General features: G+C 36.1%; 2 protein-coding genes across 3 annotated transcripts; both read left to right on the top strand.

Moving 5' to 3' along the window:
* The first annotated feature begins 31,613 nt into the window (after window positions 1-31,613).
* Window positions 31,614-38,286, top strand: LOC113307591 (probable protein phosphatase 2C 39). Its single transcript, XM_026556038.1, has 5 exons — window positions 31,614-31,952; window positions 36,084-36,335; window positions 36,445-36,721; window positions 37,668-37,822; window positions 37,910-38,286. Exons 1-5 carry the CDS (start codon window positions 31,920-31,922, stop codon window positions 38,060-38,062), a joined length of 870 nt encoding a protein of 289 aa, XP_026411823.1. The 5' UTR covers window positions 31,614-31,919; the 3' UTR covers window positions 38,063-38,286.
* Window positions 38,287-56,259: 17,973 nt separating this feature from the next.
* Window positions 56,260-61,326, top strand: LOC113307578 (protein TPX2-like). 2 transcript variants are annotated; one of them, XM_026556029.1, is made up of 21 exons: window positions 56,260-56,523; window positions 56,728-56,813; window positions 56,905-56,987; window positions 57,073-57,165; window positions 57,264-57,325; window positions 57,438-57,651; window positions 57,751-57,847; window positions 57,934-58,050; window positions 58,137-58,250; window positions 58,398-58,637; window positions 58,717-58,800; window positions 58,909-58,985; window positions 59,290-59,368; window positions 59,466-59,597; window positions 59,697-59,780; window positions 59,895-60,014; window positions 60,108-60,274; window positions 60,376-60,484; window positions 60,595-60,654; window positions 60,784-60,878; window positions 60,989-61,326. In XM_026556029.1, the coding sequence occupies exons 1-21, from the start codon at window positions 56,376-56,378 to the stop codon at window positions 61,104-61,106; spliced, it is 2,379 nt and encodes a 792-aa protein (XP_026411814.1). In that variant the 5' UTR covers window positions 56,260-56,375; the 3' UTR covers window positions 61,107-61,326. The 2 variants fall into 2 exon arrangements, with proteins under 2 accessions (XP_026411814.1, XP_026411807.1); XM_026556022.1 differs by having other exon boundaries at window positions 58,906-58,985.
* Window positions 61,327-72,089: the final 10,763 nt, after the last annotated feature.

The following is a 72,089-nucleotide window of genomic DNA, read 5'->3' as shown; positions in this document are numbered from 1 at the left end:
TAATTCCAGTAAATGTTGGTCCAATATTTCCGAAATATCTCAATAGAAAATCTCCAATTAGTAAATGCACATTACTAATTTTTATTCTCTAGAGATATGCATTAACTACTTGTAATTAAAGCATATAAAATCAAAAACCTTAATTAAAAGATTCTTAATTTATTTTGGAACATGATCACCTTGAGTACCAAGGAATATCTTCAAAGTATGTTGACATTTTTTCAATGCAAATCCTTATTTCATATTTACATGGATTTGCTTCTTGGAATCGGTTTGCCAGTATTCCAAGACTACTATGTAATTGGTCATACCAAATCACAATGGTTAGTTGTGATCGGTCCTTCCAAGTCACATACATGGGTTTAGATCGGCTATAACAATCACTCGGATCGGTTATACCTAAATATGGTATCTGCTTGTGATTGGTCACACCAGTCACTAGGATCGGTTACACCAATTACGTGGATCGGTCACACAACACTTATGATCGGTCACACCAATTACTAGTATCGGTCACACCAGTTAAAAGGATTGATCATACCATCTCATGGTGATTTCTTAGGATCGGTTACACCAATTACCAGGACCGGTCATACCAAATCATAAGTCTAGGCATTGTGATCTGTTCTACCAACTCACACATATTGGTCATCCAAAGATATGCAATGAATAGCAAGACCATTAATCCTATTAATTTCCCTTTCGATTCACAAAAATAGTTCATGAATGTACTTCCTTTAAACAAATGTAAAACATTGTTTCTTAGGATGAAATCTTCACCATAACCCATTCACATATTCATCAAACTATAAACAAGATTATGTCGATGTCATATCTACGAAGTTTAAAAGATAAGTGTTATACTTCGTAGTCTAATTCTTTAATACTATGATCGTACTATTATGATCATGTCACATCACTAGAGTATAATATACAGTTTATACAGCTTCACAATTATGTTTTCAATATAACACGACTTGAAAGATACGTTAGGAATGAAACAAGTTCAAGTCAGTATTACTAACCGCAAGTGGAAGGATGATGTCGTTGTTGTAGTTTGTTACTTCTTCACACTCTTCAGGTCTTCAGAGTAATACTTGTATGTCTCAACATTCCTAGACTTTCTAGTCTAACCTAAACGAAGTTGACTCTAGTATTTAATCAAGCGACTCTAGATGAGTTTTGATTCTAAAATATGAAAACCAAACTTGACATACCAATGCTTTAGGATTTTTACCAACTCTTTCTCAGCATCTTCTTTGACATAAGAGTTTCAATCAAGTGTACTATTAATCTCCTTAACTCCTGGATCATGAGTTAACGAAGTAGTAACATTTTCAACTTTTAACTGAATTGGACACTGATTCAAATCTTATAGGTTGCATCGCTCCAAACACAGATTCCTAGATATTTTTGTGTTTACCTGCTCTGATACCAATTGAAAAGACAAGGGTACCCAAATACACCACAATCTTTATGTTTCAACCTATAAGTCCTCTACCGAATGTGATCGTCTATGGATAAAGTCGAGACAATATGACAATTCGGTTCACACTTAGCATGATCGTCTATGGATATGAGATCGAGACAATACGACAACAAGATAACTTGTGTGATTGACTATGGATACAAGATCGAGACAATACAACAATAAAGTGTGTTACTTGATAATAGGTTCGGTAATAACCAAACTCTATAGGATCACTATCAAGTATTACGGAGTTAGCGTACTTGTGTAGTTTACTTAATTTTAATAACAATTGTAATGCAGAAATCAAAGTGAAAGACACAACAAGATTTGTTAACGAGGAAACCGCACATACAGAAAAACCCCGGTACCTAGTCCAGTTTTGAATACTCTCAGAATTAATCCGCTATATAAAATCTAATACCAACTTCGTATAGTTGAGACCAAGTAGACTACCCCAAGCTACTTGGTTCCCTCAGTATCCCTGCGCCTTCGACTTCTAGAGTCAAGCACGTGAATAGCAAGTCCTTTGGATCGTATTCCAAACAATAAAGGAAGAATTTGTTTGGTAACCACTCTGATCAATCTTGCTTGAGATATAAATGAGTCGTTGACAAAGGATAACCCGTTTAATCTAATAAAATCCTTTGTCTGGTTAGATCAATCTAACTTTAACTACTGAAATAGTTAAGTATAGACTCGCACTCAATCAATATAGATCTCAAATAGAAATATAGAGAATGTCGATCTCAAGCAACTAATTAATCAGATTTATCAAATATAAATCGATTCTAGTTGGATCCTAGCCGATCAAGGTTTCTGCACTAAATCCACAAGATACGAAAACTAATAAGAATTCTTCTTCATCTTCAAATCTTCTTTTATCTTCAAAACCTGCACAACACCACTTGAATCTATTGTGATCAATCACACACAGAACGGAATCTGTTTGTAATGGGTTATCACAAGATGTCTTGAGATATAACAACAGTTCTAAAGATCTCGTCGATACTTTGATCTAGTTTAAGTGAATCTTATATCAGAAGTGAATATTCTCAAGAATAAACAAACTAGGTGCAATCAAAGTTTCAACAACCGTTAGTCAATCAAAACAAATCGAAAACTAATAACACTGCAATTATCTAGTTTCCTACCAACGGTACTCGTAGAGCTTCTTGATCCCACAAAAGTCTTTAACCGAGCGGTCGTAAGACACTTCACCTAATTAGGATACTTTCCTCTCCAAATAGACGGATCCACCAGAAACAACGAGAAATGAAGTTTGTCTGGCTCTTAGGATAGTTTGCTAGAAATGAAAACTTAGGTATTTATACACTAAGGATGTTTGGACACCAAGGAATTTCCAAAACCGAAAATATTCTCAAGATATGCAATGAATGGCAAAATTAGGTTTTCATAATTCCAATAAATGTTGGTCCAATATTTCCTAAATATCTCAATAGAAAGTATCCAATTAGTAAATGCACATTACTAATTTTTATTCTCTAGAGATATGCATTAATTGTTGGTAATTAAAGCATATAAAATCAAAAACCACTAAAAGATTCTGAAATTATTTCGGCACATGATCATCTTGAGTACCAATGAATATCTTTGAACAATAAATGATAAGAGTTATTGCACGTGTTCAAAGTGTGTTGACATCTTTTCACTGCAAATCCTTATATCATATATACATGGATTTTCTTCTTGGAATCGGTTATACCACACTTCCAAACAAGTTTATAATTAGTTTGCCAGTATTCCAAGACTACTATGTGATTGGTCATACCAAATCACAATGGTTAGTTGTGATCGGTCCTTCCAAGTCACATACATGGATTCAGATCGGTTATACCAATCACTAGGATCAGTTATACCTATCTGCTTGTGATCAGTCACACTAGTCACTCGGATTGGTTACACCAATTACAAGGATCGGTCACACAACTATGGTCGGTCACACCAATTACTAGGATCGGTCACACCAATTACAAGGATCGATCATACCATCTCATGGTGATTTCTTAGGTTCGGTTACACCAATTACCAGGACCGGTCATACCAAATCATAAGTCTAGGCATTGCGATCGGTTATACCAAGATACATAACCTGAGTTAATATCGTTTCTACCAACTCACACATATTGGTCATCCAAAGATATGCAATGAATAGCAAGACCAATAATCCTATTAATTTCCCTTTAGATTCACAAAACAAGTTCATGAATGTATTTCCTTTAAACAAAATGTAAAACATTGTTTCTGAAAAAGCGGGGGCCTAACAACCTCACCCAATATTTCGATTATGAATCTGTATGGACTAACTCTAATATACTTTCTAGAGAATCAACTAGTCAGTCAGACTCAATCTAGATAAAAGTATATCGAAGAGTTAATATCTCAATCTCTCGATTTGATCTTGACTCAAGCAAATAGAAATCTGCGAGTCTTTATCAAATACTAGAGAGATAAACTTGGATGGTACCAAAGACCAATATCCAAGTGTCAATCAATTTAAATCAATAACCAAAGGTTGGATATTCTAATTGATTGATCTCAACGCACAACATGTGATATTTCAATTATATAACAAAATATAATGCGGAATAGAAATAACACAGACACCAGAAATTTTGTTAACGAGGAAATCGCAAATAAAGAAAAACCACGGGACCTAGTCCAGATTGAACACCACACTGTATTAAGCCGCTACAGACACTATCCTACTACAAACTAACTTCAGTCTGGACTGTAGTTGAACCCTAATCAATCTCACACTGATTCAAGGTACAGTTGCTCTCCTTACGTCTCTGATCCCACCAGGATGCTACGCACTAGATTCGCTTAGCTGATCTCACCCACAACTAAGAGTTGCTACGACCCAAAGTCGAAGACTTTAATAAAAAAATCTGATCACACAGAAAAGTCTATGATAATAGATAAATCTGTCTCCCACAGATAAACCTAAGAGTTTTGTTCCGTCTTTTAATAAAATCAAGGTGAACATGAACCAATCGATAACCCGGACTTATATTCCCGAAGAATATCCTTGAATTATCAATCACCTCACAATAATCTAAATCGTATGGTAGCGAAACTAGATATTGCAGAATCACAAATGATGAGACGAGATGTTTGTGATTTCTTTTTATCTTGCCCTATTAGAGATATAATCTCAAGTCAATTATTCAATTGAACTCGTACGATAGAAAATGGCAAGATCATATCACTCAACTACAAGAGAAGTAGTTTCGTCTGGCTTCACAATCCCAATGAAGTCTTTCAGTCGTTAACCTACAGGGTTTCGAGAAGAAACCTAAGGTTAAAGGAGAACTGACTCTAGCAAAACCAACTAGTATCACACAGGAGGTGTGGGTTTAGTTTTTCCAGTTGCTAGATGTCTCCTTTATATAGTTTTCAAATCAGGGTTTGCAATCTAAGTTACCTTGGTAACAAAGCATTCAATATTCACCGTTAGATGAAAAACCTGATTTAACCAAGCTAATATCTTTCAACCGTTAGATCAAAACTTAGGTTGTCACACACAAATGAAATGTATTTCATTTAGGTTTGAGTAACCATACCTAAACATGTACACTTAGTTGGTTCACAAATAGTTAACCAATGGTTAGCCATATCAGCACTTTCAGATTAACCGTATTCATCTTCTTCACAACTAGTTCAAATGACTTCAAAAGAACTAGTTGAAGAGTTGTTCAATTGCTTAGGTCTTTATGAATAGACACAATTGAAACGAAAACGGTTTGATTCACTTGAATCAATTCATGAACAATATATCCACGGTTTGCAAAGATTGCATTCCTTATTGATTCATTGTTTAAGTTCATGAACTTCCGATTTGAGAAATATAACCAGCTTGGGTACGCGTACGGGTACGTGTACCATAGCTACCGGATTTGAGTTTAGAAACTCATCACAAATTTTCGTTCAAAAACTTATGTGATACGCGTACGGGTATGCGTACCTAAGGTGACTGATTTAACAGTTTGCAAACTTACAAACTCAGCAGAAATTTTCGGTTCGAAAACTTCCGCTGGTACGCGTACCCAACCTGTCTCCTTCACCAATATCGTATGCACACATATGCACACACTTGGTTTCCGGCACATGGATTTATACACTAATGTGCGAACACACTATATATTCTTATATCCATAGTTGGTTACGTAACCTCAACTCTACATTTCAATCATTGAAACATTCTTCTATAATGTTATAACAGTCGTTATTCACAACTATCGTCATCAAAGCTATTTTCAAGATTGAAACGTCATCATGACTTTCGTCACGGGTTAAGATGAAAAGTGGTTAAAGTGAAAGCTTACCAACACATATTTCGAGAAAAAGATAGGCGAGTAAACTCGGCTCAAAATAACAAATGTGTATGTATGAAAACTATCATACTTATACGACTATGTCTCAAGAATATGATATAGAGAGATAGACTTTTGAGTGATAGATAAGTTCAAGTCTCCACATACCTTTTATATATTCGGATGAAGTTCCACTGGTTCCTTGAGTAGTTCTTGTCTTCGTAAGATGATCGTCATGGAGTATGGAGCTCAACTACACTTAACTGTCCTAGTTCGAGACTTAGCTATAAGCAGTCTAGAAATCAAGACATATAGTTTTGACAACTAAACTTGACAAACATACTTGAGATAGCAACGCATGCGAGTTCGATTGAGCAATGCTCTAACAATCTCCCCCTTTGTCAATTTTAGTGGAAAAACTATCAATACATATGGATTACAAAATAAATAAAACTTTGTAGATTCTCGTACACATGCTTGATCTCCTTAGTGCTTCAAAATTACTCGAAAACTTCGTCTTTTCTAAGTACTCCCATGATTCCATATATGTTCAATTCAGCATCATAGTTATTGAAGATCCGTAGCCATAACAATGAGAAAACAAAAGCTCTCGATCATTGTTATACAGTGTCGTAGTATTATTACACATTATCAAAATTCTTATATCACAACTTCGACAACAATACTATGGTGATATGTATCACTCCCCCTTAGTCAATACTTTCATCTCAACATGAAAACCACTCCCCCTTGCATAATGATCCGTAAAACATGTAAACCATATGTATTTGTAGTGTGAACTACATATTAATTCTCCCCCTTTTTGTCAATAAAATTGGCAAAGGTACGAAAACGGGATCCTAATGAAATGTCCACGGAGATGCTTCAAGACCAAAGAAAAGTACATATCAACTTTGTTTAGATGCAATCAAATAGCCGAAGCTAAATGCATTCATTAAGGAGTTTATAAAGATACAAGAGAACTCCTAAAATATTCCACAGCCGCACTCCCCACAAAGATATGGAAATTAAGCGCACGTTCAAAAGAACTCGCCCCCATTTGATGTTATTCCCAAAAGAACAACAAGAGCGACCTTACTTTTACGAGAAAAGAAGGATTTCTTTGGACACCAAAAACCACAAAATGATTTTGTATCCAAAAATTCTTAATTAAACTAATCACAAGATAACCCATGATTAATTTAATCGGAATACACAACCAAATTAATCATAAACGAATCTATGATTTGTTTAGTTGGAAATGCTCACATAAGAAGACTTATGGAGCCGCACAATATATACATAAAATATGGATCAGGGAAGATCAATACTGCGGAATATACAAAGATTCATTCTATCTTCATCACTATTTACATAACGACATATAATAGACATAATCTTTGTAAACAGATTTTAACCTATCTTCCATCAAAGACATAATAGGCTTAACTTTTGTTTGTCAAAAGTTCATCGATCTTGTATCAATACATGCATATCGACATATGAAAGAGATAACTTTTTACATCGTATGGGACAATAATAGTTCACGGACGCAAATACACATATCCCATAACATATTGCAATATATAAAACCATAAAGATTAATACTGCAAACATCATCTTCCAAATCACTTTAGAATTTAAGTAAATAAATCTAAAAACATTTCAAGATGAAAACGTTGGACATACCTATGTGTACTCACAATAATGGCTATTCCAAACCCTAGTTATCCTTCTTAAACAAAAACAAGAATAAAAATTCTCTTAAGAAGTTTTACTAGGCATTAAGATCTTTGAAAAATTCCTTATCGTTCCCGAACTCCTTGTCGTCAACAACCATTGGTGCATATGGTTCATAAAGGAAGGATTCAATACCAATAAAACGTCTTGGCTGATGATGTCGGACCAGGGCCTTCTGAATTTCTAACGATCTTAAAACACAAGTCTTTATTTGTTGAATCTCTTTTCTTGCCAGCTTCAACTCTTCAAGAACATCATAAAACTTCTGAGAATTAGAAGGAACTGCTCTTGGCTTCCTCACATTCCTTCTTTTTCTTTTCAAAGTTGGAGAGAAAGGAGATTTCTCTTTTTCCTTGGTGATTGATGGCTTAACAATCATATTGATATCTTTTCCATCAGAAGACATGATGCTTGGAGTACCCTTATGCAACCGGTTTTGTGTGAGAGGAATTCACAATCTCAACATGCAGTCTTAAGATATAAAGAGTATCAGAGAAGGAAAAAGGAATGTAGGGTTTCGAAACCTTTAAACAGGTTCGTACACGTCCAAATCACAACCCTATAAAGAGTAGAATTGTCGATAACAACCCTCTTCTTTTGGAAAAACGGTCCTTTCCAATATCAACAGTGATATGGAGGAATTCCAAAAACCAAACAACACAAAGCTAAAATCGAAACTAAATTTTTAAAGCCTGAGGTGTGCAAGATCTTGTCTCTTTTGAACAGGCACATGAGACAAGATTCACATCACAACACAATCAAGTTGTGATGTGGTGAACAACAATTTGTGCACCATGACCCTTTTGGTTGGAATTCATGGAACCCTGCCTTTCCTTAGGTTTAGACCATGTTTTCTTCTCTAGTGGTATAAATCTATCTGTGGAAACTAATTTCTTCGATGAAGATAAGATCTTACATACCTCAGCTGTTTTCTCCGCTAATTTAAGCTTGGTAGCTAGACGATCTGCTCTTCATTTAAGCTTGTTGACATACCTCATCTTGTGTTTATACTTGAAACACTTTGAAAGTTCATGACCCTTGAAAGAACAATAGGAGCATGTCAACGCATAAGATGATTCAGGCGCCTGTGAAGTGCAAGCTGCTAGGCACAAAGTAGATAGTGAAACATTAAACATAGAGTTTCCAAAAGAAGGGTCAATTGTTTCGTCCATCTTGATTGGGTTCTCTTCTAAAAGATTATCAAGATTTATGTATGTATTGATATAATTACAAAACCAATATTTTCACATAGAAGAGCAACACTTGTTTTTTTTCTTCATCAGAATCATAATTTTCAGACATCTCATCAAGTGTCGCAGCAAGACCTTTATTCCCAACGTATTTTCTACGATTTGGGCATTCACTTGCAAAATGACCAAAACCCTTACACTTAAAGCACTGAGGCATATCCTTGTCATCAGTTTCATCAGCGTCCCTGTTTTTAGGAGGAATACGATTATGAGGTATGACTGATGCCTATGGCTTATCTCTGGAGAACCGTTTACTTCTCTTCAACAGAATATCCCTAAACTATCTTGTGATCATCGAGACCGATTTGTCAAGATCTTCATCCGATGAATCCATCTCAGAGTGATCATCTTCAGAGATATACACATATTTACTCTTATCAAGTAATTTTATGTCTTTTAGTGCTTTGAATGCCACATCCTTGGATTTGGACGACTGTTCATGATCAAAGATCTTTAGCTTCCCATCCACAGTATTTCTGGAGAAAGTATCAAGGTTATTTCCTTCAACGATAGCATGCTTCTTAGAATCATATCTAGATGGCAGCGATTTGAGAATTTTCATCACAATGTCCTTTTTAGGAATAGTCTTACCCAATGCAAAAGATGCACTAACAATTTCATACACTTTGTGATTAAACTCATCAAATGAATCTTCATCTGCCATACGAAGGTTTTCCCAATCGGAATTTAGGTTTTGAAGCCTGGCTTCCTTTTCACTGGTATTTCCTTCGAGTACGATTTCTAAGATATCTCACACATGTTTAGACCTAGTGCAATTTGACACATGGTGTTGAAGATTTGGGGTAATGACATGTATGATGGCATTCAAACCGTCGGAGTTTTGCTTTGCAGCAAGTATCTCAGCAACATCGTATTCGCCAATATTCTTTGGAACAATAGCTTTACCTATTACCACAACGGGAGCATCATAGCCATTAACCACATATACCCATGATTAAAAATCACGTGCTTGAAGAAAAGCTCGCATAATAATTTTCCACCATAAGTAGTTTGAGCCATCGAAGACTGGTGGTACTTTAATAGAGATAGCACCTTTGTCCATAGAGTCAGATCGCTACAAACACAGACTTTTGAGGTCTTAAACGTGTTTGCCTGCTTTGATACCAATTGAAAAAGAGGGGGTCTAACAACCTCACCCAATATTTTGATTAGCAATCTGTATGGACTAACTCCAATATACTTTCTAGAGAATCAACTAGACAGTCAGACTCAATCTAGATAAAAGTATATCAAAGAGTTAATATCTCAATCTCTCGATTTGATCTTTACTCAAGCAAATGGAAATCTGCGAGTCTGTATTAAATACTATAGAGATAAACTTGGATGGTACCAAAGACCAATATTGATGATATTTATCAATGATGTTGTAGTAAGATGATTCATTCACTCAGACTTGTTGAGAATTTGTTTTAAAACTTCATAACAAAAATAAGGAAAATATATACAAATATCGTGACGGGATGAAGAGATGACTGAGACTCGGGATTCCACCAATTCTCACATTCATGCGGTTCAACTATTAATTCCGGACAATTAAAGCTCATAAAATAACAAACATCGACTCTAAATCTTTGCCAAGGTAGATTTTATAAAGAATTATATGTAAACCACAAGCATGACCCATCAAAAGTACCTAAGACTAAGCATGCGACATCAAACGAAATCACAAATAATCAAGAAAAATCATAAATCAATTATAATAGTGCAAACAGTCATATAGGAATTAAATAGAATTACCACATGGGTGAAAAACAACTTCCTCCATCGTCCCAGTGATGGGGTTTAGCTCCACATGGTGAACACGCTCAGAATAATTTTTCGTCGCTCAAAAGTGTTTACAAGATGTGAAAATGGAGAAAATAACAAAGGCAGCTAATTTGCAACGATGCAAGGATGTTACAAACTGGTTGTTACAAAGCAGTGTTTGGTGAACCGAACATATGCGTTGCTAAAGGACTGTTACAGATCTTTTGAAATTTACGATAGTATAAAACGACAGTTTCTTACAGTCTATTGTTCTTCGTGTTCATCTTCATGCAGCAGCAGCAGAATTGCTCTGCAACTCTATTTTCTCGCTCTGTATCCTCCCCTAACTCTCCATACCCATCTCTGCGATCCAAGAAGCCTATAAATACCCAAGCTGACCGAGAATCCATCCTCATAACTCCAAATAATCTCGGCTGTCAATAAAAATATTTCCATGCAAGATACGGAAATTTCTTCCTTTTTTTTTTAAATCTTCACGCGATCATGTTGCTGTCAAATGTCCTTATTTGTATTATACACGTTTCTGCTGCAACCAAAATCTGTCCAAACATGAGCAGCAGACGTACAAACACGCTGCAATCCCGTGATTAACTCATCCTGCACACTTACTCGCCCTGTTTTCTTGCTCGGTGAATTATCCCTCTTTTCTTACGATTCTGGGAGACTTACCATTCCTTTTAAGCATCAATAACTCATCTGCAATCAATATTCTGAAGGAAATCACGAGAAAATCTTCCAAAACTCACGCGATCCCCTGAAATATTTCTTCCATGCACGAACTGCCCTGATTTCAACTGTTGGATTATCTAGCCAAATTGAATGGAAACAAACAACCATACCACGCCTGTTATACTCAATCAAGCTATCCCGAAGAAACTTAGCCATTGAATCTCTCTAAAACAGCTCCAAAATCTCGAACCCTAATTCTGGTTTCCGAAGAACTCTTTTTCCCGCCAATTTTGTAATTTGAAAGGTAAGGGATGACCTCCCCCTAATAGAGATGGGGGTGCGAATAGCGGAAGCTTTGAGGGGTGCCTGGTGTGCCCTTATCCGAAATGAGGGTGCCTTTAGTACTTTTCTCTGGGGGTCCAAATAGCACTTTTCGAGCAACTTTTTCCACACAAGTGTATTTCTCCAAAAACACCTACACAAACATAAAAACACCATAATAAGTACAAAATCAAGCACTAACAATAGACTGAGGACAATTCGGACACAAAAATGTGTCTATCAAATATCCAAGTGTCAATCAATTTAAATCAACAACCAAAGGTTGGATATTCTAATTGATTGATCTTAACGCACAACCTGTGATATTTCAATTATATAACAAAATATAATGCGGAATAGAAATAACACAGACACCAGAAATTTTGTTAACGAGGAAACCGCAAATGCAGAAAAACCCGGGACCTAGTCCAGATTGAACACCACACTGTATTAAGCTGCTACAGACACTAGCCTACTACAAACTAACTTCGGTCTGGACTGTAGTTGAACCCTAATCAATCTCACACTGATTCAAGGTACAGTTGCGCTCCTTACGTCTCTGATCCCAGCAGGATGCTACGCACCTGATTCCCTTAGCTGATCTCACCTACAACCAAGAGTTTCTACGACCCAAAGTCGAAGACTTTAATAAATAAATATGTATCACACAGAAAAGTCTATGATAATAGATAAATATGTCTCCTACAGATAAACCTAAGAGTTTTTTTTCCGTCTTTTGATAAAATCAAGGTGAACAGGAACCAATCGATAACCCGGATTTATATTCCCGAAGAACAGCCTAGAATTATCAATCACCTTACAATAATCTAAATTGTATGGTAGCGAAACTAGATATTGCGGAATCACAAACGATGAGACGAAGATGTTTGTGATTTCTTTTTATCTTGCCCTATCGGAGATATAATTTCAAGTCAATTATTCAATTGAACTCGTACGATAGAAAATGGCAAGATCAGATCGCTCAACTACAAGAGAAGTAGTTTCGTCTGGCTTCACAATCCCAATGAAGTCTTTCAGTCGTTAACCTACAGGGTCTCGAGAAGAAACCTAAAGTTAAAGGAGAACCGACTCTAGCAAAACCAACTAGTATCATACATGAGGTGTGGGGATTAGTTTTTCCAGTTGCTAGATGTCTCCTTTATATAGTTTTCAAATCAGGGTTTGCAATCTAAGTTAACTTGGTAACAAAGTATTCAATATTCATCGTTAGATGAAATACCTGATTTAACCAAGCTAATATCTTTCAACCATTAGATCAAAACTTAGATTGTCACGCACAAACGAAATGTATTTCATTTAGGTTTGAGTAACCGTACCTAAACGTGTACACTTAGTTGGTTCACAAATAGTTAACCAATGGTTAGCCATATCAGCACTTTCATATTAACCGTATTCATCTTCTTCACAACTAGTTCAAATGACTTCAAAAGAACTAGTTGAAGAGTTTTTCAATTGCTTAGGTCTTTATGAATAGACACAATTGAAACAAAATCGGTTTGATTCACTTGAATCAATTCACGAACAATATAGCCATGGTTTGCAAAGATTGCATACCTTATTGATTTATTTTTTAAGTTCATGAACTTCCGATTTGAGAAATATAACCAGCTTGGGTACGCGTACGGGTACGTGTACCATAGCTATCGGATTTGAGTTTAGAAACTCAACATAAATTTTCGATCGAAAACTTTTGTGGGTACGCGTAGGGTATGTGTTCCTAAGGTGACTTGTTTAACAGTTTGCAAACTTACAAACTCAGCAGAAATTTTCGGTTCGAAAACTTCCGCTGGTACGCGTACCCAACCTGTCTCCTTCACCAATATCGTATGCACACATATGCACACACTTGGTTTCCGGCACATGGATTTATACACTAATGTGCGAACACACTATATATGTTTATATCCATAGTTGGTTACATAATCTCAACTTTACATTTCAATCATTGAAATATTCTTCTATAATGTTGTGACAGTCGTTATTCACAATTATCGTCATCAAAGCTATTTTCAAGATTGAAACGTCATCATGACTTTCGTCACGGGTTAAGATGAAAAGTGGTTAAAGCGAAAGCTTACCAACACATATTTTGAGAAAATGATAGGCGAGTAAACTCAGCTCGAAATAACAAATGTGTATGTATGAAAAATATCATACTTATACGACTATGTCTCAAGAATAGGAGATAGATAGATAGACTTTTGAGTGATAGATAAGTTCAAGTCTCCACATACCTTTTAGTCTGATGAAGTTCCACTGATTACTTGAGTAATTCTTCGTCTTCATAAGATGATCGCCGTGGAGTTTGGAGCTCAACTACACTTAACTTTCCTAGTCCGCGACTTAGATATAAGTAGCCTAGAAATCAAGACATATAGTTTTGACAACTAAACTTGACAAACATGCTTGAGATAGCAAAGCATGCGAGTTCTACCGAGCAATGCTCTAACAGTTTCCTAGGATGAAATATTCACCATAACCCATTCACATAATCGTGTCATATATATAAGATTATGTCGATGACATATCTACGAAGTTCAAAAGATAAGCGTTATACTTCGTAGTCTAATTCTTTAATACTATGATCATACTATTATGATCATGTCACATAACTAGAGTATAATATACAATATATACAATATACACAGCTTCAAAATTATGTTTTTAATATTGCACGACTTGAAAGATATGTTAGGATTGGAACAAGTTCAAGTCAGTATTATTAACCTCAAGTGGAAGGATGATGTAGTTCGTTACTTCTTCACATTCTTCAGGTCTTCGGAGTAATACTTGTATGCCTCAACATTCCTAGACTTTCTAGTATAACCTCAACGAAGTTGACTCTAATATTTAATCAAGCGACTCTAGATGAGTTTTGATACTAAAATATGACAACCAAACTTGACATACCAATGCATGGTGGGTTGAACCGAGCTATGCTCTAACGGATCGATTCTGGGTTAGTGTTCCTCATTCACGAAAAATACTAAGAATCGTTAGAATTTATTTATCTATAGGCCAATTGCAACAATCAGCAGATGTGGATTGTATTTACAAACTGGTTATGACATTTATTTACAAAAAGTATGATTGTAACAATAGGCGGATGTGGATGTTTTTTTATAAACCGATTGCAACAATCAACATATATAGAGGTTTATATTGGCAAATTGTAGCCTATAAAACATGCAGAAAAAATTGACATTTTCTTTAGACATAACTGATCTATGAATGTCCACTATGAATCGGCCGATATGTACGTGTATATCATCCAATTGTTCAGATTCGCTGACGTGGACGTCTCATTCAACCGACCCAGGATAAATCTAGAAAAACAACATTTCTGAAAAATTAAATTCCGAATGTGCGAATCAATCAAAAACCTAATCAAAAGGAATGGGTTGATAAAAAAGTATCTAAGAAAATGAAACTCAGTAAATAATTTAAGTTATAAGTTTGTTTGATTTTTAATAAAGATAACGTAATGCTTTCATCCTTTTTGGACACCCCTTCTCAGCAAGAGGGTTAAAAAAAATAATGCGCTTCAAATTGGTCCGACTTATTCATTCCAAGTATTTTCTTATAAAAAAGAAATGCTGGTGGGTTTGGATGTAGAAATTTAAAGGTGGGATTTAAGGGTTCAGGAGATTTTGTGGAATTATGATTCCCTCGGTATGTTTGGTTATCCAAATCCTTGGAATTACGTTTCCGACGGGATTCACTTTTCCAACAAATTCTCCATATGGAGTCCGACCTCTCCCCCCTAAGATTTGCTGGGAAACTTATCAGTGGATTTTATGGACCCACTTATTTTTTACTCCAAATCTCATATATATACAATTTTAAGATTCTTAGGGCAATGCCAAACAATACATGGATTTTATCACAATTTTTTTTTATGAATCCTAGAAATCTCAACTGAATTACCAAATATACGAGGGATTTACATGAATCCCAAAATTTATAATCCCTTGGGATTATAAATTCCTAGAAATTGTGAATTCTGCAAACAAACCCAACATGCATGAATAACACCCTAAGTTAAAGCATGGCCAACATGACTTGACTTCACCACCATTGATTTGGTCCCATCGAAAGAGGTTATTGAGAGTCAATACTAGATAAAGATAAAGGAGATGACCCGCTTTCCCACGGTATAAATGTGACATAAGTACTTTAACAATTTAAAAACTATTTGCTTAAAAAAATCAACATCTATCTTACAAAAACAAATGGTTTTTGTCCAATTTGACGGTTCCAGTTGGAAGTTTTATTGCGATCCACGACCACCATTTGCTCTCAAAGTCTCCCAAAGATGGAAGACAAATCGTGGCCAAATATCAATCCGTGGTTTACGTCGGCATCCAACCGCTTAGAATGATTCCTCAATTATCCTCTTCTTCCGTTACACATTATCAAACTGTTTAGCCATTATTAACCCTTCTTCCGTTACACATTATCAAACCGAAATTACGGCAGAAATATTCATGGTCGTTACAGATTATTAATCTTGGCCATGAATTCATTGTCAAAGTTAACAAGATTCATCCACTACAAATCACTGGAGATCTCTTCCCTTAATTTTCCTCTTCCCTTAATTTTCCTCTTCCGTTACCATATTATCGCATGATCTCTTCTCATTCTCTCCTTCATATGCTTTAGAATTTGGGCAAAATAAGGAAACCGAAAAACATTATATTGGCGACATTGAAGACCCGTTAAAGTTCCACATACGTTGGTTATACTACATAAACACCAACATAGGTCATCACCAACAAGTATTGGCATTCTCTCTCAACACTGCCAGGTAATGGCCATTTTTTTCCTTAAATTTTTTTCAACTTTAGTTTTGATTTTTCCCATTTTTTTCCCTTTAATTCTTTTCAATTTTTGTTTGATTGGTTTAATTTAAGTTTCTAAGTTCATTGTTCAAGGGACACTAGATTAGGAGGGTGTGACTTGAAGATTCTGAAGATGTGATTAAGTTTTCTTTTTTGAGTTTGGTAGACATATTTGGGGATTTCAATTTTTTTTTTAAATCAATTTTTACCTTAATTGTGTTTGATAGAATTCCTGAACGAGAAATGGCACTGCCGGTAAATCCTTTGTTTTTGCTGATGACAGATCCTTAAATGTTGTTGTTTTGTGCTACTCGCATCTAGGGCTTCTATGTAGCAATTACAAGGTATAATTTTTGTTTCAGTCATTGCCATTTCTCTGCCCATTTTTTTTATTGGTTTTCGATACAGTAATGGAGAATGTCTACTTTGATTTTGCAGCAGTTTCTTGGGCACTAATTGATATGCTTTAGTTAGTGTACTGAGATAGAAGTTTATAGACTCAAATTGACCAATTACTTAATAGATTGGAAAGTGTGGTTTGGTTAATATAGTAAATTTGAGTTTGTGGTCACAGCTCCAGAGATTCTGATTTTTAGTTGATTTTGTGTTCAATCAAAATGTTCCTTGCTTTCTTGGTATTGTGTTCTCATAATGAGACAATTTTAGTTTCTTCATAGCAGAGGTTACTGTAATTACCTTGATGACAAATTATGTGTGAGACAATTTTATGTTTTTCCTTGCGTCGATCGCGCACGGAATTTTGTGATTTTTTTTTGCTGAAATACACCTCATTCTCCGGAATTTCCATGGTTTCGTTTTGCAGATTTCATACAACATTCCCTACTCCATATGTGAAGGTTACATGCTCAATTTCCGCCAGGTTTATTGACCCATTTTTATTGTTTTGATCTACAAAAAACATGGAAGGTACATGTACATTATGGCTTCTCTAAAACTTTGCTCATATATGCAAAACAATTCAATGAAATTACAATTGGGGTCTAAACTTTAAATTGAGTTTTGAACGGAATAGCCCTATTCCCCATATCCGTATTTAAACTTAATTTTGATTTTTATAATGGCATAACTTTATAAATTCGTGGTTAAAATATTCGTTTGGAAAGTTTTGAGGTTATGTTGCATTTCTGCTACAAATTCATAACGAGAAGTGGTAGAGTTATTTATATGCTTAGGTTGAGGTTATTCTTGTTCAATTTGAATACTGGTGTTTGAGGTGATTGTTTCTATAGAGAAGATAACCCTTACGTGGAGAAGGATGCAATAGTGTTGCAGTAGAGGTAATGTTCAATGTATGTAATATGTAGAAGGTGTATTTTATTTCTGGCTCCAATCTTACTGAGTTATTGCAGGGGTGAGAGATAATGGCATTCATGGCCAAAAACAAAAACAAAAAAATCTTATTGTAAAGTGGTGGAAGTAGTTTCCAGGGAAACTAATCTATTGATTATCACTGGAGATCTTCTAGCGAAATTTAGAGTGTATATTTCTGCAAATAAGTTAGCCCCCAACTTCCTCAAGTTTGTAGCTGTTAATTTGTTTCATTTGGCAGCCTTGGTTGGTTTCAAGAAATTAACTTATACCAACAACTGATTAATCTTGGTTCCTAAATGTGAAATATTCCAAGCTTTGGATCCAACTTACGTTATTTGCAAATGAATCTAGGCCAATCAAAATTAGTCTGGGATGGCTGGCGAGAAAGTAGGTGTCAAATGAATCTAGGCCAATCAAATATTAAGCAGACGCCGAATGTTTCTTTCAGATGGCATCTTTAGACATAAGATAACAAATGTTAAGCTTGGGTAATTCAACTGACAAAATAGGTTAAGATGCGATTTGATTGGTTATATATAATTGTATATTTTCCTATAACAACATAGCAATATGCGCACTGGATAGCCAGTGAATTAAGTTCACCCCTTTTTGATGTCGTTAGCATCATTGCAAATAAGTGTTAACAATCTGGTAGCATGAATTTGTAAATAACGACCGCCATAAAATTATATTATAACAACATAACAATATGCGCGCTGGATAGCCAGTGAATTAAGTACACGCCGAATGTTTCTTTCAGATGGCATCCTTAGACATAAGATAACAAATGTTAATCTTGGGTAATTCAACTGAAAAAATAGGTTAAGATGCGATTTGAATGGTTATATATAATTGTATATTTTCTTATAACAACATAGCAATATGCGCGCTGGATAGCCAGTGAATTAAGTTCACCCCTTTTTGATGTCGTTAGCATCATTGCAAATAAGTGTTAACAATCTGGTAGCATGAATATGAAATGACGACCGCCATAAAATTATATTATAACAACATAGCAATATGCGCGTTGGATAGCCAGTGAATTAAGTACACCCCTTTTTGATGTCGTTAGAATCATTGCAAATTAGTGAAGGGAAACCACAATGATTTTCTTCTGGATATAATTGTAAATGAGATATGCCCTAAATAATGATCGTGTATGATCTTGCAGAGTCATTGTGGAATGTTTATACCACAACATAGGAAGTTACTACCTGGAAGGATCCCAGAATCTGCTTCTTTTTTATTCTTTTGTGTAGCACCTTGAACTGTTATCAGGTCATCCACATTGAGTCTGGATTACACTAGGATATACAACACTACGCCCGACAATTTGTGAACATCACACTTCCAACTAAAATGGTTTAGTGTTTATGCACTTGATGCATTTACTGTGTCAGCAGTACTTTTGATTAGCTGCATCAATACTAAGCTAATTTTGGTTAGACATCTACAAGATTTTCGAAATATCAACTTGTTGTTCTACAACTTCCACAGTAAAGTAACGTGGTAGGCATATATCCTTCATTCCCCTGTGTTGTTTTCTACATGTTTTTTTTGGATGCATATTCTAAGAAAAATCTTGCTATCTATAGATATGGAATGTCCAGTACAACATAAACCAGCATGATACCATGACAGTAATAGACTGGTAAGCTTGAGCAATGCGAGCGGAGGAATGCATACATGGGTGACTGGTGGATACAGTGGAGAGAAGCTTCAACAATTCACAAGTCATTAACCCCGGGACAACCCAGGAAACTTTTTGGTATCACACTCTCACAAAATTCTCCTTCTAAACCAGAAGTTCTTTGGGATAAATTTGGAAAGGACATCTACGATAACGTAAATTACAGTGGATTGCAAAATGCAACAGAAGAACGAATTCTAATTGTGGACTATATCTGATTGATAAAGTTATCCAGGAGGCCGTGTGAAGATTTCAAAGACTTTAAAAATTCCGCAACCGTAGGGGAATTAACATAGCTTAGCGGGAAGCCGATTCATATGAGAGCACCGAAAACTGCAATTTGATACTTTGGAATTATGGTAACCCCAAACAGAGGGGAGGCATATAACAAAATCAAAGATTCAGCATATAATAGTTGGGGAAGATTAATCTTTCTGAATGCAAGTGCCGGAGCGGAAAAGACATTTCTATATAATATGTGGTCTCAGTAACCATGAACACAGTTAATGCTTTCAAGAAATCATGAAAACAGTTAATCAGTCACCTTGAGCTTTTGTGTGATGGGAATTTTGGTGGAATCAACTACCCTGCACGTGGTGTAGGTGCCTAGATTTATTTCAATAATAAAATTATAGAAAATTATGCTTCCATGTAACAACCATATACCGGCATGTTATTATACAAATTACAACCATGTAGCCAACGCCAATGGATGTATGCCCTCATGTTCATACCTAATTCATTTGCTAATTACTATGAAAGTTGAATTTCCAGTTAGGTGTGCTTGCCAAATTCTTAAGAAAAAACTTATGGCCACATTAAAGATCTATAACAAAATCAACAATCATCAGCCCGGGACGTTACGGCACGGGTCATATACTAGTATGCTCAAAAAGAAAAATTGTACTACCAATTTTGTTGGTGTATTTTTTGAACTCTACTCCCACTACCACTTGAGAAATCCAATGACTTTGTGAACATTATTACTTATCTGTGTTTTAAGCAATAAATGAATCGTCAAGGATCAATGGATGTTAGTGCAATAGAGAATGCAAGGCTGCTAATAGGGGTACCATTTTCCTTGGGGTATACCAATACACATATAATACAAAAAAGCAATTACCTTTGGTGTAGGATCAGAATCTCGAAGCAATAATATCTCAGAGAAATTATCAAAAACACAACACAACAGCGTCGCAGAACAATTTCAGAAATGATATAATAAACAACGTCAGCTAAAATCATGAGAAAGATGTGATGGTCCTGCGAAAATTAGAGAGTTTGCGAGATTAACATTTGTAAGGTTGCAAGAATGTCGCAAACCATATCCGAAAATAAAGGACAGATTAGCTGTCATCCACTATGTATTTCCCTATAAATAGTCGATCAGTTGTAAAGGAGAAGGAGAGATCTTTTTTGAGTAAGAAACAAGTAAATAGGAAAGAGAAAATCTAGAGCAGTGGTTATTCTTGATTCCTTTATATTTTCTTGTAAGATTGTTCAAAGATTCATCAATAAAATTAAGATTGTTAATCTAAAAATGAGTTGAGTGTTAATGAAATCATATGAGGGGTGTAGTGTAGGATTTCCTGCAACTACATAATGGCGCTAGAAACAGGGAGGCTGAAGATCGAAAGTTGAAGATTGTTGTTGAGATTGTTCAAATCAAGAAAGTTATTAAATAAATCAGTGAACCAGTTAAAATAAAAATGATTAGAGTCAATGAAGATGAAAAAATATTGGAGTGTAATATGATAACAAAAACTATGGTTAATGGATTCCATGAAAACATCAAAGGAAGAGTAAATAAACGAAATTTTGAAGGAAGGTAGGTTATGGCGGTAGAAAAGACATCACCCTTGAAAGATTGGGAAAAGCAAAAAATCAGATTTATGGCGGCAGAAATACCAAAAGAAAATTTGAACCACACATCTCCATTGGTTATTATAGTGCCTATTACGCGAAAAGAGAAGGAGACAACAACAAAATCCACGGGAGAATGGATATTGAACAGAACTTTAATCGATACAGGAAGTTCAGTGGATATAATATTTTATCATGCATTCAGGGGAATGGGATTTAAAGATGAAGAAATGTCCAGTTCAACATATTTTGTTCATGGCTTTGGAAAATCCACAACAAAACCTAAAGGAGAAATAGTGGTACGAATTCCACTAGGAGAGATCGAAACACACGTAACACTATGCGTGGTGGATATGGAATCGCCATATAATATGTTACTAGGAAGACCATGGATACATGCGATAAAAGTTGTAGTATCAACGTTGCATCAACGTATTAAATTCCCCACACCAAATGAAATAGGAGAAATCAAAGGAGATGTCGACAATGCGAAATTATGTCATCAAATTGAAGTAAAGAATTATGAAGGACAAGCAAAAAGGAAACAATTTCGCAGAAAGTTGGCAAAGGAGGCAAAGAAAGAAGAAGAATTTAGAGTATATATGATAAGGGCAAAAGAAGGCAAGGGAATACCCAGCGAAATTTCGGAAGAAGGAGAAGGACCTGTGAAAACAATAAAAGAACCAACACCAATGGGAGAACCCAAGCCCAGTTACACTGCCGCAGAACCTACAAAAGAAATAAACGTTGGGACTATAGAAGAACCTCTAATATTGAGAATTGGAACCAAGATGGATGTAGAAGAAGAAGAAAGAACTGTTAACCTTTTGCGAGAATATAAAGACGTTTTCGCAGGGAGCATGGATGAGATACTGGGAATAGATCCATCAATTGCATGCCACAAGTTGGAGATTAACAAGAATGTGAGACCATTTAAACAAAGAATAAGAAAAATCGCAATATCTTACCATTCCCAAATAAAAGAAGAACTACAGAAAATGCTTGATGCGGGAATCATAAGAGAAGCTAAATACCCAGAATGGATAGCGAATATGGTCATTGTCCCAAAGAAAAACAAAGGAACAAGGATTTGCATAGATTTCACTGATTTAAACAAAGCTTTCCCTAAAGATAGTTTTCCGTTACCAGATATTCCTCAAATGGTGGAATCCGCAGCGGGAAATGATAGGGTATCGTCTTTAGATGGGTACAAAGGGTATAACCAAATCCCTCTCGCTGAAGAAGATCAAGAACATACTGCTTTCTTCGCCCCTAGAGGTTTATATTGTTACATGAAAATGCCATTTGGTTTGCGAAATGCGGGAGCGACATACCAAAGAATGGTAGAGAAGGTGTTCGCAAAAGGGATACACAAAACATTAGAAGTATACGTGGACGACATGTTAATAAAGAGTAAAGAAGCCAAAGACCATGTACAGGACCTGAGGGAGATTTTTGAACAAATGCGGCAGTATAACATTAAACTGAATCCTGAGAAGTGTACTATTGGAGTTGCATCGGGAAAAAATTTAGGCTATATTGTATCAAAGGAAGGAATATAGGTTGATCCATAAAAAGTGAAATCAGTTCGTGACATGCCAACACCAACAACAATAAAAGATGTACAGAAGTTGAATGGACTTCTAGCTTCGCTGGGGAGATTCATTTCGCGATCATCAGACAAATGCAAATATTTTTTCGACATACTTAAGAAGGGTGCGAAATTCAAATGGACTGATGAATGCGAAAAAGCTTTTCAAGGGATCAAAGAACATCTTATGAATACAACTATTTTACAAAAAGCAGAATCAGGAGAAGAATTATTGATCTATCTTGCGATGACGTTGCATGCATTAAGTGCTTTGTTATTGCGAATAGACGAAGGAGTGGAGAAACCCATTTATTACATTAGCAAAACTTTTAATACTGCCGAGAAGAATTACTCAAAGATTGAGAAGATAATCTTAGCATCAGTTTATGCATCATTTAGGCTCCGCATATATTTCCAAGCGCACAAGATAAAGGTATTAACAAAAGTACCAATTGAATCAGTGATGAAGAATTCTAAAAGATCAGGAAGAGTGGAGAGATGGAATGCACAAGTAGGCCACTTTGACATTAAATATGAAATTTTGTCTTCACCAAAATCACAAGGTGTTGCAGATTTCTTGGTAGAATTTTCTTTAGAAGAACAAGCGGTAGAAGAAATGATGGATATAGAAGAAGAACACGGAGATCCAAAAGATTTATTAACATAGCCAAATAGATGGGAGATATTGGTAGATGGATCATCAAATGGAGAAGGCAATGGAGTTGGAATTGTTTTAATTTCGCCAGAAGGAATAAAGATGGCTTTTTCATTCAGATTGGAATTTGCATCTACTAATAACGAAACGGAATATGAAGCTCTGATACATGCCTTAAAATTCGCAATAGAAATGAAACTAGAAAATGCCAGGATCACTAGTGATTCGCAGCTAGTTATTCGCCAAATAAAGGGAGATTATACTACAAATGAACCATCCTTGAAGAAATACAAGAAGCTCGTTGAAGAATTGTCAGCGAAAATCCCAAAAATAAAATGGAGGCACATTTCAAGGAAGGATAACAGACTCGCAGACGCTTTTGCTTTCATCTCAAGCATGATGACAAATCCAACTGCGAGATGCATAAAAATACAAACACTTCTGTCACCATCAATCAATAAAGAAAAAGAAGAAGTGGACGTGATGATAATAGACGGTGAAGAAGAAGAACAAACGAACAATTTCGCAGATCGGAGAACGGAAATTCATGCATATTTGGCGAAAGGAGAAACACCAAGAAATAGATTGGAAATACACAAGTTAAAAAGTCGCGCAACGAATTATGAATTAAGAGATGGGCTGCTATACCGAAAATCCTTTAATGGACCATCACTCAGATGTTTGACACGAGAGGAAGGAGAAAAAGTGCTAAAAATTTTACATAGTGGGGATGCTGGAAATCATAGCGGGGGAAGATCTTTGGCACATAGAGAAAAAATGCAAGGCTATTACTGGTCATACATGCACGAAGATGCAAAACAAATATCAATACGTTGCGAAGATTTTCAGCGGCATGGAAAGAAAATACATGCACCTGGAGCACCATTGTCATATTCAACCAGTGTGTGTCCTTTTGGAAAGTGGGGCTTAGATATTGTGGGGCCATTTTTACCAGGTTCTGGACAAAGAAGATACTTAATAGTCGCAACAGATTATTTCACAAAATGGACAGAAGTGAAGGCAGTACATCATATTCGCGACAAAGATATCTTTACATTCATATTCGAAAATATCATTTGCAGATTCGGAATTCCTGCGCAGTTGGTATCTGATAATGGGAAACAGTTTGAAGGACACAACATATAAATGTTACTTAATGCATTTAAGATAAAATGTGGAAAGTCTACTCCTTTGTATCCACAAGCTAATGGGCAGGTAGAAGCAACAAACAAAACAATTGCAGATATATTAAAGAAGAAATTGGAAGGACATCACAGAGCATGGTGCGAACAAGTACATAATGCAGTATGGGATTATAATACAACTAGAAGACAAGCTACTGGAATGTCACCATTTTGTTTAACATACGGAGTTGAAGCGGTGTTACCAACAGAAGTTGTTATTCCAACAACAAAGAGAGAAGCTTGGGAGAAAAATCTTAGTGCGGGTTTGATCTTAAACAAACTTGATGAATTAGAAGAAAGAAGAGAAAAAGTTTTACAACATATGCAGAATTATCAGCGAAGATTAGCCCGAGAATATAATAAACGTGTCAAAGTACGCGAATTTCAACCAGGATATTTAGTTCTGCGAGAGACACCAATATAGCAGCGAGAAAATGGTGGAAAATTAGCGAAAAAATGGGATGGACCTTACATCATTAAGGAGATAGTTGGAACAGGAGATTATAGATTAATGGATCCAGAATGTAGAGATGTTGGTCACAGACTTGATAGACCATGGAACAGGTTGTACTTAAAAAGATATTATCCATAAGAAGCTTTGAGAAGTTATGGATTCTGAAAGAATAATTGCGAGATTATTCATATCAAAACAAGATCATGATGTGCGAAACTTTCTCAGAGATAATCACAGAACAATGACATAAAAGAAAGGGGCGAACCTTTATGGCGTACACCCTAGTTCGCGAATAAAATTTCACAAGAGGCAAATGTAAGACCTAAAGTACGTCATATAAGGGGGTACCTGTTGCATGGCTTAGGGAAAGGCTACATCACCACCGGAACCTGAATCATGGAGATTTGGGGTCAATAAAGCCCATCCGGGAGAGGCACCTTGGATTCTCAGCTTAAGCATATGACTTAGGTTGGGCGACTAAGGTAATAAGGACTCTCCCAAGGAGTGCAGATATGATCAAGGCGCCGAGGTACACGGTTGAGTCAAGAGTGTCAGGGGCGTTTGAAGCGTACTTTGTCATTCTTGACAAGTCTTGGCTTATACTGCACTCGGCCTGAAGAAAACCCCACTTAGGGTGCAGTCTCGTAACCATAAGCGCTATAGGTAAAAGGTATAAGAGGATGCGAAAACAACTGGTTGTTGTTAAGACTGTATGGGAGGATCTAACCTTGTATGGTAGAAGTACGCCTCCTTGAAGGGGAAACCAGGGGGAGATAAGGGAGGCACCCTCCATTAGGGAGCTGATAAGTGTCTTAAGACGCAAATGTCATGAGGCTTTTTATTCGCAAGGGTATTAAGGCTTGTCATATTTGTGCAACAATCCTGAAGAGGCAATAATACAAAAGAAAAAGATAAGACGAGATCAATGGGTTTTAGCATGAAAGTGCGAAGACGTCCTGCGATTTCGTCGCAAGACGGAAATGTCATGGGGCTTTATTTCCGCAAGAATATTTAGGCCTGTCATATTGTCGCAACATTCCTGAAGAGGCCACAATACAAAAGAAAAAGTTAAGGCAAGATCAATGGGTTTTTGCTTGAAAATGCAAGGACGCCCTGCGATTTTGTCGCAATGACAAGAGGTGGCATAATAAGACCTTTAATTAGGAAGGCAAAATAAGACCACATGACAAAACAAAATATTTATAAGTATTCATAACAGATTATTTTTCGCAAGGAAGATAATGAGAGGAAAGTATGGGAATCAATAAACAAGAGGCATTATCTTTCTCACCAGCAAAATACTAAAAGGGAAAATTGATTCCAAATTTGGTTGAAGAATATTATTCGCAAAAAGCAATAAAGATAAGACAATTCAAGAAAATAGAACTAGATAAGAAGCTCATGCTTCAGTATTAATTCCAGTAGAAGGGGATAATAGACGTTCTTCGCCAATGTTCTTATTATCGCCAACCTCTCCTTCATTTCGATTATGATCTTCGCCTTGATTAGCACCTTGATTATCGCCAGCAATTACTTCTTCAGAAGAGATTTCTTTTTCGTTTTCATTTTGATTAACACCAGCAGATGCTTCCTTAGAAGGAATTTCTTCTCCATCTTCCAAAAAATTATCCTCTGCACCAATTTCATAATCATAATCACTGTCAGCAGGACGAGGAACTTCATCATCATCTACTTCCAAAGGTTCGATTGATGTAGGAGGAAGAGATTTAGACAATAAAATATCATTTACAAGGACTTCAGCCCGGAGATGAACTTGACGAAGAAGTGCTCTCTGATGATTCCTATCTTGAATATCCTTAAAGTAAGCAAGATAATCAAGTCTTCTTTCTGCTCGGTCGCGAGAACCAGTAAGGACAGATACGATTAAAACATTTTCTTTGCGAATTTTGACATATTTAGCCTCCAAAACAGAAATGGAGGAATGAAGATTTTTCTCAGACTCTGCGAAAGGTAGAATACAAAATTTCAATAAGATGAAGAACTCAAAAAGATATGACAAAGAAAAGATAGTTAAGGCAGTCAAACTATTATGACTACCTTCCTTTTGCGAAATAAGATGTTGAATCAAGGTCAGACAACTATTCTCCCAACGGTCCATTGCGTCATCAAATTTATCTCCAACTAAACCTTTAAGTCGAGACTGAAGATTTTTCTCTATAGAAATAAGAAAGGAATTTTTCTTCGCAAGAGAAGAATAAGATTCTTCTAATTTGGAATATTGTTCTTTAAGTTGATTCTCCTTTACACTTAAAGCTATTCTAAGTTCATTTCTCAAAGAGCGAAGAGATTGTTCTTGGTCATCACATACTTTCTGAAGAATGTTAAGTTGTTGCGAAGATATCGCCATCTTGTTTAAACAAGTTCGCTTCTCTTGATATAAGGTTTTATTCTCACCTGATAAAGTTTCCATCCCTAAATTAGCTTTAGTTAAAGAATAAGAAAGGCGAGATATTTCACTACTTAATAAATCTTTCCTCTGAACTAATTAGGTATTTTCATTGGTAAGATTATTTATATGATCAACAGAATATGAATAGAGGTTATCTAATTGGTTATATTGATCCATCAAAATCTCTTTATCAACACGGGCTTCTTCAACAACGGATTCAAATTGATATCTCTCCATTATTCGTTTCTGGTTTAAGGCTTAACATGCGAAAGAGGGATTTCAAGGATAATTAAATATGGGAAGGATAAAATCATTAAAAAGGCAAATTGAAGAGACAGATAAGGAAATCATACCTCTCAATTCATCATTCTTCTTGCGAAGGTTGTCACGATCCAACAAAACATTCTGAAGCTTTTGATTTTCGAGACGAAGAGCTTTACACTCTTTTTCCAAAGCTGTTTGCGAAGCAGATCTGTCAGAACCGAAATACTTACTCAGAATTTCGCAAATATTAGACTTGACAGGATCAATGGAAGACTTCTTGCCATCATCCAGGACTTCAGACAAAACTTTGAAAGCAATATCTATTCCTTCCACGGTTTCTTTCGAAAAGGGAATAGACTCAGGTAGAGAACTGGCAATGATAGAAGGTTGAGAAACATTATCAATAGGAAGATAAAAAGTTTCATTCACATAAGGATCAATAATGGGGGTTTCAATCATTGAAAGGTCGGTTGAAGAAATGAAGTTTGAGGCAGGTTTTTCGCAAATTGGAGATAATGGGTTATCTTGCGAAGATGTCGCAGGAGATTTAGAAGAGATAAGTAAGTGGAATGGAAAAGAGGTTTCAACAGTTTTAAGGTGGCGAGATTTCTTGAGAGGTTTATTGACATCCTTATCACCCTGCGAATTACAATCCAGATAAGAAACAAAGGCAACAATATTGTTATTAGAAAAGAATAATGTTTCTTACTACCTTCTGATTCGTAGACTTTCTTTTATGCACAACAATATTATGCTGCGGTTTGGGAATATTAGGGTTCTGAACCGTAAATTTAGTGTTGGATGCGCTTTTGCTGAAATAACAACAGTATGGGAATCACATAAACATCATCAAATAAGGCAGTAAGCAAGATCAATTTCAGCAAAACCCATAAAAAAAAAAAAACTAACCTTGATGAATCCATGAAAAACACTAGCAGGAAGATTATTTCAAAGAAAATTACGAATGATGAAGATCTACAAAGGGAACAGTATGAAGATGGAGAAGAGCTTAAAAAGATTGAAAGAAGAAGAAAGAAGAAAAGTTGCAATAATTGAATTTGCAGGAGAACGATGAAGTTGCAGAGAAAATAAAAAGAAAGAAAAAGAGAGTGAGAAAGAGTATATATAGAGGAAATTTTTTCTCGAGAAGATAAACACGATTAATGCAGAAAGATATAAGCGGTTAAAAAGCAGCAGTTACAAAAGACGTGTCAAGAAACAGATGGGGAAAAGGATACGTGTGATAAATGCAGAATATGAAATGATGGATAACTGCGGCATTTCTCACATCATTATCTACTTCGCAGAGAAGATATGAGAAGAGGCAAGATGTAGGATCAGAATCTCGCAGCAATAATATCTCAGCGAAATTATCAACAACACAACACAACAGCGTCGCAGAATAATTTCAGAAATGATATAATAAACGACGTCATCTAAAATCATGAGAAAGATGTGATGGTCCTGCGAAAATTAGAGAGTTTGCGAGATTAACATTTGTAAGGTTGCAAGAATGTCGCAAACCATTTCCGAAAATAAAGGACAGATTAGCTGTCATCCACTATGTATTTCCCTATAAATAGTCGATCAGTTGTAAAGGAGAAGGAGAGATCTTTTTTGAGTAAGAAACAAGTAAATAGGAGAGAGAAAATCTAGAGCAGTGGTTATTCTTGATTCCTTTATCTTTTCTTGTAAGATTGTTCAAAGATTCATCAATAAAATTAAAATTGTTAATCTAAAAATGAGTTGAGTGTTAATGAAATCATATGAGGGGTGTAGTGTAGGATTTCCTGCAACTACATTTGGGTTGTTACACCCCCAAGGGAAATGGTACCCCATTAGCAGCCTTGTGAACAATGGGTGTTAGTGGTATGGGTCTTCCATTAGGGCCCTCCCAGTCCAATTGAACACAACGGACTCCGCATTTCATTTGAAGGGGGATACTCGAGAAGAAACACCAAACGAGATGAAGAAAAAGGGTACAACGTAACTTCTATGAAATAATAGGCTTGGGATCAAGAAAATTTATTATTTTAAAGAAATATTATATTATTGATTGTACCCATCAGTGGGATTAATCAGTGCCTTGGACCTAGACAGTTTAGAGCTGTGCTTTGCTATCGCTTTGGTATCCCACTGTTCGTTGAGAATGGATTATGCCCAAGTTGTAACAAATCTATGGATATCTTTGGGGATCACGCGCTTCATTGTGCTAAGGATATCGGCCCTAAGTTCCGACATGATTTTGTTCGTGATGTAGTCGCTGACATTTGTTACAAAGCTAGTGTGCCGGTGCGTAAGGAAGTTTCTCTGGGTTTTCTGACGAAGGATGACAAAGATTTGAAACCTGCTGACATTCTTGTGCTCAACTGGGAAAATGGCAAGGATGTTTGTATGGATGTCACAGGAGTCTCGCCCTTCACTGGTGATGGAATCCGCTCTTTCGTCCCCGGAAAAGCTATATCTAGTGCAGTCTCACGTAAACACATAAATACTTGGACAAGTGTGTTTCCCATGGTTATGGTCTGGGTGTCTTAGCTTTTTCTACTCTAGGAGAATTGGTGAGGATACTTTATGTTTTTTCAAGCGTCTGAAGAACTGTTTGGTTAGTAACGACGCTGGCAGTGGTTATGGTAGTTTTATTTTTCATATATTAGGCATTGTTATTCAGAAAGGTGTTGGAGCCCAGCTTGTTGCTAGGCTGCCAACTAAGAGCTTTGTTTAATTTGTACAAAAGAATATTGTATTATGTATTAACAAATTTATAATAATAATTTTCTTTATTGATAATGTAATAAATTATTATTTTATAATTAAATAATATATAATTATTTAAAAAAAGTAATTCGTAGCTTGGAGGTTGAATAATATTTGTAGGTTAAGTAAAATATCGACTAATTTTGTAAAAACATTATATTATTGACTAATTGCAATAAAAATATATGCACTCCAAGATTACTGACACTTCAAAATTACTTCTTGTTACGGTATAACAAAGTGGCCCCGTGTGTATTTTGATTGCATTATGAATTGTTGGGGATGAACTACAACTTGATTTGAGTTTTAAAGAAAAAAAAACTAATATTAAATCATATTTTGGGAAAATTTAATATGTATGAAATTAATTTTTTTATTTTTCTAGTAGCATCATTATTTTATATATAGTTTTGGGACCTAATAATTCTTAAGGGGAACTTTTGAAATGTATTATTATATGATTTTATCGAATTTATTATTTTAGCATTAAGAGCCCAAATCGGGATCAGAAAATTTTATTATTTAAACGAAAATATTATATTATCGAGTATTACTTTAAAGAAATTATACTATAATTATGTTCGTGTGGAGCTGAAAATGAAATTAAAAAATCACTGCATCTTTAGGCTTTCGTTTTATACAATCGAAATTGATTCATCGTTCGCCGTACCACCTTGTGGGACTATGTTATCCGTTCCGCAAAACTGGTCTTGACTCTCCATTTACATTTTTCCGTCTTCACCACAAATTCTTTTTTGTTTTGATACAGTATTTAGGTAAAGGGTAATCCCTACAGCCAAACAGAAGCGCGGCAGCGCCTACCATTAGGCGACAAAACGGTGGTGGCTAAGAATGAATACGTCAATGGTTGGTGTAAATAGCAACCAGCTCAAAGAAAGAAAGTTATATCCTACTTCACAGAGTATCAACTACAGAGGCTCACCAATCATGCTAGTCACAAGTGGAGAAATAAGTTGGTTGCTGACATACCAAAAGCTTTTGTAACTTGAATTGGGGAGAAGTAGGAGATAGTCTTCGAGAAAATCAATGATGGGTAACATTGGAATTTTGTTTCCTGAACTTTTGAGTATCCTTTTTTTCACTTTATCTTTTTTCTTTTTCATGCCCCGTGAAGGAAAAATATGTCTTCAACCAAAACGCGTCATCATAGATGCGTCAATTGTCGAAGAAAACTACCGAGTAGTGTGTAGTATAAGCTCAAATTTCTCTCCCTCTCTCGCTAAATCTGTGGTTTTGGTACAGAGCAATTCAAAGTGATAAACCATGACGGGTAGAGAAATTTTGCATAAAATGAAGGTAAACAATAAACTCTTCAGAAAATCTTTGCTGATTGTGATTGTGATTGTGATTTTCTTTTTTTGTTGTTGTTGGATTTTTAGTGTTTTTGTTTTCTGAGTTTAAGTCTAGCTTAAGATACTTTGTTTCTTGATTATTAGTCAGCATATCACACTGACGCAAAATTTGCATTAGCACTTTTTGATGTATGATTTAGTGAACTTATATGTTTTAACTTTAGAATAAGGAGATAGAAGGCTCGATCTAAGTTAAGTAAATGTTAAGGTAAAGTATAATTTCTACTATGGAACTTTAGTAGAATACTAGTACTACGGATCTAGAGGAAACAGTCTATGATTGCAAGAAAGTACTATTGAGAAGCAATTTTTGATGGATTCACTTTATCAGTTGAATGGAGATGTTGTTGAGGTTAATGCTGATATGTTAATGTGTACATATACACGGGGATGATGGCTGGCTTTTTTTGAATTATTGCATGATGATCTGATTATACAAAGATATTTATTTTTGAAATGGGTTGAAAGCTAGGTAGACTTAAAACTTTCCAGTCGAGCATTGGATCAGGGATATATGTGATTGTTAGTACATCCCACCTTATACCCTAATCCAATATATTTGATTGCTTTCATCAATGTTTTTTGTTAGGAAAATATGAGTGAATGTGACTGGCTTAGTCGCTTAGATTCAAAGAAAATATTTACATAAGCATGGTCCATTATTATTATTGCAAACTGAATACAAGATTACAAGCAGCAACTGATTCGGAAATACATAGATATATTTCTTAGTGGCGAACATGAAACTTAAACATGCAGTGGATTAGGGCATAAGGTGAGATGTACTGGAAACGATGTCATGTGTGTTTAATAGATTATTGTAGGTTGGTATATGAAGGAGGAGAAGGGTACTGATATGTCGGGGGACTTGGCATCACTGCTGAAGTTGGAGGAAATTAAAAGGCGTATGGTGAAGGTGGGGGATGTTGTCCATATGTAGGTGGTTGATGCCCTTGTTGTGGAGGTGGATTCTGTCCACGAGAAGGGGGTTGATACCCTTGTTGTGGAGGTGGATACTGTCCATGGGAGGGTGGTTGATGCCCTTGTTGTGGAGGTGTCTGTCCATATGTAGGTGGTGGATGTTGTCCTCGTGAAGGTGGTTGATGCCCTCGTTGTGGAGGTGGATACTGTCCACGAGAGGGTGGTTGATGCCCTTGTCGTGGAGGTGTCTGTCCATATGTAGGTGGTGGATGTTGTCCCCGAGAAGGTGGTTGATACCCTTGTTGTGGAGGTGGATACTGTCCGCGACTGGGTGGTTGATGCCCTTGTTTTGGAGGTGGATACTGTCCACGGGAGGGTGGTTGATGCCCACTAGAAGGTGGTGTCTGCCCATATGTAGGTGGTGGATGTTGACCTGGAGAGGGTGGTGTTTGGCCTTGTTGTGGAGGAGGTCTGTGCTTTGATGGAGGGTGTTGACCTTGAGAAGGTGGTGTTTGCCCTTGCTGTGGAGGGGTCTGTCCATAAATAGGTGGTGGATGTTGACCTTGAGAGGGTGGTGTTTGGCCTTGCTGTGGAGGAGGTCTGCTCGTTGGTGGCGGGTGTTGGCCTCGGGAAGGTGGTGTTTGCCCTTGTTGTGGAGGGGTCTGTCCATATGTAGGCGGTGGATGTTGACCTTGAGAGGGTGGTGTTTGGCCTTGCTGTGGAGGAGGTCTGCTCGTTGGTGGCGGGTGTTGGCCTTGGGAAGGTGGTGTTTGCCCTTGTTGTGGAGGGGTCTGTCCATATGTAGGTGGTGGATGTTGACCATGAGAAGGTGGTGCCTGCCCTTGCTGTGGAGGTGGATATTGCCCTTGAGATGGTGGTGTCTGCCCTTGTCGTGGAGGTTTACCGTATGTAGGTGGTGGCTTCTGTTGCTGTGGAGGTGGATGCTGACCTTGTTGGGGAGGCGGGTATTGCCCTTGAGAAGGTGGTGTTTGCCCTTGTTGTGGAGGGGTCTGTCCATATGTTGGTGGCGTCTGCCCGTGCTGCGGAGGTGGATATTGTCCTTGGGAAGGAGGTGAATACCCACCAGAAGGAGGGCTCCCGTAACTGGTTGGTGGTGGTTGCTGGCCATAAGGTGGGGTTAATTGTGGAGTTGGTGGAGTATAATGGTGGTGAAACCAGTGAAACCATTTACCCTGATCATAAGCTCCTGATGAGCTTAACGAACCTGGTTCTGCTTCGGAAGTACTGGTGGCTCTGCTTACAAGTACCGATGTTGTAAACAGAACAAGCAGCAAAAGAAAGACATCAAAATTTGGAAACCTCTTCATCCTCATTTGGGTTGATCCTATACAGCTATTATAAGCTAAGTACAGAACATAAGATGGATCTACAGTAGTAGTGGGTGAATGAATTGATGAGTGCTGATCCAAAGTAGGGTTTATATAGATGTAGAGGTTTCAGGGAAGGTGTTACTTAATTGTCTTGTAGTTAGTTTGCGTGTAGTAGGAGAAGAAGACTGACTAGTGGAGTGAGTAGGTATAATAGCAGTCATTAATGGTGTATTAATGATGGATAAGTGCTGGTAGTTTCATGCATGCAGAACATGCTTATTCAGGCATCTCCCGAACGTGTTCCGTTTCTGAATTGTCCACGTTAAATTTAGTTTTGGTTGCTTTCTAAGGTGGCAGCAACTGGAGTTGTTTCTCCCTCATCTTCCACTTCTCTCTGCTCTGTAATACATGGAATGCCAATTGTAGCAGTAATTAAAGAAGTGGCAGAGCTATTTGACTTTGGTAATAGGACGAAAGCTGTAATAAGTATATCGATTCATAAAAAGATAATGGCAGGGAGTGGAAAGTGTTATTAATGGCATAATAAATAGGAGGAAGTGCTGGTAGTTTCATGCATGCAGGGCTTGCATATTCAGGCGTCTCCCAAACATGTTCTGTTTCTAAATCGTCCACATTAAGTTTGGTTTTAGGTGCTTTCTAAGGTGGCAGCAACGGAGCATCTTTATCCCGCATATTCCACTTCTCTGTAAAACAGGGGATGCCAATTGTAGTAGTAATTGAAAAAGTGGCTGAGCTATTTGACTTTGAGAATCGGACGAATACTATAATAAGTGTAGTAATTCATATAAAGACAATGGCGGGGACTGGAAAGTGTGGTTTCTGTTTCTACTTCATCTTTATATTGAAAAGTCAGAAACCAGCAACAAACTAATTCTTCATGTTCATCTATATTTTCATTTAGAAGTGTTTTGGTTAACTGGTTCAAGAAAAGTACAAACATGGAAGCTTACATGCTTGATCAGTTGTATGTTTGCGATGTGAGTCTTGATTCTTTTTATTTTCTTGTTGTGTTGGTTTACTGACGGGGGTAACTTCTATCAGTTAATAGGAAAAACCTAATCACCCACGGATGTGCCTGAATAGGTTTAGTTCTCTTGGGAGATTGAATTTTTTTTTGTATGTGTTCTCTTTACAATATTTGACCATCTTTGGCTTCAGCATTTTAGTAAGATTAACTTAAATGATAATAAAATGCTGCATAGGCATCCATGCACTGACTTAAGCAGAGTATTGTGTCTGTTGCATTGTTGCCTTGTTGGTGTCTACGAGTGTAATCCACTAATACCAATCAATAATTAATTACCTGCATTGCTTGTTACTAATGCCTCATGCCTTGGGGCATTTGGTGTCTGTTCGATGTGTGAGTTGCTCACTGTATCCAAACCGTTTACTTGCTCGTCAATTTTAATAACCACTAGTTCATAAACAACGTAAAAAGAAGACAGTCAATACCAGTCAATAAGTGATTAACTCTATTGCTTGTTACTAATTCCTCGTACTTTCGGGTGTTCGGTGACTGTTTGATGTGCGAGTTGCTCACTGTATCCAAACAGTTTATTTGCCTGTCAATTTTAATAACCATTAGTTCATAAACAACGTATTAGAAGACAACTATGTTCATGGCTATCATAGAGGTCTGCGTAGGTGTATAATAACTAGGTAAACAAAATGAAACCAGGAAAAAAAAGGCAGCAAGGTTACTGATCATTGGTTAAGTACAAGTTTGTTCTAGTTGTTTAACTGCATACGTGTTCTGTCTTGGTTTCATTCGGTAACCTCATACCTACATAAACTCTTTGTAGGCAAAAGCTGGCTTTGGCTCTTCAGCATCTGACACTGGTAAAGGCAAGAGCAAGATGTCAGGCAAGCAAATTACACATGGGTTTCACTTGATTAAAGGAAAATCAAATCATGCTATGGAGGACTACGTTTTTGCGCAATTCAAGCAAGTGCAGGACAAAGAATTAGGTTTATTTGCTATATTTGATGGCCATTTGGGTCATGATGTTCCAGACTACCTGCAGTCCCATCTGTTTGACAATATTTTGAATGAGGTAAAGTGGTCTCCCTCTAAGTATGCATAATATATATAATTAAATCAATCTGAAATCTATTGAACTCAAGAGGTGGCAAAATTTCATCCTTTCCTCTTTCCACAAACAGCATGATTTCTGGACTGAAACTGAGACGGCGATCAGAAGAGCATATGATGTAACAGATAAAAAGATTTTGGATAAAGCAGTTGATTTGGGAAGAGGAGGTTCCACTGCAGTTACTGCGATACTCTTCAATGGTGAGAAGTTGATAGTGGCAAATGTTGGAGACTCGCAAGCTGTGATATGCAAGAACGGTGTGGCCAAACAGCTGTCTGTTGATCACGAACCAGCTAATGAAAGAGAAGACATTGAGCACAGGGGTGGTTTTGTCTCAAGATTTCCAGGTAACCAGAATTTTCTCCACTAATTATACAGGCCCCATTCTCCGTGGTTTACTGTATTCTAGCACGTGCATGTTATGTCCTCCTAAATTACAATCGAAATAAGATCTAAGCAAAGAAAAGATACATGTCTATGATTGGTTGTTGGGGAGGTTCCAGAAATGATTCTGCTGAATGTCTAATAAGATTTTTTCCAACTCAAATTAGGGATACTGCCTAAGGACGTGTGCCATCGGTATTCATGAAAGAAAAAAAAAGAACGGAAAAAAAACAGGAAGCATGTTAGAGCTCTTGTATTACTTTATTGGTTTGAGGGAAAGTTCTATATTTGCATGTAATAGAGACAGAAATATATTGCAGTAAGAATACTTGGACTTTTCTCATAGCTCGCTACTCGCTAATGTCTGTCCACGAGTGGTTATTCACAAACTACCCATGCCAGATCTTAAAACTTACCTATCAACCACTTAACAACTATACTACTGTAGTAATGGCGTGTCCATCAGGTTGATCCGCAAAAGCTATTGGGTATTGCTGTTGCATGTTTGCTCCTCTTTAGCATAATTCTTGTCGAAAGAAAAGTATATACACCATTCATGATCATTCGAAAGATACATTTGAAACCTTATGTGTGCTAAAAAGAGTCCATTACAGTATAATTAATATAAATCAAAATCATTATAGCTGTATCTTTCTTGTACCAAAAAGCACTCTGTCTGATTGAAATATTCCATTTTTGGTTGTTTGTTATTGTACTGATGTTAATTGTCAACCACATTTATGCTAACCACAAAGCTTAGTCTAATTTATTCGTCGTTAATCTTTATGTCTGTGGAGAGTTAGGATAGTAACCAAAGTCATCATCAATATGATTTTTTTTTTCACAGTCGTGCATAATAGTGAGGAGTGCAACCATTCATTAATATTACAATGGTATGATTGTTTTTAGGAGATGTTCCTCGGGTAGATGGACAGTTGGCAGTGGCTAGAGCATTTGGGGATAAGAGCTTAAAAAGGCATCTCACTTCAGAACCAGATATTGCAGAGGAAGTGATTGAGGAAGATACAGAGTTGATCATATTAGCAAGTGATGGATTATGGAAGGTTTGTCTGCAAGTCTATATTTTCATTATTTAATCCTTTTCTATGGTGCTTATGTTTCTCTCCTTCTCTTTCCATTTTATGGGCCAGGTTATGTCAAACCAAGAGGCGGTGGACTTGGTAAAGAACACAAAGGATGCTCAAACAGCGGCCAAGCAATTAACAGAAGAAGCTGTTACAAGAAAAAGCAAGGATGATATCTCCTGTATAGTTGTCAAGTTCCAGCGATCCTTTCTTTGTTAGTCGGTACTAGTCATCATCTTATTATTAGCCTTGGCTTGTGTGTTGTATTGCAAGTGTACCAATAAAATTTAGATTTCCTCGTCTTCTCTTTTTACTAAGTAAACCCTTTCCCTTCCTATGATAAATTTTAATATGTTAATCATGCCTGGAAGATACTTGGTTCAAATTGTACAAAACTACAGTTCTGAAAAGCCAGTATATTACTTGTTTCCGATTCTGACGAATGTCTCAATTTTGTTCTACAGTAATGTATATTGCTCGTTCTTTAAGAGCATATTGTTGGAATTTTTTGGTTTACACAACAATTCATGTTTAGCTTTAAACAACAATTCTATGGTTTACACAACAATTAAGTTAAGCTGGATTAGTTATAAGTTCCATTAAGAAAGCACTAAGGTATCAATGGCTGCCTTTATGCAAGAAAGCTGCAGAGACAAATCATCATGTTTTTTTGCATTGTCAAACTACCAGAGAGCTTTGGTGTTTCTTCTTGTCAGTTTACAGTGGGTGTTTCAGGAGTCAATCAGGGACACAATTTGGGAATGGAAAAGAAAGAAAGGTTCACAGGGCAGTTTGAAGCAAAGAATTTGGGACATAATTCCATTTGCTATCTGGTGGGCTGTTTGGTTAGAAAGAAATGTTAGAGTATTCAATGGGAAGTACAAAACTTTAGAAGAATTGAAGGATGCTGTCAAAATTTTGATTTTCAACTGGTGCACAGGGACCAATATCTTTGAGGGAATTACACTCAATACTGTTATAAACAACTGGGGGTGGTAATGCATTAGTTTTTTTCTTTATCTTTTTGGCAGCTCTGCTATAATTGAGTTGTCTTGTTCTTTTAGCTTTCTTCAGTTTCCCATCTTCTTGATGAATGACTGAATTTTAATACAATGTTGCCCTTTTTGAGTCAAAAAAAAAACACCAAGGTATCTTATGAACCCTGGATTAGTTACTAGATGACTTGTTTCCACAGTGAAAGGCCGACCAAACGTGTCCAGACTTGGTACTCTGGGTCTTTTTTTCTTCCACGTGGTGTAAAATGAGTATGCATGAAGGGTAATAAGGTAATTGGGCCCACCGCCAGGAGGGCCCGTAGGGAGGGAGTCCCTTTTATGGTCATTTTTTTGTCAAATGAAACCTAACACAAATTTTCAATTTCATGAAAAAGATTGGAAATTTCCATGTCCATGGTTACTTTTTCACTAGACTAAATTGTCCATTTCTTTTAGTCCAATTACTATAACTCCTTGTGTATCCTATTATTTAGGGGTATAATTGGAATGTAAACTTTAATATAACATATCTAAAAATCCGTGCCTTGGAATTTTACAAATTTTATCTCGTTGGAAAGCTTATAAAAAAATCTACGCAGCGAGTACAAACAACAATATCAAATTTAGAACTTTTACGAAAAATCCGGAGGTATTTATCATTTAGGCATAATTTTAGAAATTTAAATATACATCCATTATGCAAACCACCACAAAAGATACATAATACTTTATGTAGCCATTGGTTTATGCATAAATTAATTTTCCGTTGCAACTAATAAAGAGTATGCTACATATGCTTCAAATAAAATAAAAAACTTATGTACTCCCTCCACTTCAAGAAAAATGATACTTTCGCTTTAGGCACAATTTTCGAAAATTGAATGCATAGTCATTATGCAAACCACAATAAAAGATGCGTAACACATCATTCAACCATATTTTGGTTTATGGATCGACTAATTTTTCGTTTCTGGAAAAGTGATACTTTCACATTCCGTTTCAGGAAAATTGATACTTTCATTCCATTTCAGAAAAAGTGATACTTTCGCGAAAGTATCACTTTTATTGAAACAGAGCGAAAGTATCACGTTTTCTGAAACGGAGCGAAAGTATCACTTTTTCTGAAATGGGACGAAAGTAGTCGTAGACAAATACCATCTTCAGATTCTTCCTCGGTCGGCCCTCCTACGGTGGCAATGGTTGTACTAGTTTAATTACTAGTATGAGAAACCTAGTCAACTAATCCCCTTCAAGTCCGCATCTTTCTTTATCATTTTTTCCTCTTATGCTTTGTTCAGCAACAAAAAAAATTCAATTCGTTTAGTGCAACTGGTTTTTAATTTGGGCATACAAGATCGTAATGGGAGTTGGATAGGGAAGAAAATCAGAAGACTTCTAGGTTAAGAACGACGGAGTGAATCACTATTTTGAGGGAATCAGTACATTTGATGTTTTCTCTTTATGGATTTTTTTTAAAGGATTGATTCACTGTAATGGGTCGTATCAAGGTGGGAGATAGAAATTTCAATTTCTGTTCTTGATGATAGTAGCATATCGAAGATAGGAAGACCAAAATTTATTTACGACAGAGGGGGTGACTTATTTCACTCAATGCGTCGGTAACCGAGTTCAATTCAATCGAACCAGAGAAGTATGTATTTGTAGAGTTCATCTTCTTTACTTGTTTTCACTCTCTGCAATTGCAGTTGAGAATTTTGTCCGAAATTGGCTTGAGTGAAGGAATCAATAATCTTAATAGAGAATTATTAGTATTTCTAAATTAAGTTGAAGTAGGTTTTCATGTTATTAACTCTTCCTAATGGATTTTCAAAATTTAGAATTGAACTGTTTTTACTTTGAATGAACATGAAATAGAAATTGATCGAATCAGGTCGATTTAGTGGTTATTTTAAGAAAGCTTGAACTGGTAATCTCTGTGTTTGGGTGTATTTGATTGAAATTTCTGAACAATTTTTTTGATTACCATAAATTTAGTCTCAATTTTGTAAATAAATTTTCAATTTCAATTTCTCTGCACAAACATTGTGACGGATAGATGCATATTTCTCATCCTATAGAAGGTCTCCCTTTGGTCGGCCAATAAGGCAATCAAAGGATTAAGATTAGCTTAAAAAAATTAACTTAGTTTAATGCTATGTTAACCACCTTAGGTGTCTTGTGACTCAAATAAGGTGTTACCCTAACTGATGGAAAGGATGGATGATACATGGATGATGATTAAGCTCTCTGTTGGGACAATTGGATCGCTCTGATACCTATTGTTGCGCCAAAGCTTGTGGAAGCGTAAGGTTTGAACTGCTACAAAGGTATCTCAGTATCTCCAAGAACACGATCATACACACACAACAAGAACAAGTATTTAACGAGGTTGAATCCTCGGTAAGGAATAAGCGATTTATATATCACCGTATAGGTTGGAATATATAAAGCTTTAGAAGAGAAAAAGAGAACTCGTTTAGTTCTGGTGTACTTTCTCTAGTTCTCTCTAAGGCTATTTATACATATCAATAGGACTAGACACATTCCTTAAGAAGTATTACTTTCCTACAAGTATAGGGTTTCCTAATTTAACTTTAAGAGACAAACCTCTTAAGTTGTTATACTTAGGACACTATTAATTGGTTTCCCAAACCAACTAGATTTTCTAATCTAGTCATTGACCATCCTACCGACAATTCTCCACCTCAGATCATGCATTCATGCATGAGACGATCGATAGACAAAATTACCTCCATCTTCCAACATCGATTGAACCATCACTGGCTGCCTACGTATCCTCAATAGGAAATGAATCAAACCCGACCGTAGTTCTCTCAAATGACCTTTCTAGAAGGCCTCCACTAGGTTCCTAAGAACCTATACCTCAATAGGGACTCTTACCAAACCGGAAGGATGTGAATCAGTTTTAAACAATGTCGATCCCAGATACTACTTTAGTCAACATATCAGTTGGATTGTCTTTGGTATCAATCTTCACAAGTAGAATGTCTTCTTCTTCCAGGATTTCTCTCACAAAGAGAAATCGCACGTCTATATGTTTAGTTATAGCATTATGCACTTGATTCTTAGCTAAGTAAATTGCACTTAGACTGTCACAATGCACAGGCAGTTGGTCTTGCACAACTCTTAAGTCGTCTAGAAAACCTTGTAACCATATAGCCTCCTTAAGTGCCTTTGTCACTGCCATATACTCTGCTTCAATAGTTGAGAGAGCCACAGTGGACTGAAAATTGATCTCCAACTAATTGTTGCCCCTGCTACGGTAAATACATACCCCGTAGTTGAACGTCTCTTGTCCAAATCACCAGCATAGTAAGAATCCACATACCCAACACACAACTGATTGTTACTTTCATTCTTCACAAACTCCAAGCCAACATCAATCGTACCATAAAGATACCTCAAAAATCCACTTGACAGCTTGCCAATGTCCTTTACCAGGACAATGCATATAACGGATGACCATACTAACTGCATGCGAAATGTACAGCCTTGTACATACCATTGCATACATCAAGCTACCAATAGCGTCAGCATATGGGACTTGGTTCATATGCCTTCGCTCTTCTTCAGTAGTGGGAGACATACGAGCATTCAACTTAAAATGAGCAGCAAGGGGAGTACTTACAGATTTAGTTCCTTCACGGAGTCCAAACTTCTGTAACACTTTCTTCAAATATGCCTTTTTAGACAAATAAACTTTACCCTTCTCTCTGTCACGTTGAATCTCCATACCAAGAATCTTCTTAGCTTCTCCCAGATCTTTCATCTCAAACTCAGATGACAACTTGTGCGTCAAATTATCAATGTCTTTCTTGTTATTCGATGCAATCATCATATCATCGACATACAAGAGCAAATATACGAAAGACACATCATGTAGCTTCTTGAAGTATACACAATGGTCATAGTGATTTCTTATGTATGTATGGCCTATCATAAACTGGTCAAATCGTTTGTACCATTGTCTAGGAGACTGCTTCAGCCCGTACAATGATCTCTTCAGTTTACATACACAATCTTCTTTTCCAGCAACCTTGAACCCACTCCGTTGAGCCATATAGATCTCCTCTTCTAGATCACCATGTAAGAACGTTGTCTTAACATCTAGCTGAACTAGGTCTAAATCATATTTTTCTACCAAGGCCAACAAAATATGTACTGATAAGTGTTTTATCACTGGAGAAAACACCTCATTGTAGTCAATCCATTCTCTTTGGGCATAACCTTTTGCAACTAACCTTGTCTTACAACGTACTTGATTCACTGAAGATCCTTATTTCTTAGCATATACCCACTTGCACCCTATGTCCTTCTAACTGTTCGGAAGCTTCGTAAGAAACCATGTACCATTCTTGTAAAAGAGACTCCATATCGTCATGCATTGCACCTTCCCATTCTTTACATTCTGCATTGCGTACAACTTCTAAATAAGAAGTAAAAGTACCACCTTGACTACTGGTAATGCATAAGCTACAAAATCATTCATCCAACCAGGCTTCCTGATTGATCTTCTTGGTTTACTGGTTGTTATGGTCTTGGTGACCATAGCTTATGTATCTTATACTGATTTTTTTCCTCTTTAACAACGGAGTCACTATCATTTGGGACTTCATTAGCTACTTCTCTTGCAGACTTCATGTCTTCAGAAGTATTCTCAACAGATACAGACTTAGATGGAAGTAGTGGAGTTGCATCAATCTCCACCTGCTAAAAAATCTCACTAGTATTGGTGCTTTTGTTCTCCACCTGCCGAGAACCCCAAGACTTTGCCATAGACATCTCATCAAATGTGACATCTATACTCATGACTATCTTCTTCTCAACTGGATTCCAAATCTTGAACCCTTTCACTCCACTCTTCACCACAAAGATTCCTTTCACGATACGACTATCAAGCTTATTTTCACTAACATGATACCATGCAGGACAACCAAAGATATGAATTGAGTCATAATCATAAGATGGTTTACCAAACCATTTCTCCATAGGAGTTTTACCTTCTAATGCAGTTGATGGCAATCTATTAATGAGGAAGCACGCATACATAACTGCCTCAGCCCAAAACGCCTTACATAATCCAGCATTAGATAACATACATCGTACCTTATCCAGCAAAGTACGATTCATGCGTTCAGCTACCCCATTTTGTTGCGGTATCTTCTTAACTGTGAAGTGCCTCTTTATCCCCTCATCCTGACAAACTTGCAAGAATGGATCACTCTTGTACTCTCCACCATTGTACGAACATAGTACTTTGATCTTTCTGCCAGTTTGAGTCTCAGTTTCCTTTTTCCACCTCACAAAGACTTCTAGGACTTCATCCTTATGCCTCATGGTGTACACCCATACGCACCTATAATAATCATCAATGAACGACACAAACCAATGTTTCCCTTCCAACTTATTCTATTCAGTATTCATTTTTTCTCGTGCATTCTTGGAAGGACCCCAAACATCAGAGTGAACATAGTCAAAAACTCCACTAGTATTATGGATTGATATGCCAAAGCTTGTTCTTGTTTTCTTGCCTTAATACAATGTTCACAAAATGCTAACCTGCAGGCAACAACATATTTCAACAAGTTTTGTTGAATCAAACTATGAAACGACTTCTCACCAGGATGTGCAAGTCTCATGTGCCATAGCTTCGCCTTTTCGGTAGTTGCACTCTCGATGTGTTCAAAAATAGACACATCCCCTGCTGTTGTATACCCAATCAAGTAGTACAATGATGACGTGTGTACTTCATGATTATCATAGATACAGAGATTACCTTTAGAGCACCATTTTTAGCGACTAACTTGTAGCCCTTAGCTTCTAAAGTTCCGAGTGAAATCAAATTCTTCTTTATGACAGGTACATATCTTACCTCCTCCATTTCTCTAACCACACCATCGTGCATCTTGATATGAACACTACCAATCCCAATCACCCTGCAGGTATGATTGTTTCCCATACGTACTTCTTCATCAAGCTCTTGAAAGTTTGAGAACCAGTCCCGATATGGGCATATATGAGACGTTGCTCCAGTATTTAATACTCATGTGTTAGAGCACTACTTAGTCGAACTCGCAAACGTTGCTATCTCAAGCTTGTTGTCAAGTTTAGTTTCCAAAACTATAAGTCTTGATTTCAAGTTTACTTATAGCTAAGTCTCGGATTAAGATATAAAGTGTAGTTGAGCCTGGTAACATCTTACATGATTTGTGTGAGACAGTCATTTGACGTAGACTCGGAATGTTTCGCATTGATTGTTCGATCACTTGAATATTGCTTTGAAGCTAATAGTTTGTGTGAGACAACTATTGTCGTCTTCTGATAATGTTTCAATGGTTGAAATGAGAATTTAGAACAATTGGAAATAAACACAGTATGCGTACTTGCATATGTGTAATCCAAGTACGGGAACCATGGTATACATACTCGTATGCGTACTGATTGGTTTAGTCAAGGTCCGGGAACCAAGTACGCATACCGGTACGCGTACTAGCGTGAGGTTCAAGTTCCGGGACTTTACTGAGTTTGGTGGTATGCGTACCCTTTCGCGTACTGGCAAACCCAAACTTAGTATGGCCACTTAGGTATGCGTACCTTTTGTATACTTGAGTGGGTTATGTTCTAAAATCTATTTGTTCATGAACTAATACATTTATATAATAAGGAATGCAATCTTTTGCAAATCGTGGCTATAATGTTCATGAATTGATTCGAGTGAATCAAAATCGATTTTGCTTCAATTGTATCTTGTATACTTCTATGAGAATATAAACAATTGAACAACTCTAGAACTAGTTTCATTTGAGTCACTTGAACTAGTTATGGTTAAGATAAATAAGGTTGATATGAAAGTGTTCATATGGCTAACTTCGGTTAACTATTTTTGAGCCAACAAAGGTGCACATGTTTAGGTACGGTTATTCATATCTAAATGAAATCACTTTTCATTTGTGTGTAACAAGCTAAGTTCGATCTAACGGTTGAAAGATATTAGCTTGAATCTAATCAGGTTTTCATCTAACGGTGAATATTGAATGCTTTGTTACCAAAGTAACATTGATTGCAAACCCTGATTCGAAGACTATATAAGGGAGAACTCTAGCAACGGGTAAACCTAATCCCCACACCTCATGTGTGATACTAGTTGCGACTAGAGTCGATTCTCCTTTAACCTTAGGTTTTCCATAACCCTGTAGGTTAACGACTTGAAGACTTCATTGGGGTTGTGAAGCCAGACCCAACTATTTTCTCTGTAGTTGCGTGTTTTGATCTTGCTATTTTCTATCGTGATTGAGTACTATATTCTCTAAGATTTGCTCGAGATTTAATCTCTGATAGGCAAGATTAAAAGTAGTCACAAACATCTTTGTCTCATCGTTTGTGATTCCACAATATCTTGTTTCGCTACCATACAATTAAGATTATTGTGAGATGAATGATATTTCTAGGTTGTTCTTCGAGAATATAAGTCTGGTATATCAATTGGTTCTTGTTCACCTTGATTTATCAAAAGATGGAACAAAACTCATTGGTATATCTATGGAGACATATTTATCTATTCAATAGACTTTTCTGTGTGAGATATTGGGTGTGGTTGTTAGACCCCCGTTTTTTCAATTGGTATCAGAGCAGGCAAACACATTTAAGACCTCATAAGTCTGTGTTTGTAGCGATTTGACTCAATGGACAGATGTGTTATCTCAGTAAACGTACCACCAGTCTTCGATGACTCAAATTACTTATGGTGGAAAATTGCTATGCGTGCCTTTCTTCAAGCGCATGATTTTCAATCATGGGTTTATGTTGTTAATGGCTATGATCCTCCAATGGTTACAGTAGTCGGTGTTTCTATTGCAAAGGATATTGGTAGATATGAACCTAATGAGATACTTGCTGCAAAGAAAATCCTGACGGTTTAAATGTTATCACTCATGCCGTTACCCTAGATCTTCAGCACCATGTGACTACGTGCACTCGGTCTAAAGATGCGTGGGATATCTTAGAAACTATATCCGAAGGGAATACCTCTGAGAAGGAAGCTAGGCTTCAAAACCTAATTTCTGATTGGAAAACCTTCATATGGGTGACGAAGATTCATTGGATGAGTTTAATCACAAAGTATCTGAAATTGTTAATGCATCTTTTGCATTGGGTAAGACTATTCTTGAAAAGGACATTGTGATGAAAATTCTCAGATCGTTGCCAGCCAAATACGATTCTAAGAAACATGCCATCATTGAAGGAAATAACCTTGATACTCTATCCAGAAACTCTATGGTAGGAAAACTAAAGATTTTTGATCTTGAACTTAGTAAAAGAGAAAAACTTCGAATGAGTTGCAATTCCGTAACTTCTTTTTATGTAAGTTCTCTGTGTCCAAAATTGATTGATCTGAAGGACGAGAATTGCTTTAATTCTACTCTTTCACTGTGTATACAACAATGAAAGAAAACTCTTAGGAGAAGAAAAAGAAGGTCTCGCAAAAAATCTTCCTCGATCAACGTAATGGATAAGAAAGTTCACAAAACTATGACAATGGAACTTATTCCATGTGCTACAAATGTGATCACCACATTTCTGGTGCTCCTTAGAAGGAAAAGAGAGATATCCTAAGCATGGATGGATACTCTTGACTTTTGTCCGGAGGATGAAGTCTGTGAAAGTTCTCTCACTTATTTTGATGATAATCACCCTTGTTCTTCCGACAACTCTGATTATTCCATGATAATAATCAAACTTATCCAGAAGAAAAATTCGATCTCTTTACCAAACATCTTTACTTCATTAAGAGAAAATTCCAACTGGAAAAATAAGTCTGGATTAAAAGGATTGAAAATCTGATGTGTCAACTGAAAACATTAAGATAATAAAGTGCGACTTCGCGCAATTGTGATGCTAAAAAGAAAGATCGATAGTCTTCGATAAGTTCTAGCAAACCAAATCAGCACACTACTCCTGTGATTTTGTCGTGTTCTAATCCCTCTCATGATGAGAAAGGCATGACTAACTTCACAACATATCGTGAGTATACCTTGAATAAAAATCAAGATTACCCAGAAACGAATTGCACAAAGGTTCTGAAAAAAACTTCTTCTAAATCATGTTTTCAGGAGAAGAAAAAGAAATCTCATAAGAAATCTATGTCATTTTCTATAGAGATTTTCAGAACCATTCATAGTATGCAAAAATCGATGAACAGTCTGTTCAGAAAAATAAAGGGAAGAAAAATATCCTCTTCGGATTCTCACTCCACAAAGAGGAATCTGAAACAAGTTTTAACAAAATCATCCTCCTCTCTTTTGAAACCTCCCGATCCTTCCTTAGGTGGGAGAACTTACCTTTTGTAAGTTTTGAGATTGTTCTTGTCTATTTTCCCTTGGGAAATAACAATAATCACCAAGAGGGATGTGAAAATATTTTTGCTGACTTGTTCGCGTATCTCCCTAAATTGCTCTAGCTTTGGTTATTAAGCTAAAAATCGTTTCTGAATACTTGGATGTTTTCCCTATCTCTTTTAAGTTTCTGTTAGGGTTTTTGTCAAAGGTCTTTTTGGGAATTTATCTCATCTCTTCTTCTTTTTAAAGAGATTTATTTCCCTTAAGCAAGCATTTCATTTACCTTCTCTATCATGTCCTCTTCAAGTCTTTCCAGTAAAGAGGATGATGTATATATGGACTGTTCTCTTTCCTTCTAAGAAAGTTCATTTTGGTTCTTCTGATAATGAGTTGGTTCAAGATAAACGTGATTCATCCCCTGATGGAAATCCTTCTAGTTCTCATTTTGGTAAAGTCACATTAACCATGAATCTTGTCTTGGAGGAAGTACATGTGTTGAAGAGTGAACTAGAATCCTCCATCAAATGACTTGAAGAGAAGATGGATAATCTTGAATCCAGGATCGAAGATGAACTTGATGATTATAGGGAATATGAGAAGAGTCTTCAAAGTAAGTGAAATGATTTTCGGTTCTTGCTTAAATTTATTTTTTCTAGGAAACTTCTTATGAGAATTTATTCTTGTGTTTTAAAAAGGATAACCAGGGTTTGGAATAACCATTATTGTGAGTACACATAGCTATTTCCAACGATTTTCATCTTGCGATGTTTTAGATTTATTTATTTAAATTCTAAAGTTTATTTGGAAGATGATTTTGCAGTATTAATCTTTATGGTTTTATATATTGCAACTTGTTATGGGATATGTGTGTTTGCGTTCGTGAACTATATGATTGTCCCATATATGCTCAAAACTTAAGTCTATCATATGTCTTTATGCAAATATTGATAAAAGATAGAATGAACTTTTGACAACAAAAGTTAAGCCTATTATGTCATTATGCAAATATTGATGGAAGATAGGATGGACTTTTGTTTACAAAGATTAAGTCTATTATATGTCTCTATGCAAATATGATGAAAAAATAGAATGAATCTTTGAATATTCCCCAGTATTGGTCTTTCCCTGATCCACTTCTATGTGAAAGTACTGTGTGGCTCCATAAGTTCTCTTATGTTGAGCATTTCCGATTAAATTGATCATGGGTTCTCTTGTGGTTAATTTAATTGAGTATTTTGGATACAAATTCATGTTTCATGTGATTTGTTAATGTCCAAAGAAATCCTTCATTTCTTGTGAAAGTAAGGTCGCTCTTGTTGTTCTTTCGGGAATGACATTTTATGGGGGAGAGTTCTTGATTGAACTTGTGCTTAATTGCCAAATCTTTGTGGGGAGTGCAGATGTGGAATATTGTAGGAGTTTTCTTGTATCTTTATAAACTGCTTGATGAATACATAGTTTCGACTATGTGAAATCATCAAAACAAAGTTGATATGTTCTCTTTTGGTCATGAAGTATCTCTATAGAAATTTCATTAGGATCCCACTAGTTTTCGTACCTTTGCCAATTTATATGGACAAAAAGGTGGAGAATTAATGTGTATTTCACACTACAAATACATATGGTTTACGGATCATTATGTAAGGGGGAGTGGTTTTCATGTGAGATGAAGTATTGACTAAGGGGGAGTGATACATATCACCACAGTATTGTTGTCAAAGTTGTGATACAATTGGACTTTGATGTTGTGTAGTAATACTATGACACTGTATAAAAATGATTGAGAGCTATTGTTTTCTCATTGTTATAGCTACGGATCTTCAACAACTATGATGCTGAGTTGAACATATTCAGAATCACTGGAGTACTTGGAACTGACGAATATTTCGAGTAATGTTGAAGAACCAAGGAAATCAAGCATTTGGATTGAGAGCTACAAAGTTTATTTATTTTGTATTCCATATGTATTGATAGTTTTGTCACTAAAATTGACAAAGGGGGAGATTGTTAGAGCACTGCTCGGTCGAGCTCGCAAGCATTGCTATCTCAAGCTTGTTGTCAAGTTTAGTTTCCAAACTATAAGTCTTGATTTCTAGTCTATTTATAGCTAAGTCTCGGATTAGGATGAAAAGTGTAGTTGAGCTTTAGACTTCACGGAGTCCATCGATCAAAGACGAAGAACTACTAAGGGGAGCTTGTGGAACTTCATCAACAAAAGGTATGTGGAGACTTGAACTCATCTATCACTCAAAAGTCTATCTACTCTATCTCCTATTTGAGACAAAAGTCGTATAGCTATATAGACTTCGATTATACACACTTGATATTTCGAGCTGAGTTTAACTCGCTTACATATTTCTCGAAATATCTATTGGGAAGCTTTCACTTTAACCAAGTTCATCTTATATTCTTGACGAAAGTCAAAAGATGATCATGTGAAAGTCGCCTGGTAACATCTTACATGATTTGTGTGAGACAGTCATTTGAAGTAGACTCAAAATGTTTCGTATTGATCATTCGATCACTTAAAAATTGCTTTGAAGATAATAGTTTGTGTGAAACAACAATTATCGTCTTCTGAGAATGTTTCAATGGTTGAAATGAGAGTTTAGAACAATTGGATGTAAGCACAGTATGCACATGTGTAATCCAAGTCCGGGAACCATGGTATGCATACCCTTATGCGTACTGATTGGTTTAGTCAAGATCCGGGAACCAAGTACGCATACCGGTACGCGTACTGGTGTGAGGTTCAAGTTCCGGGACTTTACTGAGTTTGGTGGTATGCGTACCCGTTCGCGTACCAGCGAACCCAAACTTAGTCCGGCCACTTTGGCATGCGTACCCGTTTGCATACTTGAGTGGGTTATGTTCTAAAATCGCTTTGTTCATGAACTAATACATTTATATAATAAGGAATGCAATCTTTTGCAAACGGTGGCTATAATATTCATGAATTGATTCGAGTGAATCAAAATCAATTTTGCTTCAATTGTGTCTTGTATACTTCTATGAGAATATAAACAATTGAACAACTCTAGAACTAGTTTCATTTGAGTCATTTGAACTAGTTATGGTTAAGATGAATAAGGTTGATATGAAAAAGTTCATATGGCTAACTTCGGTTAACTATTGTTGAGCCAACAAAGGTGCACACGTTTAGGTACGGTTACTCATATCTAAATAAAGTCACTTTTCATTTATGTGTAACAAGCTAAGTTCGATCTAACGGTTGAAAGATATTAGCTTGAGTCTATCAGGTTTTCATCTAACGGTGAATATATATTGAATGCTTTGTTACCAAGGTAACATTGATTGCAAACCCTGTTTTGAAGACTATATAAGGGATAACTCTAGCAACTGGGAAACCTAATACCCACACCTCCTGTATGATACTATTTGCGACTAGAGTCGATTCTCTTTTAACCTTAGGTTTTCCAAAACCTTGTAGGTTAACGACTTGAAGACTTCATTGGGATTGTGAAGCATACCCAACTATTTTATATGTAGTTGCATGTTCTGATATTGTTGTTTCTATCGTGATTGAGTACTATCTTCTCTAAGATTTGATCGAGATTTAATCTCCGATAGGCAAGATAAAAAGTAGTCACAATCGTCTCATCGTCTGTAATTCCACAATATTTTGTTTCACTACCATACAATTAAGATTATTGTGAGGTGATTGATATTTCTAGGTTGTTCTTCGGGAATATAAGTATGGTATATCAATTGGTTCTTGTTCACCTTGATTTATCAAAAGACGGAACAAAACTCATAGGTATATCTGTGGGAGGAATATTTATCTATTCAATAGACTTTTCTATGTAAGACGGATTGGTTTATCAAGTCTTCGACTTTGGGTCGTAGCAATTCTTAGTTGTGGGTGAGATCATCTAAGGGAATCAAGTGCAGAGTCCTGCTGGGATTCAGAGACGTAAGGAGCGCAATTGTACCTTGATCAGTGTGAGATTGGTTAGGGCTCAACTACATTCCAGTCCGAAGTTAACTTGGAGTAGGCTAGTGTCTGTAGTGGCTTAATACAGTGTGGTGTTCAAATCTGGACTAGGTCCCGGAGTTTTTCTGCATTTGCGGTTTCCTCGTTAACAAAACTTCTGGTGTCTCTGTTATTTCTTTTCCGCATTATATTTGTTTATATAATTGAAATATCACAGAGTTGTGCTTATGTTCAATCAATTGTGAATCCAACTGGTTAATGATTAAATTGATTGACACTTGGATATTGGTTTTTGATACCGTCCAAGTTGTTTCTTATATTAATCAGACTCACAAATTTCTATTTGTTTGATTTGTCGATTACATTAAGAAACAGAGATATAACTCTTGGTTATATTTTTCTTAAGATTGAATCTGACTGTCTAGTTGATTCTCTTAAAAGTATATTGGAGTTAGTCCATACATATTGCTAAGCGAAATATTGGGTGTGGTTGTTAGACCCTCGCTTTTTCACCATGTACCATCTGTAATAGCACAAGCTGATTGTGTCATAGTCAGTGAGAAATCGAAAGCATCATCTGATTCTTCATTACCTTTTGCAATGTTCACCTCGGTATTACTATTATCTCCTTCTCTCGCCTTACGCTTGGTACAATCTTTAGCCCAATGACCTAAGTCATGGCACCAAGCACACTCATCTTTACACAGACGTGTTCTACTCTTAAAACGTCCTCTACCTTTACCACGATCACCAGTCTTCTTTCTCTTGTCTGTTGAACGATCTCTTGCAAGAAGCACATCATTATTATCTTCACTTGCAAGGTCTTCACGGTCCATCTTCCTGAACTCCTCACTACGCAATGTTGTAGTTACCTCTTCGTATGTCATCTTATCCTTGTCGTGCATTAAAGCCTTAATCACGGGTTCATACCTTTCAGGAAGAGAGTTTATCAGACATAAAGCTTGTTCCCAGTCCTCGATTATCTCATCATAGTTAACCAACTCAACAAGAAGTTTATTATATGGATCTAGGTGCTCAGTTAGTGTTGCACCTTTCTTCATGTTATAGTGATACAAATTCCTCTTAAGATGTATCATATTAGCCACATTCTTCACAAGGTATTCCTTCTCTGGATTTTCCCAGAGATCCTTAGCTGAAGTCTCGTGTTGATAATTAACTCTTACTGCGTTGCTAAACACCCTCGAATCAAACCCAGACATAATGTATTCATCTTGTTCCACTCATATCCGCTGGCCGACCTTCTATAGCTTCTTCAAGGTCAAGATGAACAGGAGCATCCATTACATCCATTCTCCTTAAACCAAAGTTATTGGTTCCTGTAAACTTTTCTACCTTGAGTTGTGATCTATGTGAATGATGTATTTTATTTATTTTTTTGTCTTTATCTTTACTTGTGGACTCCGAATGTTCTACTATCGGATCAACTTGTTTTTCCCCGTCAACCATTGTTCACAAACAACCAAATATAGATAAAAAAAACAGAACCTTTGAGATTAATATTACCTCAAACAATCTTCATAAAAATACCTTCGCTTCGACTGCAATCTGAGTACCCGTATCCAAGATCGTCTCCTTGCTCTGATACCAATTGTTGGGACCATTGGATCACTCTGATACCAATTGTTGCGCCAAAGCCTGCGAAAGCGTTAGGTTTGAACTGCTACAAAGGTACCTCAATATCGCCAAGAACACAATCATACACACACAAGAAGAACAAGTATTTAACGAGGTTGAATCCTCGAGAAGGAATAAGTGATTTTATATATCACCGTATAGGTTGTAATATACAAAGATTTAGAAGAGAAGAAGAGAACTCTTTTAGTTACGGTGTACTTTCTCTAGTTCTCTCTATGGCTATTTATACATATCAATAGGACTAGACACATTCCTTAACAAGGATTACTTTCCTACAAGTATAGGGTTTCCTAACTTAACTCTAAGAGACAAACCTCTCAAGTTGCTATACTTACGACACTAGTAGTTGGTTTCCCAAACCAACTAGATTTGCTAATCTAGTCCTTGACCGTCCTACCAACACTCTCTTCTAGCCTTTTGCAATAAATATAAAATTTTGATCCTAGCATCACTTGCTTAAGTACAAATAGAAGTAGAATCTAAGTCATTGAACACATATATAGTCTGTAATGTTGTATATAGTGCTGTTATACTGTCATATAATGGAGATGATGCTTTTTTACCTCTAAACATGTAAAGTTATGATCATGTATTTATGTTGCTTTAACGTAAGTGATTGATTGTGTTGAATTCTATATATGATTTGGATGACTATATTAGATACATTTTATAAGTTATGACACCAACATATGGCAGCGCCCTGCGAATTAAATCAATGGTGACATAGTGCAGAAATTTCCTTAAAACTTTCTCCCATGCTATATATACTCATATCCTAAAAGTGTAAATTATGATGCAGACTTGACACTTTAGCAAAGGAAGTTCAAGATAAGTCATTGTTCCCCGATTATCAACAATCTCTTACCTCAAGTTCACGTGATTACAAAGATTCAATTAAGGAAAACGTCTTATTATGTTACTTTACTCCCTAAGTTCCATTTTAAATGATGTTTCCAGAGTTTTCATGTAGATTAAGAAATAGAGATATATGAAAGTTTTTCATCCGTATCCTTGAGAAAAATCTCATTTAAAAATATTAGTGTATTTAAAAATAAAGTTATATTCTCAAGACAAAATATCAAGGCATCGTTGGTAGTTTTATGGGGAAATATGAAAATCATCAACTAATGTGGAGCAAAACAATAACCCTAAATACTCATCTAAACTGGAACGGAGGAATTTTTTTTTTTTAGGGATGGTGTTAGAATTTAATTTCCACCATTCGATTTTTTTTCTTCGATTTTCTTAGTCGAAAAATGTTTGTCTTCTTCATTAAGAATGGATGCTCCAATAGAAGCGTAATCTGCACTACACATCGAATTCACAATCCAATCAGGTAGCTAAGGATCTTCACAAGCGTGTTGATCTACGTCAAGCCGTTGTAAATCGCCCTTGGAGAAACGGTTGAAACGATTGATACAATCGACATAAACACCTTCAAGAAGGCTATATGAAATCATAATGCTAATATATAACATGTGATCTAATTGTCTGGAATAAATCATCATATTTGAAAATAAAATATGGTAATACAAATAAAAACCCTAATAATCACCTAAATAGGGATTATAGTTTATTATAGATAGTAATTTACACAAATAACTAAATATTTATGAACATTACCTAGATATACCGGTGAATCCGAGCAAATCTAGGTTGAGGATGAAGCAGATAGAAGGGGAAGTATTCTGGAGTTTTCTTTGTTTTGAAAAAACAGTTATTGAGAGAGGAAAATAAGAAATAGATAAGAACGGAGAAAGTATTATTTTATTATATTTCCATCATTTTTCAGGGAAAACGTTATACTCTGTTACTTTTTATACTAGTAGTTGGCACTGTGATTAAAAGAAAAAGCCCCACCCTAACACAGTTGGAAGCCATTGTTAGAAATTAATATCCCCTACTAATTCGTAGCGGCGGAAATGCTTTTTGCCTCCCATTTATTTTCCTCCCATTTTTTGCGTGCTTGCGTATGGCATCATTACATATTCATGGTTGTTCTATTAGGACCCACCGTTCTCCCAATTGGATTTACCGTACCTAAATCTAGAATTTAGATCGGAGTCGGGGAAAATGGCCACGGCAAAAGGTAGGGGTATATAGCAGCTTCCCTCGTTGAGGCATATATGTACAGTCCTAAACGTATAATTTGATGGCTGCAAATTTTCGTTCATGTCAGCCTTCTCTGAATTTTCTAATCGGTCCAGTGCGCTCACAGCGCAAAAGGGTATTAGATCGCACGTGTAATTAATACATGTAATATCTCTGTAGGAAAATCATGAAATATAGCCGTTGAGGATACATATTGAAGAGGCTCTTAAGCGTCCGTTATGTTGACTGCTAACATACACCCAACCCACTGTTCAAAATTTCTGACCGTTGCAACCATAACGTTAATAATCTATTCTCACTCAAAATACCCCAAAATACATTCCAAGAAATCAGACCGTTTTTTTTTTCACTCCCCCCCTTCCTCTCTCAATCTCTCTCTCTAACAAAACTTGAAGACGAACAAAATCGACTGATTATCAAATTGAAGAAGAAGAAGAAGAGTTCTTAAAGAAGAATCAATGGCTATAAACGATTGTTCTTTGGTGATAGATGAGATTTACGAATTTTCAGCGCCTAAATTCTTTGATTTCATTAATGGCGAATCTGAAGCAGATGTGCGTATAGCAGAGATGTGGTTTGAGACTGCTTTAAGCTATGCTCCTTCACGTATGATTCTTTCTTCTTCGTTTTCTCTTGCTTAATTTGGATCTGATTAGATCTAATTTTCTTGTGAGATTCTAGGGTGTTCATAACAAAATCCGACTTGGAACAATAACTGTAAATATTTTAGGGTTTTAAGTGAAATTGGGGATTATTCTTTGAATCTGGAATTCGTCAGGGATTTTGATTTGTTTATTTTTGTTAATGTAGCTTTTATGCCAAGAATTAAAACTGGTCGATCTGAATCGATTCAAGTTAGTCTTTGTGATTTCAGTAACGCGGAGGATCTCACCAAGGTAAAATCAATTTCTAAATTCTGCTTAAGTTACATATATTTTGTAGTTCGGAAACCTTTAATAGTTACTGGTATTCATTCTTGTCAATTAGGTTGATGGAAAATCAGATCATTCGAATGAATCAACTCTGAAAGAAGAAATAAAAGTGGTTCTTAAAGAGGAAGGTTCTACCAGGTCCGTTAATTAGTTTGCGTATGAGAACATGAAATTATTTGATTTATTGAGGAAAACCTAATTTTATAGTATTCATCAAATTCAGGGTTCAGTCTAAACCTACAGCCACGGAACCAAGCAAAGAGGAAGAAGACCATACTACAGAAGAAGAAATTAGGGTTAATTCCATGAAAGAAAGGTATGCTTAAAATTATGCTTTCTGACTAGGTTTGCCTGAAAACTACTTCTTTCAGCGAAAGATGTAAATTGTGAAAATCAATCTCTTTCTAATTGCAGTATTTCATCTGGAAAAGGAAGTGAATATACTTACACTACTGCTTCGACTAGTAGTTTACAAGGTAGAGTTTCTGGTAGTTGGATTGACAATTTGCAAATTCCTTAAGAGTTTTTCTGTCTTACATCAAAAACATCTTTAACATTATTTACTTTCTTACTTTGTTATGCAAACAGGAACAGATGCTTGTACACCTAAGCCACAGTCAATTTCTAAGAAACATGATTCACTTCCTACAGTTTCAAAGAATCAGCAAGCAGCTAAAAGGATAGCAAGTTTGGTCCGAAACCCCTCCGCTCTAAGGCCGAAAAATAAGTCTCAGTCATCCCAAGCTAAAGGAGTAAAACCAACAGAATCTCAGGTTAAAGGACTGAAGCCAATAAGTGCAAGGTAGTATACTGGTTTCATGCATGTATTTGTAATTTTATAGTTTAAGTGGAAGATGTGTATTGATTTTTTTTATTGTGTTTTCGATTTTAATCCTTGTAGTGGTAAGACCTTGAGGAGCACAACCACAGCTTCAGAATTTGTACAAGAAAACCAGGCAATCAAGCGGCAGAAGCTTGACGAGGGTAGATCTAGACAGGTGCGTAATGCAAATTTAGATCACAGTTCTCATTTGAGTTTTCTTGCAGTATGTGACAAGTGTATTAACTCAAAATTTTGTTTCAGATTTTAAACGTTGTTCCCCAGAACTTACCTCACAAATCAAAGCCGGGTTCAGGCAGTAGCCGAAGCAGTTTATTTTCCTCGGTTACCACCAAAACAACACGCAAAGAAGATAGAAAGGTTTACTTTTAACCAGTTTGCTGATATGTAAGAATTTTTCGTTGTAATTTTCCGTTTTGACTTATTAAAAATCTCTGTTCTTTTAGGTCTATGTTAGGGAACCATCAGCTCCTTTCGTTTCAACAGCGGAGTTAGTTAAGAGATTCCAATCTAACACAAGGGATACAGGTCCGCATTTCAAGAATAGTTCTGTGTCTCATGTAAGCAGTCGATTCCTACAATTTTTTATCATCAATTCATATCAATTAGAACTTATTTTAAAATCTTTGCTGGTCATTTTTTATCATCAATCTGTATCAATTAGAACTTATTTTGAAATACTTGCTGGTCGTTTTGCTTTAATCCAGGATGATGCAGCTTCACTTCTTCAGAAGAAGCCTAAACTCACTCTGACCAGGCCCATGGGACCTGACTTCGAAACAGCTAACCGAGTTCGCTCTTACAAAGTGAAAAGCTCAGCCGAGCTTGAGGAAGAGATGATGGCGAATATCCCAAAATTCAAGGCCCGACCTGTAAACAAGAAGATCCTGGAAGCTCCTACTTTACCAGCATTACCAAGAAGTACCCCTCATCTACCAGAGTTTCAGGTATATCTTTGTTTGAAGTTGATGGTGAAGGGCTAGATTATATGGTTCCTTGTACTAACGACACTGTTGATTTATTCAGGAGTTTCATTTGAAAACATCGGAGAGGGCTAATCAACATGTTGAAACTTCAACAGTTGTATCATCAACTGAATCTTCACATCAGGTGGTCAATTGCTGTTATTTAGCCTTCTAGTTCTTACTCGTCTCTCGTTGTTCAATTGCTGTTATTTAGGTCTCTGACTGTAGAAAACGTTTTGATGTTTATCAGCAGAACCAGTGGAATCCCCACAAGCTTACAGAACCTCGGACTCCTCGTCTCGAAACAATGTTACGTGCGCGCCCACCTAAGTAAGTATTATAGGGTTGATGGTGTATGCTGCTGGTAGTAATAAATCTGTTTAAAAGTTGATAATGGCTGGCTGGCTGTTATTAGTATTACTGGCTGTTATTAGGAGATCAATCTAGCCAAATTGGATGAGCACTATTACCACCTTCATGAGAACACTGGTAGTAGTAGAGAAACTCCTGTGGTGGGTGGTGGTGTTGTATAGTGATGATGGGAAGACGGGAAAAATGAATAAGTTTAAATCACCCTAAAATAGATAAATTCAAATCACCCTACGTTGCTCAGTTTTGCCTTTTACTGTTACAGAGTCAAGACTTCTCAAGAATTAGAGCAAGAGGAGTTGGAAAAGATTCCAAAATTCAAGGCTAGGCCACTGAATAAAAAGGTTAGTTTACTTTCCTTAGTTTTTGACGCCATATTTGAGGTTGAGATAACATTTGTTCTTAGTATTAACGGGTTTAATTTAAGTGTTTTCTTACCAGATTTTTGAGAGCAAAGGTGGCTTGGGTATTTACTGTAACTCAAAACGTCAGGTGACGAAGCCTCAAGAGTTCCACTTTGCAACCGATGAAAGGATTCCTCCTGCAAGAACAGTTTTTGAGTTGTTTGACAAGGTACAGACAACATAATCACTTTGCTCTTCTTCTTATCTGAATATTTATCTATAACTGGATATTCATTATCTAAAAGGTGGAGTATTTATTCTCTTACAGCTTTCATTGAACTCAGAAGACCATCGCAATGAGCAGCCACTTTCAAGGCTCACAACGCCAAACCCGTTTCATCTCCACACAGAGGTACAACACTGAACCATTTTTACTCTTCAACTCCCCTCCTTGATTAAGTGAAAAAATATATGTACTCAGTGCTTATTAACAGTCGACTATAATACACATTGAATATCACATTAGGAGCGTGGAGCAGAAAAGGAGAAAAAGTTTGTGGTTGAAATTTTGCAGAAGCAGTACGAAGAAGATAGAGCCAGGATTCCCAAGGCTACTCCATACCCATATACCACGGACTACCCAGTGGTAAAGGATCGGTTGCCAGTTTACTTACTTGTACCCAGTTAACAGTTTTAGATTGTATTTTTCTTTTTATTTAGGACTTTTCTTTTTATGCAGATTCCACCAAAACCCAAACCAAAACATTGTACCAAACCTGAGCCTTTCCAATTGGAAAGTCTAACTAGACATGAAGAGGAACTGCAGAGAGAAATGGAACAGAGGAGGAGAATGGAGGAAGAAGAAGCACAAATGAGGATCTTTAGGGCGCAACCAATCCTGAAAGAGTAAGTTGAACGAAACTAATTAATTCGTTAATTTCATGTAGATGACATTCGCATACGAGCCATATAGGTTAGAAATTAATGTCATCTAATCTGCTTTGCAGGGATCCCATTCCAGTTCCCGAGAAGGAAAGGAGGCCTCTGACACAAGTTCAAGAGTTTCAACTCCATGTCGATCATCGTGCTGTCAATAGAGCTGAATTTGACAAAAAGGTAATGGATGGGTTATGCCTTGATGATTTAATGCACATATTTGTGTATAATGTCTGAGTTTATTATCCTATACATAGAACTGAAAAGTCTGTAATTCTATTACATTGCAGATCAAGGAGAAAGAAACTGAATATAAGAGATACCGAGAAGAGTCTGAATCTGCTAAAGTGGTAATTAGTTAGAAAAGACTTGTTACTTCTCATTTTCAGCTATTGGTTGCTTAGTATAAAACTTGCTTCTTTATTGGTTACTTCAGTGTTGCTTAGTATAGAACTTGCTTGTATTTTGTTTTCCTGCAGATGGAAGAAGAAAAGGCTCTGAAACAGATGAGAAGAACAATGGTTCCTCATGCAAGACCACTTCCTAAGTTCGATAATCCCTTCCTCCCACAGAAGTAAGCTCTATTCTATTTTGAAATCCTTCTTTCACCATCATGAATGATGTACTCTTACCTAAGTCAAATTGATTAACTGATTGGCTTTATGATGCATATTACTAATACAGGTCGTGTAAAGAAACTACAAAAGCAAAATCTCCCAACCTGAGAGTGGTTCATAGAATTAAAGAAAAGAGGAGAACAGTTGCTACTGCCACCAGTGCTGCTGCTTCTAACATGAGATGATTACTTTTCTTCCTGTTTTTGTATAATTTGTTCAAGTAATCTTGAACCCTTTCTCATGTAATTGTTTCTTCTGAATGGAATGAAGTGTGTGTTTAAAACTTGTATTCTTTCATTCTTGAGTATGTAAGTAAGAGATATAAAAGAAAGGAAAGGAAACCTTGCTGGAGTAAAATTCCTGTCTGTATTTGCAGAAGATACATAAAGTTGAGCGGAATAAACTGGGGCATATTTTGGTTCTGGGAATGTCGGCCTGATAATAGTTTAACTTTTCAACCCTCGAGACGCGAGTACATGACACTGGAGACATTCAGGAGCTCAATGTCTTAGTGCCGAATTTCCAAAACTTAGGATAATATCATAGTCTTTATTTAAATTCTACTTGCAATCGAAAAATCACCCGAAATTCTTCTTGCTAAATCCGTTCTTGCTAGGTATAATGATAGCCATGACTTCTCTTGCAGCATGTGTGATTCTGGTCAGCTTAAAACCCCTAAACACATTATTCCTCGATGTTTGTTTGTAAAGTCAGTTTGGTCTCTAACTCCTTATGCAGATCTAATTGAGCAAGATAGTGATTCTCCCATCAATATTCAAGACAACAATTTGAAAGATAAGGTTGGTGTTATCTTTTCAATTGCATGGAGCATTTGGAAAGATAGATGTTCATTTATCTTTCAAAGGAAAATCTTTAAATCACCATTCTTCAACTAGATTAGCACTCAAATTAGTCAATGACACTGAGACATACTTGAATAATGATGTTTCTCATGAGGACAACATCTGTGAACCCGTTGAAGAGAAAAATCTCTTTATAGTTATTGGTTCTTTGCCAGATGATTGTGTTATTGTTTTCAGCGATGTTGCTTTTGATAAGAATACTAACTTATCTCGAATTGGTTTGGTTATGAACAATACTGCAGGTAGCTTCATTGGATGCAAACTCAAAGTAGGGACAGTGAGAAGTGCTGAGGAAGCAGAAAGTCTAGCCTTATGCAGATCTAATTGAGCAAGATAGTGATTCTCCCATCAGTATTCAAGACAACAATTTGAAAGATAAGGCTGGTATTGCCTTTTCAATTGCATGGAGCATTTTGAAAGATAGATGTTCATGTATGTTTTCAAGGAAAATCTTTAAATCACCATTCTTAAACTAGATTAGCACTGAAATTAGTCAATGACACTGAGACATACTTGAATAATGATGTTTCTCATGAGAACAACATCTCTGAACCTGTTGAAGAGAAAAATCTCTCTATAAATATTGGTTCTTTGCCAGATGATTGTGTTATTGTTTTTAGTGATACTGTTTTTGACAAGAATACTAACTTATCTGGAATTGGTTTGGTTATGAACAATATTGCAGGTAGCTTCATTGGATGCAAACTCAAAGCAGGGACAGTGAGAACTGCCGAGGAAGCAGAAAGTCTAGCCTTATGCAGATCTAATTGAGCAAGATAGTGATTCTCCCATCAGTATTCAAGACAACAATTTGAAAGATAAGGCTGGTGTTTTCTTTTCAATTGCATGGAGCATTTGGAAAGATAGATGTTCATGTATCTTTTCAAAGAAAATATTTAAATCACCATTCTTCAGCTAGATTAGCACTCAAATTAGTCAATGACACTGAGACATACTTGAATAATGATGTTTCTCATTAGGACAACATTTCTGAACATGTTGAAGAGAAAAATCTCTCTACAGTTATTGGTTCTTTGCCAGATGATTGTATTGTTTTCAGTGATGTTGTTTTTGACAAGAATACTAACTTATCTGGAATTGGTTTGGTTATGAACAATGTTGCAGGTACCTTCATTGGATGCAAACTCAAAGGAGGGATGGTGAGAAATGTTGATGAAGCAGAAAGTCTAGCATTATTGAAAGCAGTAATTTGGGCAAAGGAAAATGGACGGGGAAAGTATGCTTTGTTAGTGATGCTAAATCAATGATTGATTCTTTTAACTTAAATAGTAACCAGCTATACTGGTACAATAAATCAGTCTTAGACGACTGTAAAACTTTTATCTCTAGTTTTCAATTTGTTAAGTTTGAATTTTTATGAAAAACCCATATTATTTTAGCTGATCAAGCAACTAAGTTTATTAGAAGGCTTAGAACCTCAGGAGAATGGTTGGGAAATGTCCCTGTATCTCAATTCCTCTATGTAATCCTCCTATCTTGCAATAAAATTTCTTTTCCTAGCAAAAAAAAAAGAAAAAAAAGAAAGACCTTGATACAAATTTTTTGTTCCTTTCTAGTATATATTTTTTTCCCCAAAATTAAATCCTACTCCCTCTGTCCATTTTTATCTGTCCTAATTTCTACTTTGGTCTGTCCATTTTTATCTGTCCGCTCTGTTTATAGACAGACTTTTCCCTTAAACTATCAAATGTATCCTTTCTTTTTTATAATTATAAAATCATTTTTAATATAAACTTAATTCAAAATCATAAATATCATCACCATATATAAGGAAAAAATCCATCCAATATTTTTTCATATTAATTGTCATTCATTTTTTAAATAAAAACATTTATGGGTAGTTACAAAATTCCTAATACTTCTATTTATTCTTACATTGCCTTTTCATCAATATTAATCTATTTTTTCATCTATTTTCTTGAAACACCATGGGAAAGAATCAAAAAAAATTATGACAATATTTCTTTACAATATTTTCTAAAACAATAATTATGACAAAATATTTCTTTACAATATTTTTCTAAAACAATAATACTATCCTAATTAAAATTTTTAACACTAATAATTTTAATTATGGTAATAACCTAATATTAAATAGGCTAGTCAAGGGATAGTCATGACATTTTATAGAATTTCCTTAATATGTTGACAAAGTTAAAGCGGACTCTTAAAAATGGACGAAGGTAGTAGTATTTTTCCTCTGAACGTAAAAACAAAAACCTAAAATTCTCTAAAAATGAAAAATTCTAAGACAATTCAGGTTTTAATAATGGAGTTCAAAAAATCAATTACAATTATATCTATGTGAACTTTGAGGTTTTCCAACATAGCATAAAGGTGGCAAAAGACTTCTTTTCATGTACACTATGTCTATATTGCTTTTTGTGTTCCGAAAATTAGAAGAAAAAAAATGCAAATTTAAATTTTAGACATGATCGAGATGAATTCAACCAAATATGAACTCAACCTGATTATTACTAGTTTCTCACCCGTGCGATGCACGGGTATGTTTCTTGCTTATGGAATATTGGAAGAAAATTGGTCAGAGTCGCTAAATTCAAACCACTGGTATCCAATTAATGTTTTTTAAAGCACTTCTCTACTTATACTTTTGTTTATCTATGTTTCAAGATTCCGGAACTGATCATTTGAGTGATGTAGCATTGTGAATAGTAATCTTCATCAATTGTTTATCTATGAGATAACCTCGTGTATTTGTTTTATAGGCTAATTGTTTATTGGTTAGTTAAATTCAAAAGAATCACAGAAGTTTAGAAAAACATAGTAGTAGCCTACTTGTGTTTTTGTGGAGCAAAACCATGTTGTATTATAAATTATCTTCTTTGTTCAACGGTCTTGCTTCTTATGTTCTGAGTACTCTGACCATTGCAAAAGCTATAGTTGCTCTCCGCTTGCCAAGGTTGTTAAAAATGAACTTTGGAATCTCTCCATGTGATCGTTGCTGTTAGAATAAAAAGGCAACATAAGATTAGAAGGTAGCTATTAACTAAGGGAAACTATGATTTGAAATAAATTTCATACAAATAATATTTGTTAAAAATAAATAAAACATTCGTGTTTTTTTCTTTTATTATTTTTCCGTAATTCCTCGATTTAAACTTTTCTTAACTCAGCCAAGTTACTACAATTTAACTAATCCCTTGAATTATGAAATATATAATTATTACGTGAATGTGAATTATTATTAAATGCTCAACGTGCGTGTACTCATAAATTCAGTACATATATGGTGAACTATACTTGTAGTTGCAGGAAATCCCACAACACCTCTCATATGATTTCATTGTTGATCAACTCATTTTTAGGTTTACACTCTTAATTTTATTGATTAATTTTTGAGTGTTCTTACAAGAAAGATAAAGAAGTCAAGAATGATCTCTGCTCTGAACTTTCTCTCTCCTATTTACTTGTTTCTTACTCAAAAAAGATCTCTCTCCTCTTTACAACTCGAACGACTATTTATAAAGGAATACATAGTGGATGACAGCTAATCTGTCCTTTATTTTCGGGTATGGTTTGCGACATTCTCGCAACCTTACAAATGTTAATTTCGCAAACTCTCTAATTTTCGCAGAACTATCATATCTTTCTCGTGATCTTTGCCGACGTCATTTATTTTATCATTCCTGAAATTGTTCTGCGACGTTGTTGTGCTGTATCATTGATAATTTCGCTAAAACGCTGTCGTTGCGAGATTCTGATCCTACATCTTGCCTCTTCTCATATCTTCTCTGCAAAGTGGAGAATGATGTGAGAAATGACGCAACTGCTTATCTTTTCATATTCTGCATTTATCACACGTATTCTTTCTTCCATTTATTTCTCGACACATCTTTTGTAACCGTTACTTTTTAACCGCTTATATCTTTCCGTATTAACCGTGTTTATTTTCTCGAGGAAAAATTCCCTATATATATATTCCTTTTCACTCTCTTCTTCTTTCCTTTTATTCTCTCTGCAACTTCATCGTTCTTCTGCAAACTCCATTATTGCAACTTTTCTTCTTTCTTCTTCAACCTTTTTAAGTTCTTCTTCATCTTCATACTAGATCTTCATAGTTCGTAATTTTCTTCGAGACAATCTCCCTGCTATTATTTTTCATGGATTCATCAAGGTTAGTCTTCTTTTTTCTTCTTTATGAGTTTTGCTGAAATTGATATATTTGAAATTGATCTTGTTTATTGCCTTATTTGATGTTGTTTATGTTGTTTATGCGATTCCCATAATCTTGTTATTTCAGCAAAAGCGGATCCAACACTAAATTTACAGTTCAGAACCCTAACATTCCCAAATCACAGCATAAGGTTGTCGCACATAAAAGAAAGTCTGCGAATGAGAAGGTAGTAAGAAACACTATCTTTTTCTAATAACAATATTGTTGCCTCTGTTTCTTATCTGGATTGTAATTCGCAGGGTGATAAAGATCTTAATAAACCTCTCAATAAATCTCGCCACCTTAAAACTGTTCCAACTTTTGTTCCCTTCCACCTACTCATTTCTTCCAAATCTCCTGCGACATCTTCGCAAGATAAACCTTTATCTCCAATTTGCGAAAATGTTGTCTCTGATTTCATTTCTTCAGCTGGCCTTTCTATGATTGAAATCCCCCTTGTGGATCCTTCTGTGAATGAAACCTCTTCTCTTCCCATTGAGAGTGTTTCTCAACCTTCTATCTCTACCAGTTCTCTACCCAAGTCTCTTCCTCTTTCGAAAGAAACCGTGGAAGGGATAGATATTGTTTTCAAAGTTTTATCTGAAATTCTGGATGATGGCAAGAAGTCTTCTACTGATCCGATCAAGTCTAATGTCTGCGAAATTCTGAGCAAGCATTTGGGTTCTGACAGAGCTGCTTCGCAGAAAGCTTTAGAAAAAGAATGTAATGCTCTTCGTTTTGAAAATCAGAAGCTTCAGAATGTTTTGCTGGATCGTGACAATCTTCGCAAGAAGAATGATGAATTGAGAGGTATGATTTTCTTATCTATGTCTTTAATTTGCCTTTTCGATGATTTTATCCTTCCCATGTTTAATTATCCTTGAAATCCCTCTTTCGCATGTTAAGCATTAAATCAGAAACGAATAATGGAGAGATATCAATTTGAATCTGCTATTGAAGAATCCCGTGTTGATAAAAAAATCTTGATGGATCAATATAACCAATTAGATAACCTCTATTCATATTCTCTTGATCAGATAAATAATCTTACAAATGAAAATACCCAATTAGTTCAAAGACAAGATTTATTAAGTAATGAAGTATCTCGTCTTTCTTATTCTTTAACTAAGGCTAATTTAGGGATGGAAATTTTATCAGATGAGAATAAAACCTTATCTCAAGAGAAGCAAACTTATTTAAACAAGATGGCGATATCTTCACAACAAGTTAGTATTCTCCAAAAAGTATGTGTTGACCAAGAGCAATCTCTTCGCTCTTTGAGAAATGAACTTAAAGAAGTAACAGAATCATCTATCGCTGAAAGGGATACACTCATTCAAGGTATAATATCTTTAAGTGTAAAGGCGAATCAGCTTAAAGAACAATATTCCAAATTAGAAGAATCTTATTCTTCTCTTGCGAAGAAAAATGCCTTTCTTATTTCTAAAGAGAAAAATCTTCCGTCTCGACTTAAAGGTTTAGTTGGAGATAAATTTGATGACTCAATGGACCATTGGGAGAATAGTTGTCTATCCTTGATTCAACACCTTATTTCTCAAAAGGAAGGTAGTCAGAATAGTTTGACTGCCTTAATTATCTTTTCTTTGTCATATCTCTCTGAATTCCTTATCTTAATAAAATTTTGTATTCTATTTTTCGCAGAGACTGAGAAGAATCTCCATTCTTCTATTTCTATTTTGGAGGCTAAATATGCTAAAATTCGCAAAGAAAATGCATGCTCGTCTCTACCCTTACTGGTTCTCGCGACCGAGCAGAAAGAAGACTTGATTATCTTGCTTATTTATGGATATTCAAGATAGGAATCATCAAAGAGCACTTCTTCGCCAAGTTCATCTCCGGGCTAAAGTCCTTGTAAATGACATTTTATTGTCCAACTCTCTTCCTCCTACATCAATTGATCCTTTAGAAGTAGATGATGATGAAGTTCCTCGTCCTGCTGATAGTGATTATGATTACGAAAGCGGTGCAGAGGATAATTTCTTGGAAGATGAAGAAGAGGTTCCTTCTAAAGAAGTATCTGCTGGTGTTAATCAGAATGAGAAAGAAATTTCTCCTGAAGAAGTAATTGCTGGCGATAATCAAGATGCTAGTCATGGCAAAGATCAAAACCGAAATGAAGGAGAAGCTTGCGAGAATATTGGCGAAGAATCTTTGTCATCTCCAGTTACTGACATTAATATTGAAGCTTGAGCTTCTTATCTAGCTTTGTCTTCTTGAATTGTCTTATTTCTATCACTTTTGCGAATTACACCTTTCTTCCAACTTTGGAATCAACTTTTCTTTTAATATTTTGTTGATGAGAAAGATAATGCTTCTTGTGTATTGATTCCCATACTTGCCTCTCATTATCTTTCTTGCAAAAAATAATCTGTTGCGAATACTTATAATTAATTTGTTTTATCATATGGTCTTATTTTGCCTTCCTAATTAAAGGTCTTATTATGCCACCTTTTGTCATTGCGACAAAATCGCAGGACGTCCTTGCACTTTCATGCAAAAACCCATTGATCTTGCCTTAACTTTTTCTTTTGTATTATGGCCTCTTCAGGAATGTTGCTACAATGAATGACAGGCCTAAATATTCTTGCGAAAATAAACCCCATGACATTGCCGTCTTGCGACGAAATCGCAGGACGTCTTCGCACTTTCATGCGAAAACCCATTGATCTCGTCTTATTTTCTTTTGTATTATTGCCTCTTCAGGATTGTTGCACAAATATGACAAGCCTTAATATCCTTGCGAATAAAAAGCCTCATGACATTTGCGTCTTAAGACACTTATCAGCTCCCTAATGGAGGGTGCCGCCCTTATCTCCCCCTGGTTGCCCCTTCAAGGAGGCGTACTTCTACCATACAAGGTTAGCTCCTCCCATCCAGTCTTAACAACAACCAGTTGTTTTCGCAGCCTCTTATCCCTTTTACCTATAGGGCTTATGGTTACGAGACTGCACCCTAAGTGGGGTTTTCTTCAGGCCGAGTGCAGTATAAGCCAAGACTTGTCAAGAATGGCAAGGACGCTTCAAACCCCTCACTCTTGACTCAACCGTGTACCTCGGCGCCTTGATCAGATCTGCACTCCTTGGGAGAGTCCTTATTACCTTAGTCGCCCAACCAAGTCATATGCTTAAGCTGAGAATCCAAGGTGCCTCTCCCGGATGGGCTTTATTGACCCCAAATCTCCATGACTCAGGTTCCGGTGGCGGTGTAGCCTTTCCCTGAGCCATGCAACAGGTACCCCCTAATATGACGTACTTTAGGTCTTACATTTGCCTCTTGCGAAATTTTATTCGCGAACTAGGGTGTACGCCATAAAGGTTCGCCCCTTTCTTTTATGTCATTGTTCTGTGATTATCTCTGCGAAAATTTCGCACATCATGATCTTGTTTTGATATGAGTAATCTTGCAATTATTCTTTCAGATTCCATAACTTCTCAAAGCTTCTTACGGATAATATCTTTTTAAGTACAACCTGTTCCATGGTCTGTCTAATCTATGACCAACATTCTTCCTTCTGGATCCATTAATCTATAAGCTCCTGTTCCAACTATCTCCTTAATGATGTAAGGTCCATCCCATTTTTTCGCTAATTTTCCACCATTTTCTCGCTGATATATTGGTGTTTCTCGCAGAACTAAATCTCCTGGTTGAAATTCGCGTATTTTGACACGTTTATTATATTCTCGAGCTAATCTTCGCTGATAATTCTCCATATGTTGTAAAGTTTTCTCTTCTTTCTTCTAATTCATCAAGTTTGTTTAAAATAAGCCCGCACTAAGATTTTTCTCCCAAGCTTCTCTTTTTGTTGTCGGAATAACAACTTCTGTTGGTAACACCGCTTCAACTCCGTATGTTAAACAAAAAGGTGACATTCCAGTAGCTTCTCTTCTAGTTGTATTATAAGCCCATACTGCATTATGTACTTGTTCGCACCATGCTCTGTGATGTCCTTCCAATTTCTTCTTTAATATATCTGCAATTGTTTTATTTGTTGCTTCTACTTGCCCATTAGCTTGTGGATACAAAGGAGTTGACTTTCCACATTTTATCTTGAATGCATTAAGTACATTTCTATATTCTGTCCTCAAATTGTTTCCCATTATCAGATACCAACTGTGGAATTCCAAATCTGCAAATGATATTTTCGAATATGAATGTAAAGATATCTTTGTCGCGAATATGTTGTACTGCCTTCACTTCTGTCCATTTTGTGAAATAATCTGTTGCGACTATTAAGTATCTTCTTTGTCCAGTTCCTGGTAAAAATGGCCCCACAATATCTAAGCCCCATTTCCAAAGGCCAACACTGGTTGAAGATGACAATGGTGCTCCTGGTGCATGTATTTTCTTTCCATGCCGCTGACAATCTTCGCAACGTCTTGATATTTGTTTTGCATCTTCATGCATGTATGGCCAGTAATAACCTTGCATTTTTGCTCTATGTGCCAAAGATCTTCCTCCACTATGATTGCCAGCATCTCCACTATGTAACATTTTAGCACCTTTTCTCCTTCCTCTCGTGTCAAACATCTGAGTGATGGTCCACTAAAGGATTTTCGGTATAGCAACCCATCTCTTAATTCATAATTCGTTGCTCGGCTTTTTAACTTGTGTGTTTCCAATCTATTTCTTGGTGTTTCTCCTTTCGCCAAATATGCATGAAGTTCCATTCTCCAGTCTGCGACATTGTTATTTGTTCTTCTTTCATTATCTATTATCATCACATCCACATCTTCTCTTCTTTATTGATTGATGGTGACAGAAGTGTTTGTATTTTTATGCATCTCGCAGTTGGATCTGTCATCATGCTTGAGATGAAAGCAAAAGCGTCTGCGAGTCTGTTATCCTTTCTTGAAATGTGCCTCCATTTTATTTTTGGGATTTTCGCTGACAATTCTTCAACCAGCTTCTTGTATTTCTTCAAGGATGGTTCATTTGTAGTATACTCTCCTTTATTTGGCGAATAACTAGCTGCGAATCACTAGTGATCCTGGCATTTTCTAGTTTCATTTCTATTGCGAATTTTAAGGCATGTATCACAGCTTCATATTCTGTTTCATTATTAGTGGATGCAAATTCCAATCTGAATGAAAAAGCCATCTTTATTCCTTCTGGCGAAATTAAAAACAATTCCACTCCATTTGATGATCCATCTACCAATTTCCCATCTATTTGGTTCTGTTAATAAATCTTTTGGATCTCCATGTTCTTCTTCTACATCCATCATTTCTTCTACTGCTTCATCTTCTTCTAAAGGAAATTCTGCCAAGAAATCGCAACAACTTGTGATTTTGGTGAAGACAAAATTTCATATTTAATATCAAAGTGGCCTACTTGTGCATTCCATCTCTCCACCTTCCTGATCTTTTAGAATTTTCATCACTGATTCAATTGGTACTTTTGTTAATACCTTTATCTTGTGTGCTTGAAAGTATATGCGGAGCTTAAATGATGCATAAACTAATGCTAAGATTAACTTTTCAATCTTTGAGTAATTCTTCTCGGCAGTATTAAAAGTTTTGCTAATGTAATAAATGGGTTTCTCCACTCCTGCGTCTACTCGCAATAACACAACACTTAATGCATGCGACGTTGTCGCAAGTAGATCAATAATTCTTCTCCTGTTCTGCTTTTTGTAAAATAGTTGTATTCATAAGATGTTCTTTGATTCCTTGAAAAGCTTTTCACATTCATCACTCCATTTAAATTTGCACCCTTCTTGAGTATATCGAAAAAATATTTGCATTTGTCTGATGATCGCGAAATGAATCTCCCCAGCGAAGCTAGAAGCCCATTCAACTTCTGTACATTTATTGTTGCTGGTGTTGGCATGTCACGAACTGCTTGCACTTTTTCTGGATCAACCTGTATTCCTTCCTTTGATACAATGTAGCCTAAAAATTTTCCCGATGCAACTCCAATAGTACACTTCTCAGGATTCAATTTAATGTTATACTGCCGCATTTGTTCAAAAATCTCCCTCAAGGTCTTGTACATGGTCTTTAGCTTCTTTACTCTTTACTAACATGTCATCCACGTATACTTCTAATGTTTTGTGTATCCATTTTGCGAACACCTTCTCTACCATTCTT

This window comes from Papaver somniferum, chromosome 1 (genome assembly GCF_003573695.1).
Source record: "Papaver somniferum cultivar HN1 chromosome 1, ASM357369v1, whole genome shotgun sequence".
NCBI lineage: Eukaryota > Viridiplantae > Streptophyta > Magnoliopsida > Ranunculales > Papaveraceae > Papaver > Papaver somniferum.
This window is presented reverse-complemented; position numbering and strand designations above follow the sequence as displayed.

What these genes read in the sequence shown, in the direction of transcription:
- LOC113307591 (XM_026556038.1), top strand. Translation starts at nt 31,920, where the DNA reads ATGACGGGTAGAGAAATTTTGCATAAAATGAAG. An exon ending in AAATTTTGCATAAAATGAAG is followed by an intron (nt 31,953 to 36,083) that starts GTAAACAATAAA and finishes AACTCTTTGTAG; the next exon opens with GCAAAAGCTGGCTTTGGCTC. An exon ending in CAAGTGATGGATTATGGAAG is followed by an intron (nt 37,823 to 37,909) that starts GTTTGTCTGCAA and finishes TTTATGGGCCAG; the next exon opens with GTTATGTCAAACCAAGAGGC.
- LOC113307578 (XM_026556022.1), top strand. Translation starts at nt 56,376, where the DNA reads ATGGCTATAAACGATTGTTCTTTGGTGATAGATGAGATTTACGAATTT. An exon ending in TTCGACTAGTAGTTTACAAG is followed by an intron (nt 57,326 to 57,437) that starts GTAGAGTTTCTG and finishes TTATGCAAACAG; the next exon opens with GAACAGATGCTTGTACACCT. An exon ending in CACGCAAAGAAGATAGAAAG is followed by an intron (nt 58,051 to 58,136) that starts GTTTACTTTTAA and finishes CTGTTCTTTTAG; the next exon opens with GTCTATGTTAGGGAACCATC.